The 62043-nt window shown below is 36.5% G+C and overlaps 5 protein-coding genes, 1 non-coding gene and 1 pseudogene across 6 annotated transcripts; 1 reads left to right on the top strand and 6 right to left on the bottom strand.

Moving 5' to 3' along the window:
- Positions 1–3216: 3216 nt before the first annotated feature.
- Positions 3217–12183, bottom strand: LOC121808578 (annotated as a pseudogene).
- A 6277-nt stretch (positions 12184–18460) lies between these two features.
- Positions 18461–21763, top strand: LOC121809806. The gene is made up of 5 exons (XM_042210612.1): positions 18461–19018; positions 19752–19893; positions 20985–21144; positions 21258–21455; positions 21596–21763. Exons 1-5 carry the CDS (start codon positions 18517–18519, stop codon positions 21599–21601), a joined length of 1008 nt encoding a protein of 335 aa, XP_042066546.1. The 5' UTR covers positions 18461–18516; the 3' UTR covers positions 21602–21763.
- A 5505-nt stretch (positions 21764–27268) lies between these two features.
- On the bottom strand, positions 27269–27799 carry LOC121809143. Its single transcript, XM_042209685.1, has one exon. It carries the CDS (start codon positions 27797–27799, stop codon positions 27269–27271), a length of 531 nt encoding a protein of 176 aa, XP_042065619.1.
- A 1731-nt stretch (positions 27800–29530) lies between these two features.
- Positions 29531–29602, bottom strand: TRNAP-UGG. Its single transcript has one exon. It is a non-coding gene; the product is annotated as a tRNA-Pro (tRNA).
- A 218-nt stretch (positions 29603–29820) lies between these two features.
- LOC121809696 (F-box protein At3g12350-like) lies at positions 29821–32455 on the bottom strand. The gene is made up of 2 exons (XM_042210453.1): positions 31422–32455; positions 29821–30449 (listed from the first exon to the last, which is right to left on the bottom strand). Exons 1-2 carry the CDS (start codon positions 32250–32252, stop codon positions 29982–29984), a joined length of 1299 nt encoding a protein of 432 aa, XP_042066387.1. The 5' UTR covers positions 32253–32455; the 3' UTR covers positions 29821–29981.
- A 1061-nt stretch (positions 32456–33516) lies between these two features.
- LOC121807239 (exocyst complex component EXO70I-like) lies at positions 33517–36304 on the bottom strand. The gene is made up of 3 exons (XM_042207457.1): positions 35393–36304; positions 34722–35321; positions 33517–34224 (listed from the first exon to the last, which is right to left on the bottom strand). Exons 1-3 carry the CDS (start codon positions 36164–36166, stop codon positions 33574–33576), a joined length of 2025 nt encoding a protein of 674 aa, XP_042063391.1. The 5' UTR covers positions 36167–36304; the 3' UTR covers positions 33517–33573.
- A 6370-nt stretch (positions 36305–42674) lies between these two features.
- Positions 42675–43625, bottom strand: LOC121809142. The gene has a single exon (XM_042209683.1). The coding sequence runs from the start codon at positions 43623–43625 to the stop codon at positions 42675–42677; it is 951 nt and encodes a 316-aa protein (XP_042065617.1).
- Between the last annotated feature and the right edge of the window lie 18418 nt (positions 43626–62043).

The raw sequence follows: 62043 nt of genomic DNA, 5'->3' as shown, positions 1-62043 counted from the left end.
AAGTTGACGATCCTCTGATTGTTCGAAGTGAGGGGATCATCGCAAACACTCACCCACGCCTTGGACAGCGCGACGTTCTCCGCATCCATCCACTTCCTCCGTACCTGGCTGTCGTCATCAACCGGCTGCGCCGACTCGCCGACCCTTTGCCCTTCTTCTTTGGGCCGCCCCGACCCGGCCCTACTCCCCCCGTTTGATCGGGAGTTTCCGGAACCCCGAGAAGATCAAACCCCAACTCCTCTAAGGAGAAAGTCTCAAATTGCGTGAACTGCGTCTCCGATGGGGTCGATGTGTGCGAAGAAGCAGTCGAAAAATCAAAACTGGGGCGATAGACGTTGTCCCTCCCCCCCCGGCGTCCCCTGCGTCACAGGCTGGATCGCCGGTACCCCCCCCGGCATCCCCTGCGGCAGGGCTTCATTGCCGGTACCTCCCGGCATCATCTGCATCCCGGGTGCCTACCCCGACATCATCTGCATACCGGGATGCATTCCCGGTACTCCCTGCCATCCCGGCATAACCCCCACCTGTCATCCCGGGCATACTACCCCCGGCTGCCATCCCGGGCATCATCTGCTGCCACGGGCACATGTTGTAGTACCCGGGCATCTGACCCCATCCACCTCCCACGGGTACCAAAGGAGTTTGAGACCCGCTCGTCACTGGAGTACCTTCGTTGTTGTTATCCATTTCGCGTTGTTGCTCTTGTACAGAAATTAAGATAGAGAGAATACTCGTTAAAACAAGCGGTGCAAATGAAAATGACGTGCAAAATCGCGTATATATAGTGTTTCGAAAATTAAATAAAAATAAATCCGCTCGCCGATCCGGAGCCTGCAATGGCGGCCAGCGGATCGGCCAGCGCTCGGAAATCGGTGTGCCCTCGCCGATTTTTTTGCCGAAATTCGGCTAGCCAGTTACAATGGTTCGGCGATCAGACCGGCTAGCGCCGGAGATCGGCTAGCCGGTCCGCTCGCCGCCATTATGGATGCTCTTACCAAGACTAAATGCTCATTTTGGTCCTTAACATATTGCGATTTTTTTATTTTGGTCTAAAATATTATCTTTTGAATTATTCGGTCCCTCACAAATAAAAACGGGTCACATTTAGTCCATTTTGGACGATTCCGTCAAAAATTTAACGGTCAACAAATTTTAATTACATTTTGACCGGATTAAGTTAATAAATATATTTTATTAATGTCTAATATCTAATTAACCCAAATCTAATAAATATATTTTATTAATGTAACTTAATCCATTTTGGATGGTTCATTTAGTAAATTTATTTTGAATTTTGGAATGGGGGTTTTATCAAACACTTGGTATACAACCAAGTTTGTACACCTTCTTCTTGCTCTCACCATTCCAAAGAAAACATAAATTGTGCCACCACTCTAGATTGTTCACAACAACACTACAATTAAGTTGATTGTTCACCATTCCAAATTTTTCATCATCTGAAACTTCATTACATCAACTTCAACAAATAAACAAACATTACAATAACAAAGAAACAAAATCAAAACTTCACAACAGTATCTAATTTATGTATGGCTCGATTTTTTTCATCGATTGATGCCAAAATCAAGCGAAAACTGTCACTTTCGGCCTCGCCCAGCGATGGCGAAGAAGTGCCGCCGCCGTCGTCTTCGTCGATGGGTCAATTGGTTCGCACCACTTGAAAAGGTGCAATCTTTTCTCTCACAAGCAAAGTAGAGCTTCCCCCTTGTAGATTTGCCATGGCTTTTCATGATTCAGAGTGAAGCAAGTTTCTTGCAATTGCAAGACTCGTACAGGCATCGGAGGTCGCGTCGGCTGCAACTCTTGCGGGAACCTCTGTTGTACAACGAACGCTCCATACCTGATGACCTTGAGTCACTGCAATAACTAGGGTTCATCGCTGAAAAGAAGAAGAATGAAGTGGAAGAATGAAGAAGATGAAAAGTGTATATTTTTAAGAATAATAATTTTTATTTTCTAAATAATTAAAAAATGTAATCAATATACATAATTGGGTCAAAATTGGCTTAACAGCCGTTGACCGTTTATTTATCACGACGCCATCCATTTTGGACTGATTTCGGCCCGATTTCAAATGTGAGGGACCGAATAATTCAAAAGATAATATTTTGGACCAAAATAAAAAAAATCGCAATATGTTAAGGACCAAAATGAATCTTTAGTCTTAAAAAATCTGTGGGTCTTTCTTGATCCAAAAAGGGAGTTTCGAAAAAGACACATTAATTGGATCATTGGATAATTCTTTCTCTAACTCTCATTTTAAAACACTCATTTTAAAATATTTTTAATTCTTTTGTGAGGTCAACTGGTAGATATTATTTAATTGTAATATTACTTGCTCGTTCTTTGTTAAGGATGAAAATGGTTCTTTAGTCTATTACCAATAAAAAAAAGAAAAGTCAAGTCTAACATTTGTTATAGCTCTAGTGATACCTGATTTAAGTTAAAAGCATTAAATAAGTTTCGAGACACCGTAATATGACTTGAAAAAAATTTGGTTTACTGAGTTCACGTAAAGGCTTAAAGCTTCATAGTTTTGATTGACTTGGTCGTTAACTTTATTCTTAAAAGTCTAATATTAGTTGATGGAACGCAATTGGTAATTAAATTATTATATTAAAGCTTTGATTATATAATTTATATTTCTGTTTAAATTTGATTATTTACTAAACAAAAATTCATTATCTACCATTACATTTTACTAAATTATTGAAATTTAATGACGTAATATTTATATGTAATTACAATACAATTTTTATAAAATATTTCATTAGAATGTAGTATATTGTTACATTTTTACAGCTGAATTTTAAAAATATAGAAATTAATATTGTAACGACAAATTACTAAGAACAAAAATTATGTTGTGTACAACAGAAGCTATTCATAATAATGAATCCACTGTCAAGAAATTTAAAAAGAAAAGGCAAGGAAATTGTGATTAAAGGACGGAAAACATCAAATATTCCATAGAAATAGAAATATACAAAATCCAATCATAATAAGCTGATAACAATATCATCTGCAAGCAATTCATAGAGTCATCTGCAAACAACGATGATATTGCTTGCCCAACCATAATATTATTTTAAAGCAACGATGGCTTCAACACAAATTCAAGCTCCAACCACTACTCATCATGGAAGAAAGCTAGGTAAAGAATGCTAGAAAAGAGACGGACGGAAGAAAGGGACGTGAAGTGTGTCTGCTCTGCTCAACTCTTTTTTCTTTTCCACAAGAGTGTTAAAACAAGTCCACTACTCATGTACACATTCTCTGGCAGGCTACAAGCTATTATAGATGCATGAAATGAATTAATAACTCAAAATTGAAGTTACATGTGACCTGCAAATATCAGGAATGACTTTGCAGTTTTTTCCTTTTACTACCTTGTTTAGTTGATTCCTGCACATGGAAAGTAATAAGAGGACAGGTAAAAAAGAAACAAAAGAAATGAAAATGCAAATCAAGACATCTACTACTATTAAACATGGAAACAACCGCATGAGAAATGAAAACTTTATCGGCAAGCCAGTAAAATGCATTTAAGATTCAAGAAAGAGGAGCGGAAAAAAGGCATACCGGTTCATCCTTATAATTTTCCGGTGAAACCCCATCTGAGTCAGGTCTACATTTGGCATGCACTATAGGACCTAACTGCGATGTGTCCATTCCAACTGTTAACCCAGCTGGTGCATACATGTATACGGCTCCCCTATACATCCATTCTTCCATTTCGTCACTATAGAAATCATCAAAGGGCTCTCCACATAGTGCACAACCCTTCTGGCTATCATCAGCAGGAACAGCCATTTCTTCATCCTCCTCCTTTTCCACAGTATTTTCGATGGGCAAAAAACCTGGAGCTGATTCAGTTCCCAAGGCTTCTGTGCCACTGAGCCACATGTTTATGTTCACAAACCACTTCGGAGAAGGTTTTGTCTTGCGGTTTTTGTTTACATGCCAATCCATATGTTTGCTGTGCTCTTCTTGATCTTTAAATCGATGGCCACAAGTTCTGCATTGCCTTGGAAGATCAGCATATAAAGACGTAATTGCGCTCTCATGGCGCACCTTAAGACTGTCTTGATCAAACTCCACTCCAACAGAATCCTGGAATTACATATATTGAAAATGAAGAAAATCCACATCAAATAGGTAATGATGAAAAAACAGGATACAACAAAGGGAACAGACCTGCTTTGGTAAAGATATTAAACCTTGGACCATTAAAGAAGATATTAACCCTGAAAGCCCATTCCTCACGGAGCCATTAGGAGCAACTTCCCCATTAATTTGACCAATAGGAAATGCTTGTGTTGTCCCTGGATGAGGACCCCTTGGTGGAGGCTGTAAGGTTGCCCCGGGTACTTGAAATGACATTTGTGGAGTAGTGCCAGCAGGACCCTGCCCTTGAGCTAAGTATCTATAGTTCAAAGGTGGTACCATTGTATTTTATGAACCGGGCACTGAATAAGGCAAGTGCAAATTTTGTCTGGACTCTCGAGCCATTGAAAAGTTTGGCTGTGTTGCACCATGCAAATTTACAGGAACCATTCCAGGACGAATACTAGAAATTTGGGGCAAGGTCACCAGTGGCATGCTTCTACTGCTACCGGGCTCAGAATGCATTTGATCGGCAATATTGGAAGCATTCTTCATACCAAACTGACCTCTAAATTGCATTTGTTGAGGAAGACTAGAGTGCGATGGCATAACCTGTGAGTTCTGAAAATTTGCAGGATTCCATGTATTTCTTAAAGCAGCATCACCTGATCGAATCTCAGGAGCCAGTGAGTTGTAGGTGGGACAAAATGCTGAAACAACACCAGCAGGCTGACCAGACTTCCAATCAATATTTGAGAAATTTCCAACTTGGCTCTTTTGCTCACCACCAGTTAAAAAATTTCTACTTTCAGCTAGAGAACCACTTCCGTTGGCATTAAATTGGCCGTGAGACTGCTGTGGCGGCAAAATCAAGGATTCTCGGCCAAAATTACGAGGAATATGGTTTGTAAAATTACTGGAGCCAGCAACATTATTAGCACATCCAGGAGCAGACTGTCAGAAAACAAGCATAAGGTCATGGGTTGAGTCTAGAAGAAACATCAAACTAGTGCTTCAAAATATAGTCAAGTATGGGGTCTGATTATTACACTAATGATTACGAAAGACAAAGTTGTAATTCCCATTCAGATCTTGTACTTGTTACATAGATTCACCAATTAAAAGAATGTGCCAATACAGATGCTTAGCCATAAAAATGAGAACATAATCATCTGCGTATGAAGCTGCTTCATTACTGACGAACTTCATAATTTTTTAATACAAGGGATGAAAATTTTAATAATGCCACAATAGTGGGAAGTTAACATCTCATTTATATGAGAAACATGCTTAAAAGAGAGGATTAGAACAGAAGAGTAGCCTGGATGAGTTTCCTCTTAATTACTCACCAAACGTGCAGCATGGTCTGCAACAACACTCGGTCTTCCCCGGGTCAAGTTACCTAGAGATGGAAGAGATGAATATGTATCACTAGACTGCATCCTATCTGCTAAAGATGGGGTCATGTCTTCCCAATCAAATTCTTCCTCTTCAGTGTTTTGCCATGTCCTGATACCTATCTTTTGCTCAGTACCATTTGAGTCCAACTCCTCAGCTTTATGATGTTTATTGTTTAAATGTTTTTCTCGTTCATCCATCCCATAGGCACTAATCAATGGTCTCGGTCCTCGAAGATCAATACCACCACTATATTTATACGCAGCAGCTGCTGCTGCTGCTACTGCTTTAAGCTGTGGTTTGAGATTGCCCCGCAGATTTCTTTTCCGCCACTCACTTGTCTCCTCCTCTCTGCTCACCACTTTGCTTGGCCTATAAATCACTTCCAGGACGAGATGGTGACTGCCTAATAGCGAGTCTCTTTGTGGAACTATCCATGCCAAAATCCTTGATTGAAGGGACAGCAGGAGACAATGATCCCACAGGCCAAAGTCCACAAGGAGGGGAGGACCTTGTTATTCTAGAAGCTGATGGAAGAGACACTTTTACAGCGTCTACACCAGAAGCTGTAAGGCCTGTACAACCAGTTGAACTCACTCCTTCAGTTCCAAACTGCAAAGTAAATGACTTGGAATTATGAGAAAGGTACTCACTATTCCTTAAATAGGATTTGCTCTGTTAAAAACCTAAAGTTCCATCAAACGTCAGTTAAAAAAACAAGCCAAACAAGAAATAACCAACAGATAAAAACAAAAAACATCAGTACAATTTAGAAGTAAGGCTGAGTTATAAGAAATTGCAACTTTTGCTTATAAAAACCATCATCCAGCCAAGATACATAGAAACTACAATAGTACTCATGGATGCAAAGTTGAACAGTAAAGCTAGTTTGTCGATTTCCTCCAACTTAGATCAATATTTGGTAGCCTTAAAATTTAATCATACAAGCCAAAAAGTGAGAAAAATTCTAAGGCACCAATATTAATCACACCGTTTTCAAATATCCGTCTAAAACTAGACATTCCAATACAGGGAGAAGGCTAGGTATCGGGAGTCACATTACCACTTTCACTAGTAGAGAGGACACAAAAAGAGTTTAAAGAAGGAAAGAACAATTGGTCCTTATATTTTCCTGTTCCTGTTATGACATTTGGAAATTCAAAAGTTATCAGCCGTTACAGCCCCTATTATCTTAAAAATTTACACATATGCCTATCTTCAAACCACTAATAAATTAAGTGAATGAATGATGATCATGCATTGATATCCAATTTTATGAACCCAATAAATAGGATAGTAATATAATAGATACCAGAGAAACCAAACCCACAAACTCTTGAAAAGATTCTATAGGAGCAGGCAATGGAGGGAGTCAGGACTCGAGATAGGGATTGAAATAATAAGAACCAAGATCTTGCTGAAGCTTACAGGATCTACTGATGATTGTCCAAACTGCCGTTGTGCTTCCAAATACTTAGGGTTTATGTGTATCCCATGTGTTGGTCGAGGAGATTCAGAAGCTCTTGAAGAGCTTAATCCAGAAGAATGACCATTTACAGGAGGAGAAAACTTTAACTTTGTCCCAATCTTTTGAAGCACTGACAGTGGGAAAACTGTAGACCATGTCCCAAACAGATGGCGCATTGCTTTGTGCATGTTGGGGGGGACTTGTGTGTAAGCCTCACAGAAAACCTATTAAATGAAAAATAAATAAAAAATCACAGGCATGTGAAAACTGCTCGAGAACAATAAGGAAGACATTAACTGACATGCAGTAAAATTGGTCTGACCTCAGGCAAGCGAGCAGAGAAGAATTTAATGTATTCCTTGCCTATGTTCTTCACGATGCTATCCAAAAGGTATAAAGAAGGCAGTTTATGATCAACAGAAACCTGAAAGAAATCAACTATCAGGGGATGGAATTGAGAAATTTAAAGTAAATAACAACTGGAAGTCATACAATATCTTTGCCATGATATAGCAAACAACAAACTAGAAGGAAATGCAAACATATTAGAAATATCAAAAGAGAACCATGGATTGCCAAAAAAATGAAGGCACAAAGCATTTTTAAATCCAACATAGCATTTTTACTGAGAACAAAGACAATTATAGAGAATACAAGGCTAGCCAGAAATTAGCAACTATCAGCTGAAGGATATACAACAGTACTAATCCACAGGTCAAACATGTTACATGAGAAGAAAAGTAAAGCTCAAAATCAATCCCAATACAAGTAACATAATAGAAATCAACAATCAGAGAACGAAATTGAGAAATTTTAAAGTAAATAACACTAGAAGTCATACAATACCTTTGCAATGATATAGAAAACAACAAACTAGAAAGAAACGCACACGGATTAGAAATATCAAAACAGTACGATGTATTGCCAAAAAAAATGAATGCACAAAGCATTTATAAATCCAACATAGCATTTTTACTGCGATCAAAGATAATTACAGAGAATACAAGGCTAGCCAGCAATTAGCAACTATCAGCTGAAGGGTGTACAACAGTATACAAATAATAAAAGGCACAAACCATCTACCCTGCATCCAAAATTATGGTCAGATGACTCTTTGTTACTCCTCTCTTCAACCAGTGGAGAAGACGTGCAGCTTTTAAGCTGTGAGAGAAAAGTGTAGAATGTAATGTAACATATGGATGTAACAAACATTTTTATTTGCAAGATATGGCCAAGGTTAAACGTTTCATCATTAAGTGACATTAGAAATTTAAAGTGCTTCCTTTTATCTAGCTAATACCTACAAGTCAAATATGATGCCATCTTGAGCAGAAATCCAAAAGTAGAGCCTAGAAACAATATTTCATCACAAGGCATCAAACACCAAGAGAAAACAATAGAAAGATATCACAACGAACATAACAAAAATAGATGAGTCCCACTCATCTCTAGTTAGATGAGAAAATACAGGGACCACATAAATGATGGTCTTCAACAGGGTACACAACATATTTTCATTATTTGATTAGCAGGAAAAAGAGAAAAACAACAAGCTTTCTTTGCAACAAGTATGACAAGTGGAAATAGGCCTTCCCTTGATTTCTTTGCACTCAACCAATGTTTTGTCGTTGAGAAGATCAAGCACGATTTTCCAACTTACGAAATTTGAAGTAGAAAAGGGTTGATCCATCTCAAGATTGCATAATTGTGTTATGAGGTTACTTATATTCGATTTTGAAGATTGATTAGTGCTGTCTTTTCATCAATTTTAAATTATAATTAATTCGACCAGATATTTCAATTCAGTCTGTGTTATCAGTTATCACTTATCACCGCGCTCGTAGTTTGTTTAAACCTCCAGATTAAGGAGATAATAATAATAATAATAATAATAATAATAATAATAATAATAATAATAATAATAATTTCCAAAAACAATAATAATAATTTCCAAAAACAACAACAACAACAACAACAATAATAATAATAATAATAATAATAATAATAATAATAATAATAATAATAAAACCCTAAACCCTAATAGGAACAAAAATTTCCAACAGAAAAAATAGGAAAAGTAAATAAAAGGGAGAAGACACATCCAGGTGAATCAAATTTTCAGCACTGATTCCATTTGCAGCAACTACAATACACTGGGGGAGAATTGGAAAATTGCAACGAGAAATTACAAGAACTACCAGAGCTGTCGTACCCTAATACCTCAATAATCCGGGAGCAAATGGCACCAGCAATGGCCTCGCCGTGTGCCCGCTGCTCTTCGGAAAGTACAGTGAGATCAGTAATCATTGGCTTCGAATTGACGGTGAGCTCCGACAAAATAATCTCATAAAACTGAACAATTTCGTCGGTTTCAACGGCAAAACAGCTGCATCACCAAAAATCCTAAGTTCTTCCTCCCGATCTTTGACCATGGCCCTAAATCTATCGAGAAGCAAAGGCGGAAGTGGCTTCATACCTGCGCCGTCGTTCTGGATTGGTGGAGGCTTGCTGAAACCCACGCTGCTCGGAGGCACAGGGTTCTGAAATCTCGAAATTCGCTCCATCGAATTAAAGGCAAAATTCCAAGAAAGGACGTTATGGCAAAATGTATCCGCCATTTGGACCCTGAAAAAAAAAATTCCAGCCATGGTATAGACGCGAGAGCTTCTCGCGTGTCTTAAAAGTATAGACGCATATTCCTCTCGCGTGTTAAAAAGAAGAGACGCGTCTTCCTCTCGCGTGTATTAGAGAAGAGACGCGTCTTCCTCTCGCGTGTTTAAAGAAAACACGCGACACGCTCTCGCGTGTCTCCTTGCTCCACAAAATCACTCCAGACGGCAGAACATACGACATTACGCGAAGAAGAGAAGAAAATCGGCGAAAATTCTGCCCAACCAGCCAAATTCGAAGCCTAGTCCGCTAATTAGCTCTCCCATTCCAATTTGAAGTGTTGTTAGGTAACTTTCAACCCTTATTTTCGTTTTTATTGGTATATTTTAGGTGGGGTTATAATAGTTAGGGTTCATGGGGTAGAAATCGTTTTGTTGAATTTGGTGTTGAATTATTCAATTTGGTTGATTTTATCTTGAATTTGGTTGTATTTGATGTTGAATTATTCAATTTGGTTGATGTTTTGTTGAATTTGGTGTTATTTAGTTGCATTTGGTGTTAATGTGGTGATTAAATTTGGTTGATGTTTTGTTGAATTTTGTGTTATTTTGTTGAATTTGGTGTTATTTTGTTGCATTTGGTGTTAATGTGGTGAATGTGTATTTAATGACAACATATTTAATTGACATCTTTTGTTATTGTAGGTGGACTGGGTCCTATATGATAAACAGAGCCCCCAAACATTCGGTTCGACATTATCGTGAACAGTTGTCATTACTCCAAAATAGCCAGGTAAAATGAATAATGTTTGATATATATTTGGGTAATTTTAATATAAACTTGTTATTGTAGTTTATTTGGATGCCCTACGTGGACCGTCAATTGCCAGACTCCTGCCTCGATATGAACAACAGTTGGAGATCTGTGACGTACATTGTGTGTTGGGCTATTGTAGAAGCACATGAACCTGAGCGCGTGGTTAGACAATTTGGAGGCACGCCGTTCATCCCGGAATTGCGTGATTGGGGTTTCAATGAAACTCACTTCAAAACCAATCGTCGTGGAAAGGCTAAGACGAACTGGGCTGTGCAGAACAAGGCCTACATCCAATATTAGGAGAGAAGGTCTGAGTTCGTTACTAACGCTTACATGGAGTCTCTTGCAGACCACGTGCAGGTGATGAGGACTCGACAATACATGGAGTGGTATTTTAAAATTACCATTACATATATCACGCAGCCGGGTAGGCTTCCAGAAGTAGGGATGAACACTGTTGCATCATCATCTACAGTCCAAGTAAGTATTGTATTTTTATAGTTGTTGTTTCATTTTAAAAGTATGTATGTTATTAAATATGCATGTTTTATTTGTTACAGGCGGAGACATTGGCACGTATATTTCAGATGTCGCGCGGTTTTGACCCAGCAGACGCCGTAGGATTGTTGCACGAGATTAACAGTCTTGCTCTTAACTGCCTCACCGAGTGCGGTGAGAGTGAACGCACGGTCATACCTTCCACACAGCGCACTGATGTGGATATGTCCCGGGGGTTTATCCAAAGAGCTCGGGGTATTGGCCAGAGAGGTATCCGAACAGGCGGGCATGGTTATTCACGGCATTTCAGAATGTCCCAAGGCATGGTTATTCGCGGTATTGCACGAGGGGGATCATAAGCAACACCCAAACCTGGGAGCTGAATAATTTTCCCATCCCAATATAAACTCACAAACACCATTAAACCTGCAAAATAAGTGCGACATAACATCATATACTATAAATTCAACATACTTAGATAAATATTGAACAAAATTAAAATCGAAAATTCAATACCAAGTTCAATGCCATAAACCCTAAATCTATAACTAACTAACATATAGCAATGATAATTGAAATTAATAGTCAATAATTACCTAACACCACTTAAAATAGGAATTAGAGCAACAAAATCACGGATTCACTTCGATTTTCGCCGGCTAGAAACGTTGGCCGTCGCTGAGAGTGAGAGATTGAGCGAGCTGGAAGTGAATTCGCGAGTGGAAAGTGAGGTCTCTGCCGTTTGGGCTGGAATTTGTGTCTACCCGAAACACGCGAGAGCGTGTCGCGTGTTTAGTTAAACACGCGATAGCCTGATGCGTGTTTAGTTAAAACACGCAAGAGCTTCAAGCGTGTTTAGTTAAACACGCGAGAGCTTCTCGCGTCTATACCATGTCTGAAAACTTTATTTTTCAGGGTCCAAATGGCGGATACATTTTTGCATGGCGTCCTTTCTTGGAATTTTGCCTCGAATTAAATTAGGGTTTTGAACCACCGAGAGGATACAAACTACAACAAAGACAAATAGAAAAGGCGTAGTTCAGAATCAAGCATATAATCAAATAGATTATTGGATGCCTTCGCCTATGGAGAGGATTGAGGATAAACAGAAAATAATATGAGGCCTACAGGAGGAGGCGATGTGAGATAGAGATAGAGATAGAGATAGAGAGGCGGCCAGAGTATTAATTGACGGCGGTGACGGCAGAGAAGCGGATGGGGAGGATTGAGATATGCGGGCAAACAGAGGAAGGAAGGCGATGATGAAGGCATTTACCCCAAACCCAAACCCAAACCCAAACCCATATTTTTTCGGTTCTCTCAAGTCAAATTCAGCTTCAACCATTTACACCAAACTCAAAACCCAAAAGAATATTTCATATTCACCTACTTTTTTTTTACTTTTTCGATCTTAACTACATATTTATTTAAATTACACATTCACCCCATAACATTTTATCAATAATTTTCTAAATATAATTAAATAATTTGATACAATTATTTATAATAATATATTTATATATATATATATATATATAGATGTATTCATTTCCTTTTTGTTCTTTGTTCTTTTTAATCTCAGCCCCACGATTTTTTTATCCGACGGTTAGATTGGTGTCACGTGTCATTTAATAATGCAGATTTTCAGTTGAATAATACACACCGACTAATAATGCACCATTATAGTGTAATAATGCAGATTTTCAGTTGAATAATGCACACCGACTAATAATGCAAATTTTTCGTCAAATAATGCAGATTATCACAACCATTCAATTCAAGGATCCAATGGTTGTGATTAAAAAGAACATTGGATTGAAAAGCTGCGAATGGCCTTAACACACCATATATATAGTCGTTATCATATATATATAGTCGTGATCATATGATAACCCCTAAATATCGAAATAACCCTATAATCAAATCTGGACCACACATATTTCTAATCATGCGGTTGAGATTCAAACCTAGATTTACTTCATAAAAAAAAGCGCAGGGTAAAACTATCATTTCTCTCATTTAATTTATGAATTTTGCCAAATATCACGTAAAATGATAAAATGATAGGTTTATTGCATAGAATGATAGTTTTGAGATTCAAACTTAGATTTACTTCATAAAAAAAAGCGCGGGGGTAAAACTGTCATTTCCCTCATTTAATTTCTGAATTTTGCCAAATATCACGTAAAATGATAGGTTTTTTGCATAGAATGATAGTTTTGCCGGATAGAATGATACTCTGAGTTGATAAAATGATACTTTTGACTGACTGATAAAATGATAGAGGTTTATTGCATAAAATGATAGTTTTGCCGGATAGAATGATACTCTGAGTTGATAAAATGATACTTTTGACTGACTGATAAAATGATAAAATGATAGGTTTATTGCATAGAATGATAGTTTTGCCGGACAGAATGATACTCTGAGTTGATAAAATGATACTTTTGACTTACTGATAAAATGATAGGTTTATTGCATAGAATGATAGTTTTGCCGGACAGAATGATACTCTGAGTAGATAAAATGATATTTTTATCTTATAAATGTTAGGTTTACTGCATAAAATGATAGTTTTGCCGGATAGAATGATACATTCAGCCGATAGAATGATAGTTTTGCCGGGTAGAATGATACTTTCAGCCGATAGAATGATAGGTATTTTTGGTGTATAAAATGATATTTTTGTTTAATAAAATGATACTTTTACCTGATAAAATGATAATCAAAGCGGATAAAATGACAGTAACCTTATAAAAATGATAGTTTAGCTGAAGAAATTGCATATAAGCTGATAAAATGATACTTTAAGACATAAAACTGATAAAATGATAGTTTTGCCGGATAGAATGATACTTTCAGCCGATAGAATGATAGTTTTGCTGGGTAGAATGATACTTTCAGCCGATAGAATGATAGGTATTTTTGGTGTATAAAATGACATTTTTGTTTAATAAAATGATACTTTTACCTGATAAAATGATAATCTAAGCGGATAAAATGACAGTAACCTTATAAAAATGATAGTTTAGCTGAAGAAATTGCATATAAGCTGATAAAATGATACTTTAACGTGACAAAATGACATAAAACTGATAAAATAATAGTTTTGCTGGATAGAATGATACTTTCAGCTGATAGAATGATAGTTTTACCGGGTAGAATGATACTTTCGGCCGATAGAATGATATGTATTTTTGGTGTATAAAATGACATTTTTGTTTAATAAAATGATACTTTTACCTGATAAAATGATAATCCAAGCGGATAAAATGACAGTAACCTTATAAAAATGATACTCTGAGTTGATAAAATGATACGTTTACTGCTTTGTAGGTTTGTATATTATGTATTGTACCGATTATATTAGGTTTATTGCATAGAATGATAGTTTTGCCTGATAGAATGATACTCTGAGTTGATAAAATGATACTTTTGACTGACTGATAAAATGATAAAATGATAGGTTTATTGCATAGAATGATAGTTTAGCCGGATAGAATGATACTCTGAGTTGATAAAATGATACTTTTGACTAACTGATAAAATGATAAAATGATATATGTTAGGTTTATTGCATAAAATGATAGTTTTGCCGGATAGAATGATACTCTGAGTTGATAAAATGATACTTTTGACTGACTGATAAAATGATAGGTTTATTGCATAGAATGATAGTTTTGCCGGATAGAATGATACTCTGAGTTGATAAAATGATACTTTTGACTGACTGATAAAATGATAAAATGATATATGTTAGGTTTATTGCATAAAATGATAGTTTTGCCGGATAGAATGATACTCTGAGTTGATAAAATGATACTTTTGACTGACTGATAAAATGAGCGAAATTTGGATACGTAAATTTTATCATGAGCGAAATGACATATTTACCCCCGCGTTTTTTTTTATGAGTAAATCTAAGTTTGAATCTAGACCACGTGATTTTAAAAATGTGTGGTCCAGATTTAGTTATGGGGTTATTACGGAAATTAGGGTTATCATTATAATGCACCCCTATATATATATATATATATATATATATATATATATATATATAGGGGTGCGTTATTCTCCTTTTCACATCTTAGATCATTTTTCCTTCTTAATATTACGCGTTAGATCTAAGGCATCAACGGATCAGATTGATTCTATAAAACTGGTTCCGTGTTGCATTATAGAAGGTGGTTGTATGCATTACAGGGTTATTATTGACATTTGACGGAAAAGTAACTGCCACATTTTGGTATCTGCGAATAATGCTCCACATGGTCACGAGTAATGCATATAATTGACTATATAATGCAGAATATGTGAACTGCAATGCATACGAATAAGATGTACCATGTTATGATGTTTGGACACACGTTTCTTGTTTCCCCTAAGGGTTTAATAAGCTTAGGGGCTAGGGTATAGTACGTAGACACGTATGTAATCTTCACATGGTAACGAGTAATGGATATAATTGACTATATAATGCACAATTTGTGAACTGCAATGCATACGAACAAGATGTGATGTGTTATGATGTTTGACACACGTTTCTTGTTTCCCCTAAGGGTTTAATAAGCTTAGGGGCTAGGGTATAGTACGTACGCATTAATAACAAATTATAAAACGATACGAATAATTCACCAAATTGTCACGAGTAATGGATGTTATTAACTATATAATGCACAATATGTGAACTGCAATGCATACGAATAAGATGTACCATGTTATGATGTTTGACACACGTTTCTTGTTTCCCCTAAGGGTTTATAAGCTTAGGGGCTAGGGTATAGTACGTAGACATTACTAACAAATTGTTGTTATTGGAATATACGTATGTGCATTATTTGGTTTAGGTAGTGCATTATGTAGCTGTTAATTGTCATTATCTCAGTATATTATGCATTATTAGAGGTATTGTGTATATGGGTTAATCAACAGATTGAAGATTACATACGTGCATTTAGTAATGTCTACGTACTATACCCTAGCCCCTAAGCTTATTAAACCCTTAGGGGAAACAAGAAACGTGACATCATAACATAGTACATCTTATTCGTATGCATTGCAGTTCACATATTGTGCATTATATAGTTAATAACATCCATTACTCGTGACAATTTGGTGAATTATTCGTATCGTTTTATAATTTGTTATTAATGCGTACGTACTATACCCTAGCCCCTAAGCTTATTAAACCCTTAGGGGAAACAAGAAACGTGTGTTAAACATCATAACACAGCACATCTTGTTCGTATGCATTGCAGTTCACAAATTGTGCATTATATAGTCAATTATATCCATTACTCGTTACCATGTGAAGATTACATACGTGTCTACGTACTATACCCTAGCCCCTAAGCTTATTAAACCCTTAGGGGAAACAAGAAACGTGTGTCCAAACATCATAACATGGTACATCTTATTCGTATGCATTGCAGTTCACATATTGTGCATTATATAGTCAATTATATGCATTACTCGTGACCATGTGGTGCATTATTCGTAGCGGTTTACAGCCATTATTAGATTACTATTGTACCCTCATAATGCACAAAATAGGACAAATAATGCAACACGGGATTAATTACCCAATGTTGATCTTGACCGTCAATTTCTCTAATCTAATGGCTGATATTAAGAAGGAAAAAGGAGGAAATATAGGAAAAGGAAATGAATACATCCCTATATATATATATATATATATATATATATATATATATTATGCATTCAATAAAATATACACTAACTTCAAATTATAATACATCAAACCTACTATAATAACATTTAAACATAAATTAAAATACATTCAAAGACATCATGATTATATAAAACATAGAAAAATACAGAAAATTTAGCTAAAATTCAAGACTGCGTATTTGAGAAATTTTCCCATGTGATCAACTAATGCATTTCGAAGTTCTAAATGTGCATTTTTATTTCTTATTGCGGCATACCGAGTGAAGTACTCTTAAAATCGAACATTTCCATTTGTCGGACGTGTTATGTAATAGGAGTACTTTTATTACTAAATATTGTACTATTATTTAATTTATTGTATTATAATATTAAATACGAATATGATAATTCATACTCAATAAAATAACTAATACTCAATAAATTATTTTCAATCTTAGCTACATATTTATTTAAATTATATATTAACCTCACAACATAATAATTTAATAAAATAAAATAGACTTATTGATATATTATAAATATACTAACATATTTATTAAAAAAATACACTAACTTGAAAAATTAACATACATTAATTGTACTATGAAAACATTATAGTATAAATTAAAATGTATTTAAAAACATCACAGTTGCTTAAAATATACCGTAATAATTATCTAAAAAAATATCGAAAAGTGGAAAATTTACAATTATAGTTATTAATTGAAGTAATGATTTCAAATTTTACATGGGCATATTTATAGAAATTTGTAGCTAATTATTATACTTAATTATGAAATTAATCCATTTACCTATTTGAACATTTTAAGTAAAATTATTAGCCCAAGTTTATTTACTTGTAAAGCCCATTTACATCCCCAATTAAAGTTTAAAACCGCCGTTCTCACTTCTATCTTATTCCCCAAATATTCGGCATTTCTCGTCAGACTGCAAGTTCTTCCTCTCAAACTATGTTTGTCACCAAAATTGGACCAGGTATGCATTTCTTTTGCTCGATTTAAAAATACACTAACAGAGGGGGATATAACTGCAATATCAGAAACTGTAAAAGCAATTTTGCGTTTGCTACAGTGCAACGCCATATTTGAGTCATTGATGTACATAAACGCAAAAAAGAACAAAATGAGATGCGATTTGCAGTATAGTTGGAGGTATTTTTAGTAGCAAAAATGGGATTTGCAGTATTGTTGGAGATGCCCTTAGAGCATCAGCAATGACGCCCGTCCCTGCGGAATTCCGCGGCGGACGTCCGCCATCGTGCATGGTATGCACGGATACGGAATTCCGTCGAGGACACCGCAGTTCCGCGGCGTTACGCGGAATTCCGTCGCGACGGGCGTGCGGACGTCCGCCATTGCGTTGACTCCCACGGATGTCCGCGCGGAATTCCCTTTTATTGCATTAAATTTTGTAATTGTGGGAAGTCCTTCGGGGAGTCATTGGGGATGTCCACCATTGTGCAGTGAGAAATCCTTATGACGTGGTAGTGCAGTGGGAAGTCCGTATGACGTGACATGATGTGTTTTTGGAAATTTCACAAAGAATTCTGCTGGGAATTCCGCGCCACTGCTGATCCTCTTAGGATTTGGGAAGGGTAGAGATGATACTCTATTTCTTCACCCTTTTCCTTTTTTGTTTTTTGTTTTTTTATTTTTGGTTTCTCTTATATTTCTTGGCTCGCGTTTAATCATGTATTTATTCAACTCACATTAATTAATTATAATAATTTATTCTACTCTCACTAATCATGTATCTCTTGTATTTATTCTACTCACATTAATTAATTATAATAATTTTATAATATTAACCTTGATTTTCAAACGTAATTAAATTAAATTCTTTAGCTTGCTCAAAAGAAGACAAAGTACATCCTAGAAATTTCCCCGCCGTTGTGACTGCGCTCAGCCATGAATCACCGTGAACCGCTCAAATCTCTGCTCCCAACCGAACCATTCGAACTCGAATCAGGTCTCTCCCTCATCCCCCGAGTCATGCTCAATCTAACAATTCACCGCGCGGACAAATCCGTAGCCCTAATTGACGAGTGGAAGCTCAAGCGCTCTTTAATCGATTATCTCAAAAAGTCGCACTCAATTTCCGTTCCTGAAGAAGACATCAAAGTTTTCAAGTACAGAGACCTGAAGAAGCGGAAGCGTGAGGATCCCGTGGCGCGAGGGAGCTTGTTCGTGTTAGATTTTGAATTTCTATCGAAGAAATTGAGGTTTTGCGGCGAGGATGAAGTTGAGCGAGAGTTCACGGAGTGGAGGAAGGGGATTGTGGCGGAGATGGATGGAATGGAGTTGAATTTGGAGGGTGTGAAGTTTAAGCTGAGTGTTGAGGTGCCGAAAGCTGATGATTTTGAAGGGATGCGGAAGGAATGGGAGGAGATCGCGGCGTTTGGATCGAGAGGTATGTTGATTGCTTGATCTATTTGAGTTTTTCAGCATGAATGCGTGAGAAGATTTGCCCTAAATTGAGTTTATTTAGGAATGATACTATGATAATGTTAATGTAACTATGTGGATGATATAAAGTTGCAATCAAGAAATCCATGGATAATCTGCTAAATCGATATTGAGTATCTTCTTTACAATTTTTAAAAATGCCATAAAAATTCTGCTTCAAGTATACAAGTTTCAGTCATTGAGCTTTACACGGTAATCCATTGTCGGCGAAGTTGAAGTGGCAAGTTAAAGCCATCATGTCTAGTTGAAGTGGCGACATTCAACTACTACATTATTTACCACAGCAGGATAACCATGCGAGAAATTGGAATAACTGAATTTTTTGGATGCAAAACTTGTGGAAAAATGAATTTTGGTGAAAGAAAGTTCATCTATTGAGGCCCAATCACTCCAAAGTTTAATTTATTACTAACATTCAGTCACTTGTCAAAATAAACTCTATATTACTGAATATTTTGATGAATTTTGCATATATTTCATCCTAACTTTATTTATAGGAAACAGTTCTTCAGGTTCATAACTTCATAATTGATTTTAGATCTACCTTTAGTATATTTGTTTTTATGGTTGCTTCTGAGTTTTTGGATATTTCTCCAGCTTTTGCAGTGATGATTTTAGCCCATGTTTTTACGTATAACACAAATATGAGATGCCTATTGAATTCAACGTGCTTGTAGGATATTCAAGGAGTGATAAGCAGCAGCCTGATACAATTGTCTTGAGAGGTGTGCCTTCTAGGTGGTTTGCTGAGCCTCGGGTTTCATCCAAACCTTCAATGCTAGTTACTCATACAATTTTTTCAGCTCTTGGAAAGATAAGGTGTGTCCTTTATTAGCTTTAAGTACCTTCCTTGTCTGTGACATTGATGATCAAATTGCTAGCAAAAGGATTAAGAGGATATATGTCAAGCATTTTTTGTTGTTTATTCATAAAAATTATATATTGAATGTTTTGTGTTCATATATATTGCATTTTCAGATTTCACATAAAGAACATTTTGATATCATATTTTTGCTTAATTCTATTAACTTTGTTGTTTCTCTAAATTGAAAATGTGAATGGCTCTCATCTACAATACTTGGATCCTGAATAACTTGCAGAACCAGTTATAATTCATTGTTGAACGTTCACAGACATGAAAAATACTGGGATCTAGGTCCTTCATTTGGTATAAATTGTTAAAACGAAAAAGGTTCAGGCAGATAATTAAAATATTAAAACCAAATAAATGCTCAGCTCCTCAGTCAGATATCTTTTTCTGTATAAATCTGCCTAGGTATAGATAAGTCTGTACTGTGGTGCTGGCACACTATGTAGGATTCTGGGGGAGCATGATCCACATGTTTCGATACTCGGTCATCCTCTTTTCTTCCCCTTTCGAATTCATTTAAATACTTTTGAATACCCTTGTTGAAAAGGGCTTACTTGCTGTTTCTAACCTTAGTTATGAATTTCATGTCTTTCTTGACGTAGCCACTTGATGAACAAAAAAATTATCTTGATCTTTAGTTACTTGAGGTGCCGGAAAAAGGAATCTAAGGTGGCACCTTGCGTTTTGTGTGTTTGAAGTAATTTTCCTTCCAGCTCTTTGGCCTATTATGGTTCAATACAATTTCGGGCTTTCATGTTTTCGCCTAAATATGAAGTGGGTGGACCGCAGCCTTAATCAAGAAGTTAAAGGAGAAAAAAAAGTCTGCAAAACCTAATGAAAACCTACATCAAACTTAGTACTATGATTTTTGTGGAGTCCCATAGCATTTCAGCATGTTTGTTGTGGTGTGTTGGGCCCGGAGATAGTTCTTTTCTTACAACTTTGCTAACTATAATCCTACTAATGCCTTAATGCCTGTGCAGTACATAATTATTTTGTTTTCTCATTGTTGCACCAATATATTCTTCTTTATTCATAGGAATCTTGATGTTGGTGAGGACAATGACATAGGTGAAGCTGGGGATGAAGACAGTGGGGATCTAATTTCAGGTCTCCACTGCAAGATTGTAGTTCGGTTTGAAGGTCACAAGGACTTCTGTAATGCCTTGAAGGTTTTATGTGGCCGTTCCTTAAATAAGGTAGACAACATTATGCCATTTTTCGGAGTTCTCGTCTCTTAGAGATGCCGTATATGTGTTTGGCTTGCATGGAATAAGTATTTACTTTGCAAAAAAAATTGCAAATTATGCAGCAAGGATCACGCATGAGAGCCGATTATGATGTCACCTGGGACAGAGATGGATTCTTTAGAAATGGTAGAAGCCGAGCTGAACAAGGTAAAAGATGGACACCAACAGCTGGTGCTGGAAGTTATAAAAGCGAAGGTTCTGGATGGCAGTCACAAGTCTCCCGACTTAGCCCTGAGGATGCACGCAGGAAACGATTCAGGGTAAAGAAAAATATAAACTGTGGCCAGGCAGGCAGCGAGGACATAAGAATTTTCATTTTGATCTTATTCTTCTTCTAAATATCTCTGTTTACATACTCATACTCATATCCATCTTTAATTTCTGTTCTGTGGAATTGCAGGATTGAGGAAAAGTTTGAATGATTGGCTATGGGTTTAGGGTTTAGTGAGAGGAGAGTGACTGAAGTCTTGCTTTCTTTAAGATTTGTGGCAATATCTGAGTCTGTGATTAATGTTGACAGAAAAGAACCACTGAATATTTTATTAAGTAATGCAGACATTTGAATGTACATGCTTTTTAGCTTTTTATTCCTTCTTGTAACGTTGGAGAAGGGAAAAGGGGAGGAAATTGGTAATCCGTGAAATTGAGGTAAAATATCTCACTTAAATTGACGCTCACACCTCAAATTTAAATTCTATAGATATTTCTCTGTTCTACAGTATTTGAACTAGAGATCCAATTATTCTCAAATAAGTTATGAGTGAGTCAAATGTAGTTTCATGGAAAATGATTGATCAATGCGCAGTTTCATGTATAATGTTTAAATCGTGCATAGTTGACTTGATCACTTGATGGGGTTGTGGCTACTTAAATCAATGGAACTAAGTAAAATAATGAAACAGAATAGTTCTCTTAAAGTTATACCATTAAGAAATAGAATAGTTTCTTGTGATTCAAGGTCTTGGTATATGATTTGTTTAATCCTATTAATAATACTATGTTTTTCTTGACGGTTAGTAAGTTTTGTTTAAAAGGATTAACGATCAAATCTGTTTCAATCTGTAATGATTTAATAAACTTTATTTGAATTATATGAGTCTTGTTGATTGTATCAATTATATTCTAGTTTCTTCAAATTACCTATTATATTATCAAAATTTATTAATTGTATCAGTTACTAGTTTTTCCTAATATCTTCAACTTACCAATGATCACAATCTTTTCAACATGTATCAAGGAAAAGAAAAGAGTACATTTATTTTGTAGTACTATAATACACCCTTGACAAACGTTTGAAATGAATATCGAATTAAATTATTCTGGAGCTCCACTTCGCACCATATAATTGGTGTATGAATTAGAATTTGGGCATTCAAATCCAAATTCAATAGTAACAACAAATCTTTTCTATGTTATCTATACAACAAATCGTATACGATATCATTATCATACTAATCTCTAAGGCCACGTTTGGTTGCCCGGATTCTGGCAGGGAAAGTAATTTGATTCCTCAATTTTTAAATTCCAATGTTTGTTTGATTTTTAAAGAAATTAGGAAAGTAATAAGAATCCTAAAAATGTGGAAAGTTGGGCAAAATACGCGGATTATGATTCCCTAGCCTAACCTAGTTATTCTTTTTCCCAAATATGAGAATCCTACTCTATACGTACAAATCCTATACCCACAAAATATACGCCTTTTTCCAGCAACAGATACGCAAAAAATATACGCACAAACTAGACCTCTTCAATTTCATGTTATTGACTAGCTAAAGATTATTTGCTTTTATAATTAAATTCAATCCGTGTTTTTTTTAATAATTTTTGTATTGTTTTTTCTATATTTTCAAAATTTATTAGCTTCATATAAAGAGAATTATATTTAAGTAATATATTTAATTAGCATTATTGATATTAGAAGGATGATATATACATATTTTGATTAATTGTTGTATTTTTTAGTTTAACATTTAAAGTTAATATAGAATTCAAAATCTTGACATTTTCCAAACACAGGAAAGTAAAATTGTTCGGAATCATATTACTAGGAATCACTTTCCTGTGAATCATTTTCCCTGCCAACTTTCTTTCCTTTACTTTCCTGACAACCAAACATGCCCTAAAGATTTACTACTATGTGTTATACGACTATATTAATAGTAATTTTTTTTCTTCCAAAATTTAATTTTTTTATGCATCTTAGTCTTTTTTGCAGGTACTAATTTTTTAATTTTTTTTGCTTTAGTTCTTAGTCATTTTTTAGGATTAGTTTTTTAAAATTTAGGTCCACTAATACGTACTCCATCCGTTCCATTGAAGATGACTCACTTTTCCTTTTTGATTTGTCTCAACTAAGATAACTCATTACTAAAAATGGAAGCACATTTCTCTCTACGTTATTCTCTCTCTTACTTTACTCTCTCCACTTCACACACAAAATAAAATTGCATAAATTATCGTGTCGGACGGAGGGAGTACTTTATAGTAGTATTTTTTCTAACTTTTGGTAATAAGTCATTTCATAATTAAAATATAAATTATTAATAAAGATGTTCTATTAAAAAAATTAAAAAAGGAAAAAAAATTGTGCAGTATTTTCTCATAATTTTTTTTCTTTTGAATAGTATTTATTTTTGTATTCATTAAATATTACTCATTCCGTCCTTGAAAAATATAAACATTTGGTTCGACACGGATTTTAATGCATAATTGGTAAAGTAAGAAAGGAATAGAAAGAAAAAATAATTAAAGTATTTTAATGGATTATAGATCTCACCTAATTAGATAGAAAAGAGTTAACAAAATAAGAAAGTTCATACTAGGGACGAGCTAAAAAAGAAATAGTTCATATTTTTCAATGGCGAAGTGAGTAATTTGTAGAGTCCGCACAACAGACAAGTTTAAAGTACAACCAACTAAGCTACTACATCAACACGTGAATAAGCAAATATGAATGGATAATATTTTCTCGTTCGCTATTACGAGTCTCAGTTTATCGTTTTAGTCCATCCGTTATTAGAAATTCTGATTTATCATTTTAGCTTCGGTTCATTTTTACTATGAATGGTAGATAGACCTTATATATCACTAACCCGATATGAATCATTAGGAAACAACAAAACGGGTTATGAGATATTTATAGAGAATTAAGCATTACATGCTCACATACAGAAAAATCAGATCATTTGGAGAGATCATTAGGTATTCACTGATTCCGATTTTGTTAGATGCCAATATAGTAAATGATCCATTTTTAAGTTACGTATGTCTGTTGGCCGTGGAGCCATTTCATGGAGAAGTGTTGAGCAAACTTTTGTAGCTACTTCTGCCATGACAACAAAATTTGTAACTTGTTTTTGGGCATCTAGTAATTGAATATGACTGCGGAACTTTGTCACTACGCTGCATATTGTAAGGTATTGAAAGACCGATTAAGTTGTTGTGACAATAAACCCGTAGTAGTATATTCCAAAACAACAAAAATCTCCTGGTTGTGAAATAAAAGGTTAAGAATGGACAAATATATAGAGCATAAGGGAACGGATTTGATAATGACAAATCCGCTCATTAAGGGACTATCACCCAAGGTCTTTCATGGGCATGTAGCCCAAATGAGTGTTATGTTGTTTAAGGGTACTTCCGTTCAGTGGGAGTAGTTTTGGTTATTACTCTATATTGTGTTTTGAACATGAAGTTATAAACTCATGTTATTCTCTGCAGAAATAAAGTATTGTGTTTTGTCCATTATTTGTGTAATTTGGTTTTGGTTTGATCTCACTAAGGATTTGGGAGGACCAGTTGGAAATAGGCATGTATGATCACATTGCATGAAATTCCATGCTACACTCCATAATTGATATGTTGTTGATTATATTTGCATATGTGATTACTGATGGGTTTAATCATGAAAAAATATGTTGACTGCCTCTTTAGTCCTATGCCTCGTTGACAATAAGATTGTTCGGAAATACACTATGTGATAGCATATTTGAGCGCTCATTTGGTTTGTACACATTTATTTGGTGTAATGTGTTGCCCAAGTGGGAGATTGTTAGAATTTTTGGGTTTCCACGTGACTAATTTAATGTGTATGACTATCTTTCAGTTGCCTAATTAAAGTGATCCAATAAAGATTAAGTTTGGCCTAAAAGTGTATTTATTTGTTATGGAAATAAGTGTAGATATCATATGAGATTTTCTATTTGATGAAGAACCGAATGGAAAATAAAGTGGGTTATATGTTATATAAATATAAACTAGGGTTATGGTCCCCAGACGTCAGAAGAACATTCGATATCTCCGTACTCTCTTGGCAGACTATTGCGAAGAATGTCTCTGATCGTTTGGAAGATCCATAGTCGCTGTAAAGCAATTCCCCTGTTCAATTCTAGATAGATCAAGGTACGCTTCCGCTCTACAGTTTATGCTCCTTCTCCGCCGTTCTCGGTTAATCATCATAGAGATCTTTATGTAATTGTTCATTCAATTATTCCAACAAAATTATCTAGAAATGAGGATGAAAATATCTAGATATTTTGGTAAAATTAACTAGAGATAGAATTCTCTAGAATATAGATATTATCTAAAAATATCGAGATTTTTCTATTTAAAATATAAAAGAATTATCTCTATATACATGATATTGTTGGAGAACAAAATTCAGAGCATTTTTAAATACTTACTTCTTAAAGTTTGGATAATGCATAGCTACTTGATCTTCCTCATGGAGGTCATCTTTCTCATGGTTACTGCGTACTTCCTGATTTCTGCTACCCCATTATGGTGATTGTTGTGTTTTGCCACTGTTAAACTGCAATCTCATAGTGTTCTCTTAAGTCTCAAGTAAAACTATGCAACATATTTATCTTGTTGGAGCTTGGAAATAGAGAATCATCACCTTAGTATGAGACTGGATATATACAAACATTTTTGTTGTTATTAGTGGATGATGCTTTTCTCTCTCCGCAGATGTAATGCAACACGGTTAATAAACTATCCATAGTGATTGAGTTTGTGAATTATTGTATTGTGAATTTTCTTTCACATGCCACCATTGTGGGATTCATGGGTGGGGCAGCCACAGCCACAGCCACAGCCACAGTTGTGTGTTTGCAGCAATTGAAGGACATTCTTGGATTAGTAAACTGATCTTGTCTCAGTCATGAAATCTGTACTTTCTCAGCTTAAATTGGTATGCATTTTCTTCCTTTTTCTTCTGGATGGTCAGAGTTGGAATTAGTATTATTATCGTTTTTAATTATTTGTATGTTTCTACATATTTTATCTGTTACTGTATTATTATTAAGATCGCATGAATAAGACTTACATATTTTCTGTCGTTGAATATGAAATGTTTTGAAATGACTAGTACAATGGAATGTGGAATAATGCTTTATTTGATAGTACTATATTTTGTACTAGTAGATGTTATTATTATTCTATAAATCCGTACTGCGGAATGTTTTATTATTACACTCATTGAATGAGCGAGATCCCTCACTGGTAGGTTTAACATTCCAATGAGGGCTTTGTAAGAAGCATTAAGCACAAAACATAACAAAGTCTACCAAAGCTACAACATACAATAAAAAATCAATAAACATCAGAGTCAACTACTAACAAAATCTTGTTTAGGCATTCATAAACAAACTAACTAAAACAATAACTGATAACAAAACATGAACTACAAACTAGGGAAATCCCGCCAGATGAATTCCAATCTCTTCGATCTTCTTGCCTTGCATTGCCTTAATCCTCGGCCTTGATGATGGAATGGAGATGAAAATATAACTTTATGAATATGAAGAATATGTGTGTGGGATTCTCTTCAATGGAGTATGGAATGAATTAAGTATGGATAGATTATTCACAGACTTAGAGGCTCATTCTTAAATTTGGTAATCTTTTCAACTCAAAATGACAGAAACCAATTCGCTGTGCAAGGGTTAGCGGACCGTTAATTAGTTGTGATAAGTGTAGTTAATTAGTTATGAGTGAGAAGATTACATGACATAAACTAACTACACTTCAACTAACACACAAAATTATCTTCAACACATATCACATCAAAAATTCAAATTACATTTCTCCTTCCAAAAATCAGGGGAACCAAATACCATACAAAGGTGGTGCAAAGAATCGCAAAGGATCTTCCACGAAACGCCACAAACACTAAAACCATCATCACACCAAAACACAAGCTTCCAATATTCCATCTCTTACACATCATCATCTTCTCTCCTTTTTCTTCTTCTCTCTCATCACATATTTCTTCATCCCTACTTGATGTTGTAGAGTTGTTAATGGGACCAAATTCGAGGTGGCTATTGTTGTTGTTCTTGGCTCTCACAACGACTGGCCTCACGTTCTTGAAGCTGTCGGAGTAGACAAATCGAACAAAAGATACTTCCTCCGCCCCAATCTGATTGTATATCTTCTGCTTCTCGCCCTCAAGATGAGCTAAAAGTGTGTGAAATCTGTCTAAGCCGCGCTCTGCATAAGGGTTTCTCCTTGTGTTCTTGCTCCTTTTCGGAGTCGAATGTGGGCTTTCATTCTTGTCCCTGTCTTCATCCCTTATAAAGCTTCTTCTGCCACAGATGAACATGTAAAAGATTGATCAGGGCTTTATTTCTTTTTATTTTCCTTGTTTTGGGATGAGAGTATATGTTTGGATTTTACATATGTTGGATTAATGGATTATATCATAGAATGTATACGCGTATGTTGACATAATTAATTTTCGAGGAATTAAAAGTCTTGAAGCAAGAATTAAAGAGTTTTGTGGAAGTTTCATACAACATGTTTTGGATTCGTATAGTTGACTTGTTGGGGGGGGGGTGACCAATGGAATTAATTAAAAAATAATGACATAGCTAGAATATTTCTCTCAAAAGAAAACAAAATGACATAGAATAGTTACTTGTGATTCAAGCAAAGTTTTTGTATATGATTTGTTTAATCCTAGATTTATATAGTTAGTAATAGTAGCTGTTTTGACGGTTAATGAGTTTTTTTAAAAAAGGATTAACGATCAAATCTATTTTTCTCACACGCGTTTTAGATGGTAGGCTTAAATATAAAAAGTTTGAAGTTTTCGTTTGCACAATAATTTCTCAATACGAGTGAAAAACATAGAATATCGAATTAAATTATTCTCAGTGTCTCGTTCAACAGGATTTAAATACTTGCTAGGTGCTGGTGTCTCAATTAAATGATGACGTTACTTGCACTGAATTGTGTATACTATTCTTTTATACTAATACTACTACCATAATTTGGCAACTTGAAAAAATTAACCCAACTGAAATAACTATGAACTCATTTTCTATTTAGAGTAAACAAAAAAGAACAAAAACTAGTTAAAAAACATTGTAACATAATACAAATACAAATCCTAAGACGTGATCAATTACTAACTAATTAGCAATCTAAAATTAAGACTAATTTTTATCCATTAGATTAGGAGATCTAGTGGTTGATATAAACACAAGTAGATTATATTTTAAATTTAAATAATTATTAAATAAAACTAAAGGGTTTTAATGTCAATTTTCTCTTATTAAAATTATCTCAAAACTTTAAATTTACGCAACTCACTTGATTTAAATTATTTTTTCGCAAAAAATATAGTCCCTCCGTCCCTCTGTGGTAGAGGTGTTTCATTTTCAACACTTGTTTTGAAAAAAATATAATAAATAGCTAAAGTGTAAAAAAATAAAGTAAAAAAGAGAATAATATAGTTAAGAGCATTCTCTATATTATTTTTTCACTTATTTTACATTTTCTCTATTTTAATTATTTATTATTATTTTTCCAAAACAAGTGCTGAAAATGAAACGCATCTACTACAGAGAGACGTAGGGAGTATCAAATTAAAGGTAATCTAATAAGGATTCTAACGAGATCTCAATTGCATATGTTCCGACGACGTTTGGATGATGAAATTTGATGATTTTTATTTAAGTTTTCGTCTATGTTGATAAGCAGATTTTTATCAACAAATACATCAAAAAATCTCAATATAATGTATGTAAATATATCTAAAATCTCAACATAATGCATGTAAAATCTCAATAAAACTGTGTTGATATTTTCGTGTACTTGTGTTGAAATACTCATGTCATTGTGTTGATATTTGTACATGTCATTGTGTTGATATTTGTAATACACTATGTAGATATAAAAAAAACACGAAAATTATGATACGATAATAGAATGATATCATCCACTCATTTTGGATTATGATGCTATAAGCAATAGAAGATGACCCTATAAATCCTCATAGCAAATGGAAAAGCTAAATCTAGTAAAAACTATAACTATAATACAAAAAAGAGGGGCATTCCGAGAATCGAACTCGGGACCTCTCGCACCCAAAGCGAGAATCATACCACTAGACCAAATGCCCTCTTTTGGTAGTCGATTTTGTATAAACTATCATATAGTACTAATTTGAAGTCTCTGCTTTGATTTTTAATCTTTTGTACTCCATTCATTAATCTTGATTTTATTGAGCAAACTATTTGATATGCACATTCTCCGACAGACTAAAGCAAGTTTAAGAGTTTACATATACTATCTATACATACTTGTCTGTAATAAGTATGAACATACAGATCCACCAACTTAATAAAGAATTGAATGATCATAAGCAAATCAACAACAATGGCTACACTGCACGGCAGCATAACTCTATTACAAATATGTACAATGGAGTTGTTCCTCCTATTCTATTCAACTCCTAGGAAATTATCCTAGTATTTATTTGCTAATCCAAGATGGAGGTCTCAACAACCATTGCTAGGTTCCACTGTATCAAGAAGGTGACCATTTATAGCAATACGCTTGAGGTCGATAATGTAGTCGTCTCGTAGAAAACCAAACCCAAATGTCCCATTTTTGTACTGCCAGATCCTTCCTTCCACCTGCCTAGGATTCACGGTAGTCCCGACTAAGTCTGGAATAACCAAGTCATAGCTCGAGTTGATGTAAAGCATGTGAGAGACAACTCCATTATCTGGAGTTGAAATAATTTCCTGGCTTTCATCTGCTGGCCTAAGGTGCGCCCGGCAATTGTATATGTCATCCTCTTCAGGAGAAAGAGGAGAGTCGAAGAATGCCAGACTTGGGGTCCAGAATATTGGGCCGTGGTAAGTCAGAGGCCTATGAAAGTCCCCCACCTTCCTGCAAGCTATACCCCCAACATCGTCATAGCTCACTAGATAGAAATCCAAGCTCATGTCATCACAAATACCCTGCACGGTGCACCAAACCATAATTAAAACTATATTATGTTGTCAAATCAGAATGCTCAGTCACAAAGAGCAGGTTCATAAGCACATGGTATGCGATAAGACTGGCCAATTGGCCATCGGTGATACAAGTCAAACTGGAGAAGTTTACATATTTCTACTATCAATAACCACCCAATAGCAGTTTCTGAGATAATAAGCATGGCATAGTGTTGACATTACAGGATTAAAAATAGATGAAATACACATATAATAACAAGTATGCATCTTATCTAGATCGTGTTAGTTTAGAAAACAGTATGATTGCATATGATTATGGTTTTACATATGAAGCACACGGATAACTTCTAACTCAACATATTTGTTTTAGACTTTACTTAACATCAGAATATCAGAGAAACAACGGCCAGGAGCGCATAACCATTAAGGGTCGTCCTTTGGCTCAACCTTCACTTTGTATCAGATAAGCTACAGAAAGATGCATACACTCGCATTTACCTCTTTCAATGGGATGCAAATCAAGCCCAACTATCAGAGATTAATTCTAATCCTACCTCTTTCAATGGCAAGTTAGCTCAAATTACATAAATCATCAAAGGTCTTGAGATATCTTAAAGTTCCAACTTCCAATCCATCTTTATGAACAATGGATAAACCAATCAACCAATACTATTTTATCTATCTAGGCTAAACCTCAATTGTAAATGCCCCCTACATGCATACCACAAATCATCACTTAATCAATCACTAATAATGCACAGTCTAACCCAATTCAAAGGACCAAAAGGCAACCAGCCATATGAAGAAGCTCTCAAGGATTTAACACTAAAAACAAACTGAGCAAGAACACTGAAAGCATTTATCCTACAAACTTTTACCATCAAGCTCAACTGTCAGAGACTAATTCTAATAAAATTCGCACTAGCTATAAATGATCAGAGCACAAAACTGGAATCTTGATAGAGATGAGAATACCTTCCACAGGCCCTGCAATGGGCGAGAAGGTTTGGGTGAGCAATTGACAATCTTGACAAAATTCTCAGGCTCCCATTTCCTCCTCCCCTGCCTCTGCTTCTCTTTCTCCCTCCTCCTCTGCCGCCTCGAGGATGGGCTCGTCTTATTCGCCAGATACTGATAAATCTCCTTCATCTGGTCCGGTGGCGACCCGTACACTTCATCAGACACCTCACCTCTCAAATTGGGCGAGCTCGGATCCACATTGACCTCCAAATTCTCCTCCACCACCACATGGCATTCCCCAATGAAGCTCACATTCACCTGAATCAACTCACTCTCTGAAACCCCCAATTCTGCCATGACCAAATCTTCCGCATTCACCTCCGCCCTCCCCTCCGGATCAAGGTAATTCAACATCTCCCCTCCGGGGGCAATGCTCATCCACAGAAAGGGCTTTTTTATCACTCCGTAACCCATGTTCTTCGATGGCGAAACCCTGGAACCGGTGATGTAGAACGGCCCCCACTCGAAGAACACCAGCGGCGGCGGGGAGGGGGTGTCGCCGAAGCGGCGCCAGAAGCCGATTAGAGCGTCGTACTCATCGAGGACGAGGTAGAGGTGCTTGTAGGAGATCTTACCCCCGCCCCATTTGTTGATTAGGGTTTTGGATCCCCATCGGCGGTGGCAGAGGGAGAACCAGAGGCGCTGGTCGTGGCGGTAGAGGGCTTCGAAGCGCTTGCAGGTGCAGGCGAACGCTGCCAGATCAGAGGGGTGGAGGAACGAAAGCACGCAGAGCTGCACGTCGTCCGGGAAATCGCCGAACGACAATGGAATCACCTCTTCGATCATGATCGAAATTAAAACCTAAAAATCAAAATTCTTTATTTTTCCTTTTCTTCTGCGACTGGATGCAACGATTATTGAATCTTTGAGACAAGAGATTGAAATTGTGGGACTGAATTATAGGATTGTAGTTGATTTTTGATTGGGCGAAGAATGTGGAAGAAGCGAAAATGGCGGATTTTGTCAAGATGGTTTTACGTTTTTATTCCCTGAGCTCTGCAGAAATCTGGAAACGGAAGCCTGAGCTTAAAGGGGTAATACTGTAATTTCGTACCAAGCTGGAGATGTTCTACTGGAATAGTACAAATTCCATTTAATAGAATTTTCGTTTTTCTTTTTTTTAGCACGCAAAATTAAATTGGGGTATATTCTTTATATTGAGTACACGATAAATTCGAGTAAACGTGTATTGTCATAATAGTAAAAATAACCATTATATGCTCACATTTGTCTATATTGATAAAATCATAATAATATGTCTCACAAGTCAATAGAAAAATATTTCTTTTTTACTAGTGTTTTGTACGCACTGATGCATATATTTTATATGGATTTTAGATCTTTGGCTACAAACATTTTCATTCTACCGATATATAGCTCATTATCATTATTAAAAAAATTCTACTACGACTACTATATAAGTTTCAAATGAGTCAAATTATATGTTTATCCACATTGGCAATATCAATAATATCATATCACGGTTTCAAATGAGTCAAATTATATGTTTATCCACATTGGCAATATCAATAATATCATATCACGATGTCTACATTGATAGTATTAATTAGGGATAAATATATAACTCATATAAAATGTTTGACCTTTGTTTCAGATTAGTACAAAAAGTTTGAAGTTTATATAAATCATACAAAAAGTTTCATTCGAGTTTCAATTTAATACATTTTGTTATATGTGTTTAAACGGTGTTAATTTTTTACTTATTTGACGTACAAACCATAAAAAATGATGATATTTGTTGTACTAATATAAAACAATCATAAAACTTTTTGTACCAATGTGAAACAATGATGAAACATTTTGTACTTTATATAGACAAAGAGTTAACGTCATTTAAACACATATAACATAATGTACTAAATTGAAACAAACATGAAACTTTTTGTATGATTTATATAAACTTCAAATTTTTTGTACTAATATGAAACAAATGTGAAACATTTTGTATGAGTTATGTATTTTCCCCTATTAATTAATACTAGTAAAATATACATTACATATAATATGAAAATATATGAAGATGTCACAAAAATTTATCATACACCACCACATTGCAAATTCTATTACATATATTGATAAAATCAAATTACTCATCACCATCAAATTGAGACATCGACCGTGTCTGCTCGACTTGAACACCACCACCACCCTCAAAAATCTGCCTCAACGACGATTCAATCGACTCTGGCGGCCGGCAATCCTCAACCACAGCAGCTAAAGCCGGCATATTTGCATCATAAAATTCCGTATACACAGGCAAAACAAGCCTCAAAGTAGCCTCCTTAATCTGATCCCTCAAATCCGCATCATACACAATGTTGTAGCTACTAATGTGTCTCTCACACATCTCATCAAATCCATTCATAAACGCCTCCACCTTGTTCGCTTCACCGCCTCCGTCGTCGCTCTCTTTCTCTAGCAACCTCACTAGACGACCCCACGCTAGCTTTTGGTATAAGTAAGCCGACTCCTCGGCCGCGTTCCTGTACCTCTTCTTCATGTAAGCCTCTCCCAACAGCTTCCCAAGCTCGGTGTTTCGAGTCCTCATGTATATGTACCAATACGTGTTCATCAGGAATATTTGCGCCACCACTTTGTCCTTATATCTCATTTTCTTTGACTCGATGTTCCTCTGGATCGCCTCCATCACATTGGAAATCGCATCTCTTAACAAATCCCCGTCGTTTTCAAGGTCGGAGAGGGTCCCTCCTTTCCACAACTGTTGTGTTCTAAGCACCTGTGGAGGGCCCGTGACATAACCAGAAATATAATTTAGACGAATTTAAAATGCAAAATTCGTTTAAAATAATAAACTATGTGATAATTACACCATTTGTCCAAAGTTGATCGAGACGTTTTTTTGGGCACGAGATTTTAAAAGTTGCTGTCTAAAGGATAAAGTAACGATAGAATTACGTATAAGAGAAAAATAGTAAGTAAAGTAAAGCTTTTTGCCTCAATCGAAATATGATTCAACTAGTGACATTTGTTTGGAATTTGATGAATTGAGATATCTGGAAACACTTGTATTATTTCTTTAGTCAAATTCCAAGTGGAGTCTTAGTCTATTTCTGTATTCTTTCTAGATTCAAAACAAAATCACAAATCAAATAGATTCATAGGTTTGATGCCTTGTCTACAACTCATGTTTGAAAGAAAGATTTGGGACGGAGATATTATAAAATAACCAAATAAAATCGGTAAAACCAAAAAAATAGTTTTAAAAAAAGGTACCTTCTCCATGGGGGAGCTGTAACTGTCGACGGCGAGGTTCTTGAGGTAGTTGACGGCGTACCTAACAAGCTTCGGCACCGACCCATCCACGGGCGGCGGCAGCCCGTCTTGGCTCCCCTCAATCTGCAACCCCAGCTCCCAAAACACCCTCGTCGAGGCGTGGACAAGGAGCTTCTCGAGCTCCCTGAAGCGGGCGCAGATGTCTGCGCCCGCTTCACCCTCGAACACCTCCTCAAACTCGGGCTTGAGGGCTTCGAGGGAATCAAACATGTCGAGGAGCTTGAAGAGCTTCTGCGGGGCCTTGTCGCTCCTCGCAACTCCCTCGCCGAAGCGAAAGAAGACGGCCATGATCTTGTCGGCAATCTTGATGAAGCACTCCGGCCAGATCGCGCCGCCCATGAGGCCACCGAGTACTCTGCGGCAGAGACGCTTCTCGGAGACGAGGACGGCTTTAACGGCGAGCTCTAAATGCTGCATCCATAGAGAAATGGAAGTTTCTAGATCCTCCCATTGCATTTCGTCTATTTCTTCTGGTGTGTATCGTCTGAGATAGTCCGGGTTTAGTCGCATTAGAGCCTTCGCTGCTCTTCTGTATCGAACCTGATGATGAAGCGCAACTCAGTTGATAAATATCGTTACAGTTTCGATATGAGTCATTTAATTAATTTTACCTTCACAAACATATCAATGCATATATCCAAGCAATCATTGGCAGCCAACGTGAGAGAAATCTTCTCCAAAACCTCAATCTCCATCTCCGTCCCCAAACCCTCGCCGTCGCGATGCCTGATTCCGAGCATCAAAGCCTCGTACTCATCCTGCAAATTCAGCAACGCCTCATCAAGCACCCCATCGAACCTCATCGCATCCACTTCCGCCTCGCACAGCGCCTTGAGCGTGGCCAGCGTCTCCCTCAGCCTTGCCGTGGTGTACGGATCCGCCGCCTTGGTCCGGCTAAGAAACTCCACCACCTCCTGCAGCTTCTGGATTGCCGGCTCGCTCTCCTCCCCGATGGCGCCGATCGCAGCGTCGAGCCGGTCCACGCAGCCGACGTACTCGATCAGCTTGGCCAGCCTCTTCTTCGGGCTCTTCTCGGGGAACAGCTCCGAGGCCATGTCGAGGAGGAGGCGCTGGAGTGACTCGGAGGCGGTGAAGCTGGAGAGGAGGGCGAGGGCGGGGGAGACGGCGCGGTTGATCCTTGTGTCGAGGGCTTTGTTGGCGATGGAGAGGGATTGCAAGGGGGCGACCGTCTTTGATGAGATGGTTAGGCTTTCTTGGATGGTTTGGAGGTTTTGGTGGATCTTGTTGTAGGTTGAGTCTATGGTGACACATTGGTTGAGGATGGATTTCAGATCCGAGCATGCGGTTTCGAGCTTCGTTATCGCTTCGTCGTCTTCGTTGATGGCCTCCATTGCAGCTGTGTGCGCGCGCGCAGTGTTTTCCATGTTTTGTAGGGAATGTTGGATGAAAGGGAGAGGCGGAGTTTGAACCCGAGACACCTGTACTTACATACGGCACAAGGAGAAATGATCGAGAAAAAAGTAATTAGAATATTGGTAATAGAAATATGATTAATATTTGTAGTGAGGAAAATCTAACAAATTATTGAGGCCATATTTATTGTAGGGGTTTATTACTAAAATAAGTATTGTGTTGAGTGATGAAGGGAGTAAGAAATACATGAGATAAAAAAAAAGTAACATGCGCAATATTAGTGTGTAGTTTTAGTTTTGTAATTTAGAAACGGCTATCTTATTAATTGGCTCTATATTGTTTATAGGCAAGAAGACGAAAAGGACGTTTTCAACGAGCATAGACTTTCGATGCAAACCACAAATGGCATTGTGGAATGGAATATGACAAACGATGTATTCGGAGAGTTCGAATATCACAGCCGTTGAGGATTGAAAGAGTCCAAATTGGTCACGTCTTGTGTTGATTTGCAATTTTATTTTATTCTTTTGAGATAGGATTTAGAAATTCTTTTTAGGGTAAAGCTACGTGGCCATAATGTGGCTGGCCATAAATGGCATTTCAGTAAATATAGGTATATTTGGATATTAATAATTTAATTGTCTCATTTAATGTTTAATTCAGTTGACAATACTATCCTTAGTCTTTAATTGTAGTTTCTTTTTAATTTATTTATTCCATTCTTTTTTTAGAGTAATTTGTTACTCAACTTTTTTTACTACTTTGTTTTTATTTTTATTATAGTATAGCATTTTTAGGAATAAAGAGGGAGAAATTAGTGAGTAGGTTGTGATGACTATGTGGAATTACATTTTCTTATTAGTGAGTAGTCTGTGATATAGTAACACCAAGGTTAAATGTATATATATTATATTTAAAATTAATTATAAATTTTAAAATATAGTAAATAATTATATTTGAATTATTTTGATAAATTATTATTATTATTATAGTATCAATTTCACAATAAATTAACAGTAAATTAATCTATAGTATAACTATTTGAATTGCTTTTATATCAATACACTGTTGTATTTATATGTAGTACTAGTTTTACCACCCGTGCTATGCACGGGACAGAAAATTTTTAAATAATAAAGATACGTTAATAGCTAAATATATTAAAATAAAGTATATAAAGTAAATAATCACTAATAAAGTATATAGAGTAAATATTTCGGCTGCCATATAGAGTAAATAATATATAGTATAATTAAATTATTTTATTAAACAAGTGAATTTAAACATAAATACTCACTAATAATAGAATTAAAAATATCAGGAATATATTTATTATGATTCAAATTTAATTATTCAGTACATACTATTAAATAATCTGAATAATTTTTGTTACCTCATTTTGTATAATCAAAATATGTACGTGTTTGATTACAAATAAGTGCATGTTGATTACTAAATAATTTTATAATAATTAAAGATTAGAATAGTTAAAATTGATAAAAATAATTAAATTACGTAACTAAAGTGTATTGTTAAATACTCCATATTCTACTACTACATAAGTAAATAAATACTCCATATTCTACCACATAAAGTATTTAATATTTGAGGATAGATTAGTCTTTAAAAAATTGTTACCCTCTAGATGCATCAATTTCAACTATTAAGCATTAATTGCACAAAAGTTTAATAATATTTTAAAATTATGGCTGGCCATAATATGACCATTTAGCATCACCCTTCTTTTTAACATGATCAAGGATGGTGTTTTTAGTAGTAGTATTTCCTAATTTTGGGGTGGTAAACTTCCAAAAAAAATAATAAATTGTGTGTTAAAATAAAATGTCAACATTTTCAACGAATACAGACTACTATTTAAATGGAATGAAGACTAAGGTCTTATCCGTCCCTTAACCGTCTCTTAAATTACTATTCTTGGGCCACACTGTACTTTTTCACTCTATCTCTTAACTAAGGGACGGAACCTGCAACCCTCCATCTCTTATCTCTTAAATTACTATTCATTCAATTTCATTTTTTATTTTTATTTCCAACAAATTCAATTAATAAAAACACACTTTATTAAATAAAATAAAATTACATCATAAAATTCGTAAAATCCTAAAAAAAATTAAAAATACATTATTTAATAATTTCCCCGCCAAATTTTGCCCAAATGTGCGCCATTAGATCATCTTGGAGTTGGGCATGGGCGGTAGAGTCACGTGTCCTTGCCTGAATAGACAACCGTTCTTGTATAGACGGATGCACTTCACTGCGAGGCGGACTACTTGCGGTAGAGCTTCCGGGGGCTTCAGGGTCGAACCAATTTCCCGCCTCAGGTCCTTCGTCTTGGACAATCATATTGTGCAAGATTATGCACGTATACATGATGTCGACCATACTCTCCATGAACCACGTACGAGTTGGGGCTTTGATTATGTTGAAGCGCGCTTGGAGAACCCCGAACGCCCTCTCCACATCCTTGCGAGCAGCCTCCTCCTTCTGCGCAAAAAGAGTCTGCTTTGCGTTCACAGGCTTGTTGCACGTCTTCACGAAGGTTGGCCACTTCGGATAGATGCCGTCGGCAAGATAGTACCCCATTTTATACCGCCAGTTGTTAGCGATGAAGTTGATGGCCGGCGCTTTACCATCCAAAACTTCGGCGAAGAGGTCGGATTGGTGGAGCACGTTTATGTCGTTGTTCGATCTGGGGACCCCGAAGTACGCATGCCAGATCCATAGCCGGTAGTCGGCAACGGCCTCGAGTATAACGGTGGGGTGGGTGCCTTTGTGGCCGCTAGTGTACGGCCCCCTCCACGCCACATGGCAATTCTTCCATTGCCAGTGCATGCAATCGACGCTGCCAAGCATCCCGGGGAATCCGTGCACTTCTTCGTGAAGGTGGAGCAGTAAATGACAATCTGTCGTGCTTGGCCTCCAGAGAAATTCGTCGGTGAAGACTGCCTGGACGCCTTTGCAGAATTGGATCAAGCACATTCTCTCAGTGCTTTCTCCAATGTGGAGGTATTCGTCGAACACATCCGCCGTTTGTCTAGTCGCAAGTTGACGGATTGTTGTAGTACATTTCTGCAGCGTCGTATGGCTGGGACGGCCGACGGCGTCGAACCTTTCTTGGAAGAACTCTTCCCGGGCTGCCAATGTATTTGCGATGTGGAGAAATAGCGGTTTTCGCATGCGGAAACATCGACGGAAGTAGGTATCTCCCCAAACCGGGTTATCACTGAAGTAGTCGCGGACTAACCTTGCGGCGGCTTCCTCCCGGTTACGATGGATGTAAGTCCGGGAGCGTCTTTGGGGCGGCGCGGCTTCCTCCGCCTCCCAGCGTCGATCTTCTTCAAGTGATTCTTACATTATTCGACGCATTTGCTCATATGGATCCATTAGATCGATTAACTTTGGGGGAAGAATAAAAGAGTTGATTTGAGATGAAAATTGGAGTTGAAAGAGATATGATTTGAGAAGAATAGATGTGTGTTTGTGTGTGAAATGAAGATGAAATAGGAGTATTTATAGAGTAAAAAATAAAAAAAATAGGAAAACGGTCGAAAAACGGTAATATTACCGTTTTTTGAATTTTAATTTTTTTTATTAAATTTGAATTTTTTTAAAAAATGATTTATTGTGTCAGCTTGACGAAACTCACTCGCGGGGCGGCGAGTGGGCGTCACGCAAGGCGTCGGAGCGCGCCACGTCGCGCGCGCGTGGCGAGACGTCTCGCGGGCCGTCTCGGAGAGACGGGTGTCCCGGTGGGCTGGGGACGCGACGGGACGCTGCAACGCGTCCCGCGCGGGTCTCGTCACGGAGGAAAGGGCTTCGAGCCACCCGCGTAACGCGTTGCGGGTGGCCTAAAAGTATCGGCGGCAACGGTGGTATATCCACTGAAAGGAGAAAAGGAAATGGACTGTTTTGGGCTCTAGGACTTCATACCAGGAAAGGAAAAAAAAAAGGAAATGGGCTTAGGATGCAGAGCCCATTGTTAATTAATGGCTAACAATCGAATGAAATCATGATTTTCTTTTTATATTTCTTTCTTATAATTTTTTTAAATCTTTTTGAAATTTGGTTAGTCGGCTGTTTTATGAATTTTATTTAAGTGTGTCCTTTTTAATTGAAAAATATTATCTCCGTCCACCAAAAATAGTCTTAGGGGTGAACAATACAAGTTTTAATGCAAAACTGATAAATTAAGAGCTATTGAATGAACAAAATATGATCTACCTCATTAAAAGTTAACTTATTGAAAATAGAAAAATGTGACTATTTTTTTTATTAAAGGAATATATCACTATTTTTTCTAGGGCTGGGGAAAAATACCGAAATACCAAAATACCGGCCTTATCGTATCGAAAAAATATCGAAAATACCGAACTTTTGGTATACCGTGATTTTCGGTACGGTATAATACCTTACCGAAATATTTCTGCAAGGTAACGATATGAATTTTCATATACAACAGTATACCGCTTTATACCGAAGTTCGGTATGTACCGTAAATTAAGGTATATACCGTAAAATAAAAATTTAATAGTATAAAATATATTTTATATATTTTTAAAATTATAAAATTTATTGTGAAATATAAATATAATTATGAATAAAATATATGTAATATATATATTTTTTAAAATAAAATATAAATAATATTCTAAAAACTCAAATTATCTATTTTCATTGATGTTAAAAGTAAGGTATACCGCAAAAGTACGGTATACCGAACTTTGGTACCGTATACCAAAAATGAGGTACTGCATCGGTATGGAAATTGGTCATACCGAAAATAAGGTATACCGAAGTTCGGCATACCGAAAATTTTGGTAAAGTAAAGGTATGATTTGAAATTCGGTATACGGTACGATGGTTTCGGTAAGGTATACCGTACCTACCCACCCCTAATTTTTTCATTCTTTTTTCACATGTTTTCCACATAGTCAATTTATTTTCCCCCATTTTCGCTTTTGTTTGTGATTAGTTATAGGATATATTCATTTTAGTAATTATTTTTCATAAATTTTTTTATCCGGGCGCAAACCATGTTAAAAAGCTGTCTTTTCTTTTCCTTTTCCCTATAGGTTAATTTTAATTTGAATAAAAAGCTCGTCTTTTCTTTTCCTTTCCTTTTCCCTATAGGTTAATTTTAATTTGAACTGTATCATTGGTATTATAGTCTTATTATTCATTATTCAGTTGATTTTAAAAGATGCATGTTATAGCCTTTCCCACCTCTAAAGAGCAAATTGAAACCATAGTTTCACTCAAAAGCAGATGTCATATACTGATATATCGGACATGTAAACACCCAATTTCCGATAGTAGATCTGACGTTTTAAAGTTGGTTCCATAAATAAACACCCAAAATTCACTTGTAAATCTAACGGTGAAGTTGGTGATAACATCCAAAATCAGCCGATAAATCCCATCGGTGACATATTAACAGACAATAATTATATCCGCCAATATTCACTTGTACTTTTTCATGGAACAGCCGATAAAACGCATACATATTTTTGTAAGATCGCCCAATATTAGACCCCCAATAATATACTACCTAATAGTTTACATAATTCAACATATCACATGTATTCAGTATTTTGCCAAAATTCAATTCCACATAACATTTCGAATTCAAACCCCCTATCGCCTAATTATTCCACTTGTCCATCTCAATTAATCACAGATTCATTTTTTAATGATCCAGTGTTGATGCTAATGATCAATTAAAAAATTAATGGATATAGGAGTACAAAATTTCTGCACTTGTATTCCAAATCTTTAATTATCTAACACTTTCATGCACATTATCATCCGAATGACTACTCTCCATCCCACACATGACAAGTTGTCATGTATATTGACAAAACTACGTATACATTTTGCCATGTGTCACAAAAAATTAGAAACATTCATTTTTGTCACCCGCGTCGCCAAATAATTGGAATTACTTAATACTCCGTTAAACAAAATATTAATCAACTGTAGCCTCCATCACCAAAAAACTGTACTCCATTTTGTGCCTTTTTAATGAACTCCCAAAACCTGTACTCCCTATTACACAAAAATTCACTTTGTAATGTGATCATTTTCATGGAACAGAAGAGAGTGAATCTATTAAACCAATTTATCGCTAATAAATTTATTTATACAGATACCCCCAGAAAAGGTAAAGAGACTAAATTTAAATAAAAACAAATATCGATATAATTGGCTGTACAACATGCTAGCTACAATTAGCTGATTAAGCTTTAAGCACATCACATGTATTTTCCACTAATTTAAACTGCATAACGCACATGCACTTAACTAAAAGGCACCAACATATTAACAAAAATATCAACAAATTACAACATACTCCATCAACTACGATTTGGATGTAATGATGCCAGACGAAAAGATGATAGTCTAAGTATACATATGCTATAATGAAATATATACTTAATTCATAATAATAATCAACACCCTATAGCTAATTCCTATATCCTAATTAATTAAATATACAAATTACATAGGCGATTTATCGGTATCAAACCTCCACAAAAACTGGGAATCTTTAGTTTGGGTTTGGCACACCAATTTGACAGCGCTACAAGACGCATTTACGCACATCTTCTTCTTCCCTTGTCCCTCCCACTCTATCCTCACCGAGCACGTAAATGCCGCCGCCTCCCTCGCCCTCCTCCCCGCCTCCGCGTCCGGGAACCTCAGCGACACCTCCCCGCCTATCCTCCCCCCGTCCAGCCAGCAGCACTCCGGCTGCCCCACCATCTCCTTGTACGCCGAATTGCACATCCTCACCTTGTTTCCCGCGTCCGACACGATCGCCGGCCTCGCCTCCCCCTCCACCGCCTCCTCCACCCCCTTCGCCATGGACGAGCCCCGCGGATCTTCCGCGATGCTCTCCACGATTATGCTCGACCCCACCGGCCTCACCGGCCGGGGCGAGATCACCGCCGGCGCGGCCGCCGGCTCCGGGAGGTGGAGGTGGAGGTCGAGATCCTGCTGCTGCGGTTGAGGCTGTGCCTCGGCCGCAGCCGTGTTGAGATCTATGCCGCTGGCCTTTGGGGCGGCCGCGGCGCAGTAGAGGAGGGGGAGCGCGACGTACTCGGTGGTGGCGGTGGTGGTGTCGAGGGGGCGGGGGAAGGCATGCATGTGGGCCGGGGCGGGGTGGTAGGGGGGAGAGAGCCCCTGGAGGCAAGTTCTCGGCCTCTTCACGGACGAAGAAGCGGGCGAGAAGGGGGCAGTGCGGCCGCGCTTGCGGGTTCGAGTGGGCCGGGCCTGGAGATGGGCCCAGACGTTGCTTAAGTAGGGGGATTTGCGGATGCCGTTGGGGAGGGCGGAGGAGTCGGTGTCGGCGGCGGAGGAGGGGGTTTCCGGCTTGGGGGCGATGGGGCGGTAGCGGGACATGATCTCGGCCGTTCTGGCGGTGGAGTAAGGGTTGATGGTTTGGATCATTTTGTTTTATTATTATTATTTTAAATTTTCTCTCTCTCACTCTCTCACTCTGGGTAAGGGGAGAAAATGAGAAATGGTGTGAGGGAGGAATGAGGGGTGAGATTATAAGAGGGGAATGGACGAATGAGAAGGCGGCAAACATGAAGGTGGAGTGACACGTGGAATAGAGGGGTGGGTACGTGTGAGAGATGGAGACATGTGGGATTTCGAATACTTTTAAACTTACATGCAAGCTTACACTTAACACTTCCTTTTCTCTACTCTTTTTTTTTTCTTTTTCTTCCAAACTTTCACCAACCCAATTTAATTACAGTTGGTTAGGAAAGGTGCCCATTTTGTTTTCTTGTAATTATTACACTATATATAATGCATTTCATTTGTAAAGAAGATATAATTAAATTTTATTCCATTTTCAAAAATAAGTACTAGTAGTATCAAAGAAGATTTTTCATTTTACATTTTAAAAGTTGAAGGCTTAAAACGAGCTAAAAGGAATGACTAGAAGGTTGTACTACTAGCTAGCTTCAAGCAGAAAATAATTACGAAGTATTTTATACTTATTTCAACATGTGTTAAAAGGTTCCAATTTTGAATTGGGGAACAACCTAATAAATGCAGGTTATATCTGGGCCTTTTTATTTCTTTATGTACAATATACGTGTCAATTAATGCATAGGGATGAACTGATGAGGATTTGAGTGTATGCCTCAACTAACGTATATATTTTTATGCCTCAACATAGTTTTAAAACAAACAACTTATTTGAACGTTTTATTCATCACACTAAAATAGGTAAATGAAGATTTTCACCTAAGGCCATCCACGATTGGACGCCCTAAGGCGCGCCCTAAAGTCCGCCCTATGCACCGCTACGTCAACATTTTATCCTCCTGCTCTTCCACCTGCAGTGGGACGCCCTAAAGGGCGCCCTAAGCATTTTACTATTATTTTATTATTTAATTTAAATGTTTTCAAATACTATATATATGCAAACTTATTAAAAAAATACAATGGTTAACTAAAAGAATGACAAAAAATTCATTGATTAAAAAAAAAGTTACACGAGTTAGAAATAAAAAAAATGACTATCCACCAGAATCCATTTTATAGCGTAATTTGAGAGTTTAAAAGTTAATCAAAAAGTTACAAATGAAAAGTGAAGCTGGGGTATATATATAACAAAATTTTCGAATTTTAAAAAAATAAAAAAAACTAAAACACGTTGCGTCGTCCGCGCCATCGCCCGCGTCGCCCACAGTGGGCGGACGATGACGCGGACGATGCCCTATCGTCCGCGCTTCATCCGCGGACTAAGTGTCAGGCGCGGACGACCCATCGTCCGTCGTCCGCGGTGCCACAGTGGCGGACGATAGCGTGCCTGATATCGTCCGCCCTATTGTGAATGTCATCGGGCGCGCTATCGTCCGCCCCATTGTGGATGGCCTAAATCTATGAATCTTTTAAATTTAACTAATACTGTAAAGATAATTGTTTCCCAAAATGTATTGCACACTAAGTATTTACTTAGAATACTGATGTCCTAGTTTTATTTACTGGTCTAATTTAGTAAGTATATGTAACAAACATATATTCTAATTTATACAACGAATTTTAGCACATATTATTGACTCAATTTTGACAAATTAAATAGAGGGAATCAATTAAATCAAAGCAAGATGTTATTCAAAATTATACTACACTCAGTATTTATTTACCAGTATAATTTATATCACTCTCTTTTTATAGTTAGTCTAACTAAGAAGAACAAACATGCAGTCTTTAGCTGGAATACTACCGTTCGGTGATGAATATTACTCCCTCCGTCCCACTTAAGATGGATACGTTTTCCTTTTTAGTTTGTCCCAATTAAGATGATACATTTTCTTTTTTAAAACTCTCTCCAATTAATACACCTAATCATTTTTTTTCTCACTCCTATTAAAGTATTTATCTTTCTTTCTCGCTCTATTTTAATACTTACACCCACCTTTTTTATTTTCAATTAAACACATTAACCAATAACTCTTAAAATCTCGTGCCGGCCAAGGAATGTTTCATTTTAGCCGGGACGGAGGGAATACTAATATACATTAAACTATTTACTTAATTATAGTAGAAATTAAGATATATGCATTTATCTCTTCTTAGTTACCGGGAAAGAATGATAAAATAAGAAATATAGTAGGATATGAATATTTTGTTAGAGAATTTTGTGAATATAGTAGGATATAATACGGAAAATTTTAATTATTTAACTTTTAGAAGTCGAGCAATGACAATATTAATTAATGACTATGGAGTTGAAAATATATATATATAAAAGAAAAGGAAATAAATGCAATGAGGTGATTGGTTGGTAGAGTAACAGCATTGAGGCGGCGGGAGCAACACGTGTGGACTAGAGGTGCATGCATGCCTACGCCCACTTAAAAAATTAGGATGAATAAAATATTCTAATTTGGAATCTACGAATCGAGTTATTAATTCAGTTCGATCGAATTATTCAAAAATTTAGATTTTCGATCAGTTCAAACAGATTTTTAAAATTAAAAGAACCTGATAATTAGAATTATATTTAATATATATTTTATAATATGTTACTCCATAAAAGATCTCTAACCTAAAATAATACGGAGTACTAAAAAATTATTTTTTATTTATTTAGAATTTTCAGTTTGGTTTGGGTTTTTTTTTTTTTTTTTTGGAATTTTCACATTTGATTTGAATCGATTCGATTAGTTAAAAATTCGAATGATCTGAAATTGGAGCACTCGTCTGAGTCTCTAATAAAAAATGATTTAAAGGACGCATAAATTGATATGATTAGAAATTGTGGTTATTTAAAATAAATTTAGTTTGCAAAATCTATTAGGTGGTGCAGGTGGGGGTTGGCACAGGGGAGAAAGTCTCAGAGGTAGGAGACATTAAAAAACGTGCCAAGAGGAGAGGAGAGAAGAGGTGCGGTGTGCGTGGCGGAGAGCAAAAGCGCGCCTGCTTTTCCGACCAATGGAAGCAACGGTGACATGCAATTGGATGCTTTCCTGAGCTTCGACCTTTTTCATTTCACCATTTTTATTCACAAATCACGCCAAATAATAAAGTGCAGTTCATTCACTCATTTACGAGCGACCATTATTTTTTTTTTCATTTCTGTTTTTTAATACAAAAAATTCATTAATTCAATACAAGGATAGAACTCCATTAATATTATTAATTCAATAACTTTTTTTTATCTTTCTCCAGAATCACTACTCGGAGAGGACATATGAAGATGGAGTATTATAAAAATTATTAATTTTGTTCATTATTCCTTCTATAATTTAAATAAAAATTGAAATTTTCTTTTTTATGTATTTATTTTTATGATAGAGCAAAATAATGATTATTTTTTGTTTACTTTTTTTGTAATTTATAAAAATAATGATTATTTTTGAGGTATCATAATCAAAATTAGGCCATCCACAACGCTGTCTCTATACCGTCTCTTAAACCGTCTCTTAACTACTATTTGGGCACTATTTGAGGGCCCCACTGTCCTTTTTGCCTCCATCTCTTAACTAAGAGACGGAACCTGCAACGCTCCGTCTCTTAACCGTCTCTATACCGTCTCTTAATTACTATTCATTCAATTTAATTTATAATTTTTTTTTAAAACCCAATTCAATTTAAACAAACACACTTTATTAAAATTAAAACAAAATAAAAAAACACACAAAATAAAAAAACACACAAAATAAAAAAACACACAAAATAAAAAAACACACAAAATAAAAAAAAATTAATCGGAAGGGCTAATCATCCTCCGGAGGCGGTCGAGGTTGAGGGGGAGTCGGAAGGCCAAGTTGTGCTGCCATATGCACAATTCCGTTCCACCAGGCCGCGTATTGGGAGTGCGAGAAGCGGGAAGTGTCCGCCATTGTGGCGGTCATGTACGCCACCATAAGTGTGTCCGAGCCTCCTCGCGAGCCCGATCCTGAGGCCGGCTGGCTTGATTCGCCTCGGCCCTTCCTTGCTCTAGCCGCTTTCGCCGCCTTCGTCCCTTGCGGCCGACGGCGCCTACTCGCGGATCCTCCTGCATCGCCGACCGTACCCGCAAACTCCTGGGATTCAGCATCATGTTGGCTGATGCCTTCAGCAGTGTCACCACCAGAGTAAAAAATTTAATAAAAAACAAAAAAAATATAAAAAAAAAAACAAAAAAACGGTAATAATACCGTTACAAAATTTTTTTTTTTATTTAAATTCGATTTCTTTTTAAAAAAAATATTTATTGCGTCAGCACGTGACGACGCCCACTCGCGGGCCGGCGAGTGGGCGTCACGCACGACGCCGGGCTGCGCCACGTCGCCTAGGCGCGTGGCGAGACAGCTCGTCTCCTGGCTCGGCGAGTCGAGACGCGCGACGAGACGCGGGACGAGACGGGACGAGATGGAGGCTGCAACGCGTCTCGCCGGGGTCTCGTCTCGCTGAGACGAGACGCGAGACGCCGGCGAGTCCCGTTGTGGATGGTCTAAGTAGTACTCGTATATAAGAAAATCAAATACTAATACTGACGTGGGAAATGATAATATTTTCCATAATTAGTGCCCGCATAAGTTATGCAGGAGTGTTTGGGATATTGGTATCTAAAATCATAAACTTTGCCTAAAATTTAGTATTTTCCATGAATTTTGAAATTAGTCTATAATATCACAAACTTTGCATTTTGTTTGGTATTTCCAAAGCTCACTCAAATAAGAGATTTTCATTAAAATCTTATTTTACGTAAGCAACTGTAATACATTTTATGATACTTTAAACCACTTTTTAAGTTCATAACATGTAGGATAAAAAGTCACGTTGAATATCACGTTAATTTAATTGCGTCAAGTATGATAAAAAAAACCTCTTAAGTTGTCAAATATAGTACTCTCTCTGTTCCATAGTAATGGAGACGTTTCTTTTCGGCACGAAGATTAAGAAAAAAATTGTGTTAGGTGAGTTAAGTAAAGGGAAAATAAAGTGGAAAATGAAAAAGGTAGAAAGATGAAGAGAGAAAAAAGTAAGATAAAGTAAAGTAGCTGTGGGAAAATGTGTTGACTTTTACTAAAAAGAGAAATGACTCTATTACTATGAAACGTATTAAAATGGCAAAATAACTCTATTACAATGGAAAGGAGGGAGTAATATATATGCCGTGGGAAATACCAAACAAAGTGCAAAGTGTGTGATATTATATATTAATTTTAAAGTTTATGGGAAATACCAACATTTAGGCAAAGTTTATGATTATAGGGACCAATTTCCCTATATATTTTAATACTCCATATTTAATCATACACGCAAACTTTGTATCAGTAATTTTCGATGTTTTTGAGAAAGTGTTTCTAAATATGTACGTTTCGACTTCTTACTGTTCCAATTTTTGAAATCACATAACGTAATTCGACGATAGAACAAAAAGTGAGCTCACTAGATTAATTCTTAGATGGGTTGTTGTTTACAGGCTTAATCGTGTTTTGTGCTCCAACTTTCACAATTTTCTTTAATCAATTTTGAGCAAAGTCTATTTTACATCTCATTTGTCTGAATATTTTCTAGGAAAAACGTTGAAATTTAGGAACACAAATTGTAATTAACCAAAAAAAATAAGTCACCTCAACTAAACACAATTCGTTTAATTCCACCTACTCATCGTTTTGGCATCAAATTAGATCAAGCAGAACACAAATTAAACTTTTCGTAAAAGTAGGGATTCTTGAATAGAAGATGAATTGGATATTTGGTGGAAATTTTCAAAATTTTGAGAAATAGAATATGTTTAATGAATTTGTTTGTACATGTGGAGAAAGCAAATGCCGTGTAGATGAAAGACTCTACACATTTATAATATGTAAGGATATAAAGAGATGTTTTATATTCCTACTAAGCAAAATAAATCAAATTAAATCTCAATATGGCGAAGAGATGATGAAATAAGGAGAAACCATTTTAGAGAGAGTTTAGAAAAGAAATTTCTAATACTAATAAAAATAAATAAAATTGTAATAATTATGGAAATAAATTATAAAGATTAAAGATAAAGCTAGATAATATGTATATTTCAACTTAATCATGCACAAAATGAATAAATATATCAATATTGAAACGCATAATGAAAGTTTATAAGTATAAGAAATATTATATGTAGCCGAAGCTGAAGAACTACATAGGCCCAGTCCAATTACGATAAACAAGCCCATTACTTGGTGCTGAGGAAAGGATCCGTAATGGGCCCACAGTATATCATCAGAGTATGGCAAAGAAAGGCCCAGCTGAGTTGGTTTTCCTTTCTTTAATATGTGTGACATCATTTATTCAACCCTAGCTACTATTGCATAGTTTTCTTTTTATTTCTCTCATTTTAAAATATTAACAAAATTTAATCCTGCCTCACCCATTACTTTCTGATTTTACTAAACAACCAAAAATATAATGCCCCATCTTTCTGAATAAAAATGTGGTAGCTAGACTTTGTCCACAAGTAATGAAAATATTAAAAGTTTGAAAATTGAAGGATAAATAATGCAAAATTATATATTCCAGCTCCTCCTTGAGATGTAATTTCTCTGGACTATTGAGTTCCAATATAAAGAGTTACTAAATAAGAAATATTGTTATTTCTTTGAACAAATTCATAAGTTGATAGCTTAATTATATTTTTTATGATCGAGTTATTCCCTATTTTATTTTCCCTTTTCTTCCTAAATTGTGTCATAATTTTCTTAATTAGTGTTTGGCATTTAGCGACGTGTGAATTTTGATATTAAAGTTAAAGAAATAAAATAAAGGGGGACAAAAATCTGAAGCACATGGGGTGGAACAGCACACGTGTGGTACTTGATTCAGGTCCACGTGAGTTTTTGACATTTTCAATTTTTTAATCAAAATTCCCAAACATCTAATTTAAATGATGCAAATAATAACAAAAAAGTAAAACAAAACCAATTACTAGTATTTTTGTTTAGAGAGAGATGTGGTCACTCATTTGATTGCACAATAAATGTTTTCACAATTCGAGCAATTTATCTTCAAGCCTAGAAGAGTAATATGGATCTCAAGAATGTGATCCAATTAATAGTTTTAGATCGAGTTTTAAGATAATTTAATAATCTTCAGAACTCCTCAATTTTACGATTGTTGCAAATTAAACTAGACATTTTTATAGACATACGTACGCATTATTACATTGATTGAAGGCCTTTTGAAGCTAGTTATTTAAATTGTTCGTATGTATTATCAATTTTATCAATTTTCAATTTGAACCATCAAAATGAGGCATTTTTGAGCCTCACTGTTTGGATAAGGATTTTCAAATATTCTAATACAACAACATGTGCTTAATTCATGTCCAAATAAAAAAGGTAATTTGTAATGAAACTATATTTGAGGTTGAAAATAATAATAATAATAATAATAATAATTTATTAATGATATGATGAAAGTAAATAAATTTTTTATCTATCTAGTTCTAGTCCCATATAAAGATTTTTACATGTATATGTGATTAGATCATATAAATTAGCCAATTTCATCAAATCATTACAGCAATTTAAAAAGATTTTATTAAATTAAAATTTTCTAGGGAGGAGCTAGAATGAGGATAATTGATTTGTACTGTATTTATAGGGCTAAGCATGATAAGTGTTAGAAATGTAAGGCAAAGAAGGAGAGTAAGTACATAGTACAATATCACAAATAGATACAAATATTTTCAGTATTGTCAGATTGAAACTGACAGGTAGATGCATACTTCAACTTAAATCATCATACTATCAAAGTTTAAATTTAAAAAATTAGAATGCTAATAAAATAGTACCGGAATTAACAAAACACTACATGACAATTGTGCAATCTTAAGTTTGAATTTCACCAAAAATGAGAAGATGGAATCGTACATATATAATGATTGCGTCTTTTGTTTAATAGGATTAAGCCATGCTTTAGTTACACTTGATAAGAAAGAAAGTGTTGACGACGACAAGTCAAGCTTTGTTAGCTCTTGTGATTTGTATCTCCTGTGCGGACCGAGTCACTTTTGGACTTGGTGGATGTATGTTTCTGTCGTGATTTTTTTTATATAGATAGGTTGGGGATCTGCCTTAACCCCTCACCGTGATGGTGTTTGAGGGAAAAAAAAGGCCAAGCCAAATTGGAAAAAAATGTAGTAGTAAAAGATTTAATCAAACAAGTAAAATGATCAGCAACAACCAAAGAAAAACAAGGAGGGAATCAACCAAAAACCTGGTCGAATCAGTTAATCCATCCTCTAATATTTCACTAATCATCAATCATCGATCTCATGGGGAAGGGAAAGTTCGGTTTAATAGAGTCAGTGAGATACTTAGTCTCAAGATAGTGCCATATACTCCCTCCGTCCCGCACTACTCGCACTTATTTCTTTTTTGGGCGTCCCAAGTTACTTGCACTCTTTCCATTTTTAGTAAAAATTTTCACCTACAGCCGTAATTTTTGACTTTCCTATACACTCATTCCTTAATCTCCGTGCCGAAAAGGAAAGGGGCGAGTAGCCCGGGACGGTGGGAGTAGTATGTATGTATTATTGATTGTGTCTTATAGAACTTGATCTCTTTTAATCCCAGGCCTATTTCATTTCGAATTACCGTACACTTGTAAAGACTAGCTCTCGCCCTTACGCATTTTTCGTTCATAAAAAAACTCAGTAACCGCATCTAGGTTTATTTAGATAAATTAAAGTTAATAAATATAATTGAGAGAGTGGAGCAAAAACAAAAAGATCTTTCTCTATTGCAATAAAGTGTGTGTGGATGCAAATTGCCTGTTTTTTGAAATTGAATTTTTTGGTGTGTGTGTGTGTGTGGTGTGTTGGTGTTAGGTCCACTCATATTTATTGAATTATTGAGATAGGTTTTTTCTTCTCTTGAATTCACTCTCAAATCCAATAGAGTGATTAAATTTAAAGCCATTGGTACACATCAAAGGGAACTGCCTTTGGAATTTTGTATGGTATACAGCTTAGATATGAGGCTTCATTGCCAAAAATATTTGTTGCCATAAATTCAGATTTACACACTCATGTGACCTACCTATATTATTTGCTGCTTTCATTTACCCAGATTTGACACATTGACGCACACTTTCAAGTATAGTCTATGTATATATGTGTGTACACCTATAGAAGGTGTTTTGGGACATCTAGTGTTGCATTATTGCTAGGGTTTTATCGGATATAAGGCCATCCGTAACACTGTCTATTATCCGTCTCATCTCTTCACTATTCATGGGCCCCACTATACTTTTCATCACATCTCTTAACTAAGAGACAGCACCTGCAACTCTTCATCTCTTAACCATATCATTCCTTAACTATTCATTCAATTTTATTTTTTATTTTTATTTCCAACAAATTCAATTAATAAAAACACACTTCATTAAATAAAATAAAATTACAACTTAAAATTCTAAAAAAATAAAAAACCACATTAATAAAATAAAAAAATAAAAAATAGTTGTCTAATGGCGATCATGTGCGTCTACTGGTTGCCAAATTTTACCCAAATGTGCTTCATTAGATCCTCCTGGAGTTGGGCGTGGGCGGTAGAATCATGTGTTCTTGCCCGAATAGACAATAGATCTTGCATAGACGGATGCACTCCACTGTGAGGCGGACTACTTGCGGTAGAGCTTCCCGGGATTTCAGGGTCGAACCAATTTCCCGCCTCAGGTCCTTCGTTGGCGACAATCATGTTGTGCAAGATTATGCACGTATACATGATGTCGACCATATTCTCCATAAACCACGTACGAGCCGGGGCTTTGATAATGTTGAAGCGAGCTTGGAGAACCCTGAACGCTCTCTCCACATCCTTGCGAGCAGCCTCTTGCTTCTGCACAAAAAGAGGCTGTTTTTCGTTCACCGGCCTGTTGAACGTCTTCACGAAGGCTGGCCACTTCGGATAGATGCCGTCGGCAAGATAGTACCCCATTTTATACTGCCGGTTGTTAGCGATGAAGTTGATGGCCGGCGCTTTACCATTCAAAACTTTAGTGAAGAGGTCGGATTGGTTGAGCACGTTGACGTCGTTGTTTCATCCGGGGACCCTGAAATACGCATGTCAAATCCATAGCCGGTAGTCGGCAACGATCTCAAGTATAACGGTGGGGTGGGTGCCTTTGTGGCCGCTCGTGTATGACCCCCTCCACGCCACAGGGCAATTCTTCCATTGCTAATGCATGCAATCGACGCTGCCAAGCATCCCGGGGAATCCGTGCACTTCTTCGTGAAGTCGGAGCAGAAATTGACAATCTGTCGTGCTTGTCCTTCGAAGACCGTCGGTGAAGTCTACCCGAACGCCTTTGGAGAAGTTTATCAAACACATTCTCCCAGTGCTTTCCCCAATGTGCAGGTATTCGTCGAACACATCCGTCGTTTGTCCAGAAGCAAGCTGACGGATTGCTAAAGTACATTTCTGTAGCGTCGTGTGACTGGGACGGCTAACGGCATCGAACCCTTCTTGGAAGAACTCTTCCCGGGCTGCCAATGTATTTGCGATGTGCATATATAGCCGTTTCCGCATGCGGAACGGCGACGGAAGTAGGTCTTTCCCCATACCGGGTTGTCACAAAAGTAGTCGCGTACCAACCTTGCGGCGGCTTCCTCCTGGTTACGATGGATGTAAGTCCGGGATCTCCTTTGAGGCGCCGCAGCTTCCTCTTCCTCCCGACGTCAATCTTCTGCTAGCGATTCTTCTATTATTCGACGCATTTGCTCAAATGGATCCATGAATGGATTAAATTTGGGAGAAGAATAATGTTTTGAGATGAAGAATGTAGAGTGTTTGAGTGAGAATAGAGAGTTTTTTTTGTGGATTAATTTGTGGGAATGATTTGATATTTATAGAAGTGATTGAGGGCTTAAAAAAATTCAAAATTTTTTTTGTAAAAAACGGCTATAAACGGCTAGTATAATTTTGGGATTTTTTTTTATTTTTTGAATTTTTTCTGAATTAAAAAAAACAATAAAAAATACATTTTCAACGGAAATAAACGACGCCTACTCGAGGGCCGGCGAGTGGGCAGCTCGCCACGTCGTCAACGCGCGTGGCGAGACAGCTCGCCGAGTGTCTATCCGCGACGAGTTACGGGATGGGATGGGGACGAGACGGAGCCTGCAACGCTGTCTCGCTGCCGTCTCGTCTCTTTGAGACGAGATAGGGACCGCAACGAGACGCGTTGCGGATGCCCTAACAATCCAATAGTTAATAGTAATATATTTAAACTTTGTATGAATGTATTTTAATATGTGAAATTATATTTGATTGACAGTATGAAGGTATCGTTGAAGTACTCTCGAAATAGCTTGAATTTAATTAGTTACATATATACTACATTTATTCATAAAATAATAGTCATGTTTTTCATTTTGGATTGTTCGAAAATTTAATCAAAATAGTTAGATTTTTTTATTTAATGCGGTGGTTCTTGTTTTCCACTAAAAACATTTCAACTACTTTTATTTTATTAATTTTGTGTTAAAACTTGTATCGTCTATTTTTTTAGACGGAGGCAGTATTAAAAAGGTTAGAATATGCATGAGGTAGGGTTGAATATTTGTGAAAGTAACGACTACATAATTATTGATTTGTAATTTTGTACTAATAAATTAATGTTATAATAATCGTAAAACGTTAGATTATAAAATGGTATTTTGACTATTATCAATGCAATTAACCAAAACAAAAAGAATTGGTGAAGTTTTCCTATCAGATGTAAGCTAAGTATCGGGAGCTTAAATTATACTCCTCCGTCCCACTGTAGTTGTTAGGATGCCTTGAATCATTACTGTTTGCCGCTAGCCAAACGGGGGTTTCGCTGTGATATGTTTCTATTTTGGGCCTTAATTGTTGTATTAGGCCTAGTTCGTCTCTTGTACCTATTTATATAGAAGTAGGGCACAATAACTATGCATTTGTAACCGCAGTCATAATACAATTTGTTCTCCATTCTTTCCCGTGGATGTAGCCAACACAATGTTGGTGAACCACGTAAATTCTGTGTCTCTTTACGTTCTTTCGTTTGTCGATTACACAATTGTCCTATTTGTCATAACAAACTGGTATCTAGAGCCTGGTTTTCGGACTAGGGTTTTAAATTCCGCTGCTAGGGTTTTCTGGTAAATCGATCAAAGATGTCTTCCCTGAACGTGAAGGTTGACAAATTCACCGAGAGAAATAGTTTTGGCTTACGGCATATCAAGATGCGATCCATGCTGAAGCAACAGGGTTTGTGGGCGCCGCTCAAAATAAAGAAGGCAATGGAGGATGATGAGGAGTGGACAACCCTAGACGAAAAGGCCCACTCGACCATCATGTCGTGCCTGTCTGACGGTGTTATCATCGAAGTTGCTGATCAGGAGACTGCTGCTACCCTTTGGACGAAGTTGGAGAGTCTATAAATGACGAAGTCTCTAACCAACAAGTTGCTCCTGAAGCAACGTTTGTTTCGACTACGCATGCAGAAAGGTATGCCCCTTCAGGATCATCTGGAAAATTTGAACAAAATTTTGCTGGATTTGCGTAATGTTGATGTTAAAGTAGAAGACGAGGATGCTGCTTTAATTCTGCTAGTTTCTTTGCCTGAGTCGTACGAGAATTTCATTGAGTCTTTTATGACTAGGGAAGAAACTCTGCCTTTGGAGGATGTTCGATATGCTCTTCACATCAGAGAGGATCGTCAATAGGCAACGAGTTCAGCCACAGAAAATCTGACATCGGGATTATCTGTTATGGGTAAGGGACATAAGAAATTCAGACAGAAGAAGCAGAACTCCAAAGGTTCAAAAGGTCCTAAAGCCCCAAGTCAGATGACAATTGCAGATATTGTAAAGAACCAGGGCATTGGAAGGTTGATTGTCCAAAGATAAAGAAGAAATTGGGCAAGAAAGAGGATGCTAACAGTTCTGCGACTGTGACAGACGCTGATGACGCAAATTTGCATGAAGAACTGGCCTTGGTTGCGGATGAACAGCCACACTGTAATGATGTGTGGATTTTAGATTCTGGAGCATCGTATCATCTTTGTCCTCACAAGGAGTATTTCACCACTTATGAGCAGATAGATGGAGGCAATATTACCATGGCCAACAGTGCTGTCTGCAAGGTGGTTGGCATCGACTCAATCAGGATTAGGACGCGTGATGGGGTCTTCTGCACCTTGAACGATGTTAGGCATGTTCCACAGATGACGAAGAATCTGATATCGCTGAGTACTTTTGAGAGTAAGGGTTTCAGTTTCAAAGGTGAAGGTGGAGTAATGTGTATTCTGAAAGGTTCGAAGGTGGTCCTGACAGCTTTGAAACGGGGTACCTTGTATGTTCTGAGAGGTTCCATCGTGGCAAATTCTGCTGATATTGCATCATCCGATGTTGCAACCAAGGATATGACCAAGTTGTGGCATATGAGGCTCGGTCATATGGGAGAACGTGGCATGAGAATCATGTCGAATCGTGATTTTCCTTCTGGGCATAAAGTGCAGAAACTTGATTTCTGCGAATACTGTGTATTTGGGAAGCTTCATCGCAGCAAGTTTCCAAAGAAGGGTGTTCATCAAACGAAGGGGACACTTGACTACATTCATATGGATTATTGGGGTCCCTCACGTGTTGAATCTGTTGGAGGACACAAGTATTTTGTGTCTATGATTGATGACTACTCGAGGATGACATGGGTGATTATGATGAAACATAAAGGTGAAGCATTCAAGAAGTTTAAAGAGTGGAAGACTCTGATTAAAAATCAGACAGGGAAGAAGATCAACCGATTGAGAACAGATAACGGTCTGGAATCTTGTTCGTCTGAGTTCAATGAGTTCTGCAGGAGTGAAGGGATCGTTCGACATCACACCGTTAGACATACACCACAGCAGAATAGTGTGGCAGAACGCATGAATCAGACATTGTTGGAGAGAGCAAGATGCATGCCCTCTCATGCTGGTTTGACTAGGATGTTTTGGGCAGAGGCAGTAAACACGGCGTGTTATCTGATCAACCGTGGTCCTCACACTGGCATTGACTGTAAGACACCTTACGAGGTATGGTCTAATGATATGCCCACAGATTATTCTTCGCTTAAAGTTTTTGGTTGTACTGTTTATTATCATGTCAGTGAGGGTAAACTAGAACCAAGAGCAAAGAAGGGTATATTTGTTTGTTATGGGAATGAAGTTAAGGGATACAGAATTTGGTCGCCTTCAGATGATAGAATTATTCTCAGCCGGAATGTGGTGTTTGATGAAAATTCTATGCTTAACTCTACTGTGAAGTCTATTGCTGCAGATGATTTGGAAGGTGTTGATAAACAGGTGGAGCTGCAAGTCACTCACGATGAGAGTGAATCACAACTCCAAGGTGGAGAAGATCAACACACAACTGCTGAAGCTACTACTGATACTACTAGTTCTGATGTTCATCCAGAAGCTCGTCAGAGAAGCATTGCTATTGACAGAGCTAGGAGGACATGTGTGAAGCCTCCGTTGAAGTACGGTTTTGAGGACATGATGGCATATGCACTACAAGTCGCCAGTGAGGTGGAAGATGAACCATCTACTGAATAACCATCCACCTATATGGAAGTTATTTCGGGCAGTGAGCGTGCTAAATGGCTCGCTGCAATGGGAGAAGAGATGAAATCACTATGGAAGAATCTGACATGGGAGTTAGTCAAACGGCCTAAGCGGAGAAGATTGTTACTTGCAAATGGATCTTCAAGAAGAAGGAATGGACCACAGTAGATGAGGGTGTTAGATACAAAGCTCGGCTAGTTGAAAGAGGGTTCACGCAGTAGGAGGGGGTTGACTATAATGAGATATTCTCACCAATGGTCAGACACACTTCCATCAGAGTGTTACTTGCGTTAGTTGCACATTATGATTTGGAGCTTGAGAAACTAGATGTGAAGACAGCTTTCCTACACGGATTGCTTGAGAAAGATATCTACATGACTCAGCCAGAGGGATTTGTGGTTCCGGGCAAAGAGGATTATGTGTGCAAGTTGAAGAAGTCGTTATATGGACTGAAACAGTCTCCGAGGCATTGGTATAGGAGATTTGACAACTACATGATCCAGTTGGGATACAACATGAGTCCGTATGATTGTTGTGTGTATCACAACAAAGCTGATGATGGTTGCTATCTTGTTCTGTACGTGGAGGATATGCTTATAGCTGCGAAGTCGATGCTTGAGATTCAAAAGTTGAAGACTCATCTCAGTGCTGAGTTTGATATGAAGGATTTGGGTGCTCCAAAGAAAATTCTAGGCACGGAGATTTCTAGGGAAAGAGAAAAGAAGAAGCTTTCCTTGTCACAGAAGAGCTACATTGAGAAGATCTTGTCAAGATTTAGCATGTCTACATCTAATCCTATTGATACTCCAAGTGCCACAAACATTCATCTGTCATCTGATCATGCACCGAAATCTGAAGCTGAGGAAGAGTACATGTCTCGAGTTCCGTACTCAAATGCAGTTGGGAGTCTGATGATGTATGCTATGGTTTGCACTAGACCAGACATAGCACATGCTGTCAGTGTTGTTAGCAGGTTCATGGTACATCTTGGGAAGGAGCATTGGCAGGCTGTGAAGAGGATCTTTCTTTACTTGAGAGGTACGCCTGATGTTGGTCTCATTTATGGAGATGATACTCATTGTTCAGTGACTGGTTATTCTGATTCTGATTATGCTGGAGATGTCAATAGTAGAAGATCTATGACCGGTTATGTTTTCACTCTTGGTGATTCTGTTGTCAGTTGAAAAGCAACTTTGCAGGCTGTTGTTACTTTGTCTACGACTGAAGCAGAGTATATGGCGTTGACAGAAGCTGCTAAAGAGGGAATATGGTTGAAAGGGCTAGTTGGTGATCTTGGTTTACATCAAGATCAAGCTATTGTGTTATGGGACAGTCAGAGCGCTATTTGTTTAGCTAAAGATCAAGTCCACTATGAGAGGACTAAACATGTTGATGTGAGGTATCATTTTCTGAAGAATGAGAAAAGAATTGAGGTGAAGAAAGTTGGCACTGTTGATAATCCTGCTGATATGTTCACTAAGCCGGTCCAGCAGAGCAAGTTTCAACATTGTTTGGACTTGCTTAATGTCATGAGCTATTAGTTGCCCGTGGAGGGCAAATTTGAGGCAAGAATGGAGAAGTTTGTTCGTTTGGTATTATGATGATGCATTTGGAAGGAGGATTCAAGTCAAGGTGGAGATTTGTTAGGATGCCTTGAATCATTACTATTTGCCCCTAGCCAAATGGGGGTCTCGCTGTGATATGTTTCTGTTTTTGGCCTTAATTGTTGTATTAGGCCCAGTTCGTGTCTTGTACCTATTTATATAGAAGTAGATCACAATAATTATGCATTTGTAACCATTGGCGGACACGGTAAGAGGGGGTGAGGGGCTTAAGCCCTCCCTAAGAAGTTTTTTTTATGTTTTTTTATACTTCTAAAATTTTCAAAATTTTCGAAAGCTATCATAAGCCCCTACCAAATCAATGTTGCTGAGGTCTAAATCTACAAAAATTAAATGATAGGATAGGCTGAACTGAATCTGAAACAAAAAGTTTCAGAGGAAATAAGTAATGACTGTCGTGCAGCGTGAAGAAGAAGACTTAATTTTATAAATGTAATATATTATTACTGTATTGAAACAAGTGATGAGCTGTCATCTCTTAAGAGATGCAGCTTCCCACTTATTATTGCTTTAAAAATGTGTATTTTGCGTGAAAGTTTCTTTTTAATCATAATTTATTTTCTTGATTACTTAGTTTTAGAAAATGGTTAATAAATTTTAAATTAAATAATGGTTCTTTCTTGACTAAAAATTTCTTTTTAATCATAATTCATTTTCTTCACATATAATCGGCGCAAATTTAATAATTGTTTACGAGTTTAATCTATAATTTCAATTGTTCTCTTTTATTCTTCTTTTTCCAATTCTATGTAATTTTTTTTTAATTTGTCATATTTAATTAATACGTCACTATTATATTGGAAATATGACAAAAGACATGCTATGCAATAAATTTGTAATTTAATTTGATTCAAGTACTCTCATTATTTTATAGATAATATACAGTACCATTTTGATTATGCATTAGACTAGTTTTATTTATAAATATTAATGCATATCTTACTATTTGTTATGGATGTTATTTTTCAGATAACACGGAGGTTTAAAATTTATACCGTTTAGGTTCATATGAGGGGTAATACACGATCATATATGATTATAAACTAAAACGATCGAAAAAGTCTTCTGTATTTGGTTGTCTGATTATGCATTAATTTTTTTTTATCTCAACTCTCTATCTCTATGCATATAGTTTAGCCCCTACTAACAAAATTTTTTGCGTCCGCCATTGTCTGTAACCGCAGTCATAATACAATTTGTTCACTGTTCTTGCCCGTGGATGTAGCCAACAGAACGTTGGTGAACCACGTAAATTCTGTGTCTCTTTACGTTCTTTCGTTTGTCGATTACACAATTGCCCTATTTGTCATAACAGTAGTAATGGCGTTTCGTTTTAAACAATTGTTTTAAAAAAATAATAATAAATAGTTAAAATGGAGATAAAGTAATTTAATTGAGATAATAAGTTATGTAGATATGAGTCTTCTCTACATTATTATATTTCTTACTTTACTCTAAACTATTTACTGTTATTTTCAAAATGAGTGCTCAAAATAAAATGTCTCTTCTACCGTTGGAGAGGGAGTACTAGTTATTACATGTGCACTAAGAAATACTTTACTTATATTGTTCATCTTTTTGAGTACTTTATTTATTATTTACAAACACTACGAAATATTTTATTTTTCTCATTTCTGATTACTTTTCAATTATTACTAATTTTTTTATGTAATCAATTATGCACTTCGCTAACTGTATATTCTCGTGTAATATATATATATATATATATATATATATATATATAGAGGGTTGCGTTAAAGATAGAACCATTCTTAAGTGTAGAACCTAGAACTCTACATATTTTATTCATTGGATGAGGAAAAAATGACGGTCAAGATTAAAAATCATACATATTAGACTATGTTTTCACGACATTCCGGACTCAACATATGAAAAAACTCACATATTGATGGAAGAATGAATGAAACGAAGAAGAGTCCATGCATGCTTTATTTTTTCACTTCTTTGCATTCACCCATTAATAATAGTTTTGGTTGTAATGGGAAGTTGCTGTGCAAATCAACACCGTTGGATTAAAAGATCTAACGACCTCCGTTTGGCATTTGTTCTACGTTTAAGAATGGTTCTACGTTTAAGAATGGTTCTATCTTGATCACAATCCTATATATATATATATATCTATATAGGGGTGTGATAAAATACAAACTATACAAAAA

Source organism: Salvia splendens, chromosome 6, assembly GCF_004379255.2.
Source record: "Salvia splendens isolate huo1 chromosome 6, SspV2, whole genome shotgun sequence".
NCBI classification, from domain to species: Eukaryota; Viridiplantae; Streptophyta; class Magnoliopsida; order Lamiales; family Lamiaceae; genus Salvia; species Salvia splendens.
This window is presented reverse-complemented; position numbering and strand designations above follow the sequence as displayed.

Excerpts from the sequence above, each read along its gene's own strand:
- LOC121809142 (XM_042209683.1), bottom strand. The coding sequence starts at position 43,625 with ATGATCCAAACCATCAACCCTTACTCCACCGCCAGAACGGCCGAGATC.
- LOC121809696 (XM_042210453.1), bottom strand. The coding sequence starts at position 32,252 with ATGATCGAAGAGGTGATTCCATTGTCGTTCGGCGATTTCCCGGACGAC. Across the intron at positions 30,450-31,421 it reads CATTGCAGGGCCTGTGGAAG|GGTATTTGTGATGACATGAG; the intron begins GTATTCTCATCT and ends TGCACCGTGCAG.
- LOC121809143 (XM_042209685.1), bottom strand. The coding sequence starts at position 27,799 with ATGTTCATCTGTGGCAGAAGAAGCTTTATAAGGGATGAAGACAGGGAC.
- LOC121807239 (XM_042207457.1), bottom strand. The coding sequence starts at position 36,166 with ATGGAAAACACTGCGCGCGCGCACACAGCTGCAATGGAGGCCATCAAC. Across the intron at positions 35,322-35,392 it reads GCATTGATATGTTTGTGAAG|GTTCGATACAGAAGAGCAGC; the intron begins GTAAAATTAATT and ends CTTCATCATCAG. Across the intron at positions 34,225-34,721 it reads ACAGCTCCCCCATGGAGAAG|GTGCTTAGAACACAACAGTT; the intron begins GTACCTTTTTTT and ends GGCCCTCCACAG.
- LOC121809806 (XM_042210612.1), top strand. The coding sequence starts at position 18,517 with ATGAATCACCGTGAACCGCTCAAATCTCTGCTCCCAACCGAACCATTC. Across the intron at positions 19,019-19,751 it reads CGCGGCGTTTGGATCGAGAG|GATATTCAAGGAGTGATAAG; the intron begins GTATGTTGATTG and ends ACGTGCTTGTAG. Across the intron at positions 21,145-21,257 it reads GTGGCCGTTCCTTAAATAAG|CAAGGATCACGCATGAGAGC; the intron begins GTAGACAACATT and ends CAAATTATGCAG.